This window comes from Hippoglossus stenolepis, chromosome 2, assembly GCF_022539355.2.
Source record: "Hippoglossus stenolepis isolate QCI-W04-F060 chromosome 2, HSTE1.2, whole genome shotgun sequence".
NCBI lineage: Eukaryota > Metazoa > Chordata > Actinopteri > Pleuronectiformes > Pleuronectidae > Hippoglossus > Hippoglossus stenolepis.
The window spans coordinates 24,144,624-24,200,645 of record NC_061484.1 but is presented as its reverse complement, the minus strand read 5'-3'; the positions used below and the strand labels follow the sequence as shown (position 1 = coordinate 24,200,645).

The following is a 56,022-nucleotide window of genomic DNA, read 5'->3' as shown; positions in this document are numbered from 1 at the left end:
ACTTTTGATATCAATGAAATAACACGTACAAATAACATAGGAGATTGAAAAACACTGATAATTTGTTTTAAATTAAAATTTGTATTATCTGTAAAGCTGACAGCAGAGGTGATGACAATGTTGCTTGTACTTTTGATAGCTTTGGTAAAATGTTTGTTTGTCTTCATAATATTTAAGATAAGATGAGATAAGATTAGATAAGATAAAACTATATCTAACTAATCTATCTAAATGGGTCTATAAGGGATGGCTCACGTCTTTAACTAGTCCCAATGTAAAAAATATATATATAAAAAAAATAATAACAAAAGATCAAACGACTTAGTGATTGGTAACAAAAGGAAAATACAAAGTACACAATATAATACACAAACACGCATATACAAAAAATAAATAAATAAACCAAACAGACGCAAACACGAAGAAAAAACTTATAAACACACAAGTGGTAAATATGGATTTAAAGTATAGTTTGTGGAAAGATGGGGCTTTTTTAAGTTTCAGATATTTGTCGTACAACATGATCTCGATCAAATATGCCGGAAATATTTTTTTTTTTAAGTTTAAAGATACAGTTTTTAGGAAACAATGCTTGGGCTGTAAATATTGTGAAAAGATAAACATCAATTGTTTTTATTCCTACATTTTTAAACCAAATATTATTGTTTTCATATTATTATTCTCATTATAGAATTTGGACAGTTTGACAGTTCTGTTCACAGCTGCCACTCCCGCGATAAGTCAAAGTCTCGCGATAACACGTGAATCTGACTCGATTTAAACTGGAGGGAGTTCACACCGGTGCAGTGTGAGATCAAGCTAACAGGCTAACAGGCTAACAGAGGTGAGATAACTTCATCTTCATCTCAACCTGCTCCTCCTCTTCACTAACCCTCAGCCCTGAGGCGGGGGACTCGAACACAACACGCGAGCCCCATGCTAACCACATGTTAGCTTGTTGTGTTGTTGTTAGCTTGATAGCCTTCCCTTCTGAGTTCGCTGCAGACGCTCACACTCTGGATTTAAACTCCCGGAAGTTCGTGTAATAACAACGATGCTAAAACAACAGTTGAACACAGGGACACGAACGAGAAGCTGCCTGAATGATGTGATAACAACTGAACTAAGCGGCTGGATGTTAGCTGCTGTTTTTAGCTGTTAGCTTCAGCTGTCTCTCATTGAACGTTATCTGTTGTTGTTGTGGTGATCTGGTGAATCTGACGTGGGGCAACACATCACATGAGTTAAAGACAAGGCTTTTAAATTCAAGGTGAACTTTATCACATGGGTCGACATCGATAATCATCACGACACATGTCAAATTATTGTTTATATTAAGTTTAAAGACTGAGTTTAGTTCCTTAGTGAAGTTTGTGGTTTTAAACTGTTTATCAGCAGCCACTTGATAAACAGCAAAACATTTTATTATTCTGAGGTGGATCAGTTAAGTGTTACACCTCCTCACTCATAATATTGATATATTGAACCTTTATTCTCTTGCTATTGATGAAAATGATACTGTGATAATTATTGATGTTGTTTTATTGCCCAGCCCTGTGTGTAACCGTGTTAGCCACTTGGAATTAGTTATTGTAGAAATGATCTTAAACTTGTTATGGTCTGGTGTTGTTATTTATTGTTTTTTCATGTTATTTGTTATGATCACAGATAAAAACAAGCTCACCTGTATGTGGGGAGATACATTTTTTTGTTGACCACACTTTGCTGATCACTGTGATTATTTTGCTTATATTCATGCACTTTAAAAATACATTCAGTTATCAAGTTTTTAAATATAAAGGGCCCATTCGAGGGTAAAGTAAACAACAAATTGTACAATTTAGATGAAACACACTAGTGAAAACTTCACTATTTCATATTCAATTTCTGCCAATAGATCCCTTTCACCTGAATCTTACACACTGGACGTTTTAACGAGACAAAGTAACTCAGGCTTGACCTCGGCCTCAGTAACATCATCATTGTATCTTCTGATTGAATATCTAAGCTTTGTTTGCATCACTGTAACTTTACTGTGTCTTGCTCTTACTCTGCACCTTCTCCACGTGCACAGTAACCACCAGCGACTCTCACAATGGATCTCGAAGACGACACCACAGTGTTAACGACCTTGAAGTCCTTCAATTCCTTCATCAGCTGCCCTGAACATCCCCCGAGGCTGTCGGATCGCCCAGCGGGGAGCGGGATCCTGCAGAGTCAGTACAAACGCAGCATGGAGGTATACCAGAACTGACAGCATCATCCGTACGCCGTGTGGAGGCAGTATTAACATGCAACCTCTGCATCGACTGACTTCTCTTCCCCTTGCAGCTTTTGGAAGCGGCAGAGAGGGTTCACTCAAAGAATCGCTACCGTCAGTTGGACCAGGAGAAGAAGCAGATGGAGCTGAGTCACAAGCGAGCTCGATTTGAACTGGAGAAGGTTGCTTCTGACAGTGCACGAGACCATGAGGTACAGGGTCACATCCTTACATGAGTATATAAGACCAATGCATATAGAGTGAATCAGAATACAGGATTCTTTTCACACACTGTTACCCAGGAAAAAAAGGGTTTCCTGCAGGTTCTTAAAAAATCGAAATAACAAACTAAGCCTTAGAATTAGATCTTGAATATGGTTTGGAAGGTCTTAATTATGATAAAGCTCATTTAAAGCTACTTCCATCGTGGTTTAAAATCGGAACTATTTTTTTAAGAGATGTTCTGTTTGCATAGTTTGTACTGTCTCCATGTTTTGTAGTTTTTTCTCGATGATACAGATTAGTTTGCTGTAATAAAGCTACAAACAAGACCAACATGGAACTGATAGCTGTCTATCGCCCTGGGCAGAATGAATCTCAAATCACTTGCTTGGCTGTGGGAGGGCTTATGGACACCTACTGTCTGCTTGTAGCCTTAGAGACAGAATGGCTTTTTGGGCTATTTTAACTTGACTACTTCACATTATCTTCAGTAAAAGGGAAGTGTAAGTGATTCTGGGACTCTTGATATATATCTGTCATATTTGATATAGGTCTTGAATTATGGTCTTAAAATGTCTTATATTTAACTTACTGAAACTGGCAGTAACTCTGCATGAACTGCAAGCGTCAGAGCAGAAATTGTGATCAACACCTTTCTCTAACTCTTACATTAAAGCATGAGGTTGACCGGAACCAGGACCTCTTGGGACGGATTAAGAAGTTGGAGGAAAGAGAGATTGATGCAGCCAAGAACCTATCAGACCAAGTGGAAGCAAATCGCTCTGTCCGTAAGAACCTGGAGGGCCTGAACAAGAAGCTGGAGGAGCGAGATTCTAGACTCAACACTGCTAACCAGGTAAACACACGCACAGACTCACACATACACTTACTTTGCTACTTTGGTCACGTCTGTTATCTTATGTCGGCTCACTTCTGTAATCTGTTCCCAGGCCATCAGCTCTTTGAAGGATGAGATCAGAGAGCTGAAGCAGAAGAATCAAAACAAAGACTCAACAATTTCTACTCAAACCCTGGAAAACCAGGAACTTCAAGAACAGCTGGATTTACAGCGCAGGTAAAGATGCATAGAGAGACGACCACTCACCGAGCTTTGTTTCATGCCAGTGCTCAGTGAGCTGCGCTGCATAAGATTAATATTGACCAAGCACTCTTATCTGATTGCTTCTATAATCAGGAAGTATCAGGAAGTCTCTCAGCTTTGCCAAAGTCTCCAAGCTGCCGAGTCCTCTTGCTCAGAGCACATCATCAAGATTAAGGTACGCAGTGACACACGAGTGCTTCCCCTGTGATGGATTTGTAGCCGCGGAAGCAAATCATGCTTGAAAATGTTTTTCTTTTTATCTGCACACCTGAGAGGTTTCTTTTATGTGTAACAAAAATGCAAAGAATATTTTGCGGTGTCATGAATATTTATGTACTGTTGTCCTTGATTTTGGACAAGTTCCTGACTTCTCTCCTCACTTGTGGCAGGAGCTGGAGAGACGTCTCACCTTCCAGGAGCAAGACATTGCGATTGTGAAGACTGTAAAGCTGGAGGTGGCCAGGCTTCCAGATATGGAGAAGGAGCTGAAGCGCCTCAGAGAAGATAATGCCTTTCTCAGGTGGAATCCATGTTTAAATCTTTAATGCCTTCCACAAAGATACAGTTTTCAAGGACTGCTGGCCAGTGCAATCCTCCAGTGCTCAACATTTCCGTGTGGTTTAGGATTAATGTTTTCACCGTGCGTATACAAGCAATGTGAAAAGATGACTAAGAAGAGTATGTAAGAAACGACATGACAGATCAAATGCAGAATTACCAAAGCTGTGTTTCTCTCCGTTTGTACAAACCTGCTTTCAGAAAAAGGTCATTTTCAGATGAATTAGACAAAACTAACACTGATTTCCTCTGTGACCTTTATCACTGAAGGACATTTGATCTGCCTCTAGAGAGACACTGCGATCTGAGGATGTGGAGTGATCCCATTAATGCAATATATTTTATTCCTTTCTACACTTCCCTGCTTTGATTATGTACATGAATTATCTACATGTGCACAGATACAGTCACCGTGATCTCACTTAATCTGAAATCGTATTTTAAAATTGTCGCCGGCAATCACAAGCACTCAATACCTACATCTGACGCTGAATCCCAAACTTTGAAGTCAGTTTTGTCTTTGGTGTGTTCACTCTGTGAAGGGAGAGCAGGGAGAACTGCAGCCTGCTGAAAGAGGAGGTGGAGGGGCTGAGGAGGAAGCTGGAGAGGATGGAGAAAACTAAAGAAGAGCTTGTCAATGTGGAACTGGACAAAGAGGTAACTTGTGTGTGGCTGTGAGATTGCACTTTTGTACCCATACCCATTTACTTGTACTCCAGACTTTTTGGATAATATTTGCTGACTCTTCATCTATTTTTGTTATTAGCAGATTGTCTTTAATGGGTTAAGCTTATATTTAGTATTTTTCACTGACCTTTTTTAAATTCAAGTTTGAACAGTTTTTGCTGTGTCTACTTTCTTTAAACAAAAGTTCAGATGTCATGTAACCGGATGTTTCATTCCATTCTTAGCGACTGGCTGAGAAGCTTCACGCCTGGGAAAACCTGGGACAATCTACTGGACTCAACATAAGGTGGGACATCATATGTCTGAGTGTGTGACTGTGAGGGAGGTGGACGAGTGTATATTTTCCAAAGTGCCACTCGGTGGCGCTATTGTCACATCAAATGAATGTGTGTCATCTCTGTGGAAGGATTCCACCAGCGTGTGTAGGTGTGTGTCTGTTTTGTACCTGCTAATGTGTGCGCTGAGTGTGTCTCAAAGCATCCAGTCAAAAGTAATGAGAGAATGATTGCATGTTTCCTTGTGAGCAGTGGAGCAGATCTGGCAGATTATACAAACTGCAGCCTTGTCCACTGCATGCATGCATGGATGCATGCATTCACACACACACATCATTTTCTCTATGATTAAGTCTGGCTGTGATGTTTACAGAATTTTAAATGGAACACACAGCGTGCGTGCGTGCGTGCGTTCGTGCGTGCGTGTGTGTTTAAAATGTGTTTGACTTTCCTACAGGGCAGAAAGAGGAAGGTAGACAGTATTCTGTAAATTATGGAATAAAATCAAATCTTTCCTCATGCAAGACTTCATTTTAGTCTTATGTAATGCGTTATGGGACCTGACAGCATTTGTTAAATTTACAGTTATCAAAAGACCTGAGAGGATCACAGGCATCCTAATACTAACCTTTTATATAATATAATATATGAGTGGGGCTGTCCATCATCTCGCTGTCGTTCTGGGTAGATTGAGTTGAAATTTGAAATCATTCTTAAATGTCAGGTAGTCAGACTGCCGTGTCATTGGCTGGTGGGAGCTGGTGATTCAGAAAAACAACCAAACTGGTTCACACAAAACAAGCAGCTATATGTGTGATCTTTCAAAGTAAAGGTTAATGCAAGGTTAATTAACATCTAGAAGCTCGTCAAAGGTGTTTTTACTTAATTAACATCATTTTCTCAAAGATATAATATGGAACAATTCAAACCCAGAGAAATCCCTTGAATTTTATTCAAGGTAATAGAATGTTTAATTTCACCTTTTTAATTGCGTCATATCAGCTTTACCCTTAACTTTGACCACATCTGTTATAACGTTGAGGGCAAATGACACAGTTAACCAGTGGGCTGTCTGTTCCCTCCACTGTTTGTATTGGCCACTGGTGATGGATCGTGATTGTTCATTGCTGTTCGCTATGTAAGCGATATATATTTTTTCTTTTCCGTGAACGTTGTTTGTGCCGAAATCGCAACTGGTAGATTTTTATCTGCAATGGTGGCGAAGCGACATCTCCCATGATTCCACGCTGCTTCACGATGTCATCAAACTAGGAGAGACCCCCAATGGCTGAAGTAACATAATGTACATTCCGTTATAAGGTGGTTTTATTTTTCCTGGCAGGTAACTGTGATGCAGAGGAGAAACTGCAACTTCATCGTACTTTACTTTTGATTGAATTTACATATTTTAGCTTTTTCTATTACCAACCATTTTGTGGTGGTCATTAGTGTTGAGAAAAGAATCTCCACAGTGGAGCAGTTGTTAATGAGGTGGAAACACATGTGGTGCTCCAGTTGAGGAGTCTGTCTCATGCAGACCCAGAATTCGATGCTGTGTTGACAGAGGAAAATAACTTTTGGACAGAAGTTCACCCGGTCCAACAACAATCAATGTGGCTCCCCGGTGGAGCAGACGAGCCTCACAGCCGCAGCTCGGGTCTGCCAGCAGTTGGCTGGTTGCTGGTGTTTGTTTCCTTTCCTTCTGTTTCACAGTCTGATAACATTGTGCTTGTTTGTGTGTGTACCCATGTGGTTGACAATTGAAATTGGTCAGAAAACAGAATGAAAATATTTTCTTAAAATTAAGCTGTTCTGCAGAACAATGTTGCAGGGGACAATATGTGGAGGGATTTTCTCGCAAATGTTTTCACCGGCTAAAGACCGAAATGAGATGGTTTGGTCCGTTTGTGTCCATGAGTTCATCTCTGCTGGAGGAATAGTTTTAATGCAAAGATGGAGCTAATTAGGATCATACCAGCAAGTTCATGCAGTGAAAAACAGTTTGAGGTGTTTGTGTGTTTTGATTCTATTACAAGACTTTCTGGGTTTTTTTCTGTTTTTCCTAATCAGCTCCCACATTTCCCTAATTAATACAACTTGTCTAGCATTTTGAAAAAAACATGATATATATTATATTATATTTTAACAATTTATCTTTTATTAAAATATCTTTATCTTTCTGCCGGGGAAATGCCGGGCACTGAAATGCAGCAATGATTTCTGGGCACAATTGTCTATTATGTGATTTATTTGATATATATAAATATTAACATTATATCTAACAAGAGATTTGCTCACAGGTGTTTTCAGACCTTTAAGTTTCAAATGAACAAACGGTCCCTTGTTTGTCTGAAAACAAGCAGCAGCAGCAGGAGGAGTTGGGGTTTGTTCGGTTTCTCATGTGTCTGATCACCAATTTTTGTCCAGAGTTGAACCAACAACAGTTTAACAAGACTCTGGAGTAAACTGCTGTTAGAACCACTTCCCTCTACTCACTTAAGTCTACGTGCTCAGAACTGGACTCGCAGCAGCCGTGCACTACCCCTGACAGCCCATTTACTCTACACAGCACCGCACCTTGTGGTTGTTTAAGACGTCTCACCAAACAATATACACAACCTGTTATTTCCAACGCCAGCCAACAGAGATGTCTGGTTCGTGGTCTGTGCAAACAAAAACAGCCGAACACAGAAAACCCATCCTCTCGTATAAGCTAAGGAGAAGGCTAATCCCTCTGTGCTCAGGGCAATTACCTACTTTGGCTACTGCAGTTATTCCATCCTATGATTCATGAAGTCATATTTTAATCATGAGATTATTTCCACACCTCAGGCTCCACCTAGCTAAACGGAAGTGGTGATAAATCCACGCCACCCAAATTTTCACACGGCACTCTCTGGGTTTTCCAACCCCGACGTTCACCTTGACTGCTCAGCCGTTTCCTCCCCCTATTCCTAATTTGTCATATGAGTCAGCAAACTGCCGAATGTTGGAGCAGAATACCAGCTCAGCTCTCAGGACACCACCGACTGTCTCTGACTGGAAGCTGAAGATTGGTCAGACGCTTCATTTATTTACTGTCATACATACTTTATTTTTCACTTGTTGCAATAACTTCATCACGTCGAGCTGCATCGTTTTTACGTCCACGGAGGATGTGTTCACCCTTTTCTGTCTGTTGGCTTGTTTTTCAGCATTAAACAAAAATACTGGGCAGATTTTGCATCGAACTTTGTAAAAGGAAAACTTTGCTGCAGTTTCAGGAATTTTTTTTTATCACTTTCTTATCTTTTTTATATCTCACAGATGCCTTTTTTTTTTTTACATTTTCACCAATTTCCCAGGGAATAATTCATGGATCTTGTTGAAAAAATTCAAAGATTAGTAGCGAATAACTGATATGTCTATCTATTTCTTTTTAGTGTAGCTTTATTCTCATGTGTGTTTTTTTAATGTTGTGAATAAATACCGTTCTTGGTCATTATAATTTGACTGTTTTTTATCAACCTATCATTCTTCTGCAATATAGATTATGATTGATCTGCGTTGTTAAGAGGCTGGGTTGAATTTAAGGGGACTGGGGGGCCTTGGTGGAGGAGTGTGCTCTAACGGGTGCCGTTCTAGTTTAGGTGTTAAATTGACTGCATTGCATCTCTGAGTGCTTTTCTGGTCTAAATAACACTCAATGTGCTTTACAACGCAAGTCACATTCAGCTATTCACACACATTCATTCATTGCTTCTATATATGGCTCTCCACTATCGTACGTCCTGCAGCCGTGCGCTTCAGTCTCTCACCTCAGGACACTTGACATGCAGACTGTAGAAGCCGGGGACTAAACAGGAGCTTAACGCATCACTGTTTCTCAATAGATGAGCAGAAAACTGCACTTTATTTTAGGTTCCACACAGGATTGAGCGTTTGGAGGTCATGTGGTGCTTCTCTGTCAGAGTACGTGACCCTCTGCGTTGTCGCCTTCCCTTTGTGTGTTTGTGTGTTTTGTAATCTTTCAATCTCTCCCATGGAGTGAGTTTGTTTTGTGGAACTGTGACCAGTATTTAGCTCATTATCCTCCCTTCATCTCTCCCTCTGCTGCTCATGTTATTTTATTTCCCAGCTCCCCACTGGCCAACTAACAAAAGGATATGGAAACGCTGTCATTTTCTGTTATTCTCTCTCCTTCCTCTGATGTATAGATGTGTGTGTGTGTGTGTGTGTGTGTGTGTGTGTGTGTGTGTGTGTGTGTGTGTGTGTGTGTGTGTGTGTGTGTGTGTGTGTGTGTGTGTGTGTGTGTGTGTGTGTGTGTGTGTGTGTGTGTGTGTGTGTGTGTGTGTGTGTGTGTGTATTTTCGTACATGTGTATACTGACTCTTCTGTGTTGTGTTGTGTCTGTCGTAGGAAACCAGACGATCTTTCCAGGGAGGTGATTCAGATCCAGCAGAGAGAAATTGCTCTGAAAGAGCAGAACTACACACTCAACAGCCGGTAAAACACACACACTCGTCCTCTCTCTGCCTTCAACCCTTTTCCTCTAATCCTGTGTGCCTGCATGCTCCCCCCCCCCCCATATATCTATTGGAGCGTATCTCTGAGAAGTCCTTAATTGTCACAAAGTTAATTAAACTGGTCCTGATTCTGATAGCACTCCCGACAGTAACCACTGGTGTGTGAGTATGTGTGTGTATGTGTGAGAGAGATTGTGAGAGTGAGGGAATTCGCTAATTAAACTTGTCCTGTTTAGGAAGAGGTGATGTCTGTAGGGAGATCTGCCCGCGTGCTCGCGTATATTCCTGCTGCAGCTAAGAAAGCTTTCATTAGCTAACAAGCGTCTCTTTTCTGCCGAGCGTATTGGGCTCATTATGAAATATTAGAAACAGCAGAATGGGAGACGGGCGGGCACGGGAGGGGATGGAGAAGGGAGCCTGTGCTGTAATTATTGTCCCCTGGTATAATTATTGTCCTATTGATCAGACTTGGCAAAATCACTGCTGCAAATAATTTTTGACCACTTAGTGGAGGAATTATTTGGTGTTGGGAAGGTAACTTGTCTGTTGGGGAGTATTACACAAAATTTGAATTGCTTTTCACAGATTGTCTGAACATTAAGCACTAATCAGCCTCTTCGCTCCCTCGTTATGAATCTGCACACACACTCAGTCTCTTGCTTTCCACCACAGACTGTAAATATACATTTCCACTTCCTCCTGTTGTAAATTGTAAGAATTAAGGTAAAATATCTTGCATACATGTGCCGTCGTTTTGGAGCTGTGCCAATTCAGCTGTTATGTTCACCCTGTTTTTATAGCATCAAGTATCAAATTAAAACCACTGACGTGTAATTTGATGAAAAACAGTTTTTCTTTTTGACCCATCCATCCATCTCGGAGCCCATCGGCTGTCATCTCAGAACTAACTAGCTATTACTTTGGGGCTGTTCATTATTAACAGTCTGACTTGTTTCTCCACACAAAACGCAAACAGCAAAACTTTTTTGCTTGTGTTTTAGGTCCAGACAACATTTTGGCTTTTCGCTATAAATCCTATGTACATTTGAATGCAGATAAATTAATAAGCCAATAGCTGAATGCATTTTGATCGATGTGTTCAGCCTCTCTCGCTCTCCACCTGGCCATGTACCTGCGAGCAACCAAAGCCTGCTCAAACGAGATTGGTCAAAGTAGAAACCATAACCTGCAGCCTTCCACCAGGGGGCGAACCAGATAATTTTGCATCGCTCGGGAGCTGTCATGTTGTCCATATTTATATACACTCTGTTTTTTTAATGTATCCCTGTCTGTCAGTGTGAGGAGTGTGGAGCGCTTGCAGGCGGAGCTCCGTGCTGAGATGTCCCAGCAGCGCAGCAAGACTCTGGAGGAGCAGAAGAAGAGGGAGACCCAGGACGCTCTGGTCCGTCGGCTCCAGAAGAGAATACTGTTACTAACAAAGGTGCCTGACCATCAAACACACAAAAACACACACACACACATCAGCTGCTCGCACTGTCCCTTCACGACACAACCCTTTTCAGAGTTTCACTTCAAACACTCGGCCAGACACTCGACTCTCAAGGCCAGTGCAGAATTAATGATCTTCCATTTACCCCTCTGTGATTGGTTGATGAATGTCATGTGACTGCTGTAGCTGTCTCTCTTGCCCCCCCGCCAAGCTCTGCAATTCCTGACTTGACCTCCCTGCAATATTGATTTCTCGGTGTGTGTAATTCCCTAGGTCAACATGCCCAGTCTCTTAGTACACAAATCACACTTGGACACACACACACTCAGCCACCACTATAACTAAGTACAGCTGGAAATATGACTCGGCCTGAGATTGCTTTGGCAGAAGCTGCAGTCAACCATCTGCACTTTACCAGGCAGTCAGAGTGTGGGAATAATTGTTGTTTGTATTTATCCAGTCACAATGTATTTGAAGGATTATCCATTTCAGTTGTTTATGAATTCTTTGCTTTTTAAAACATTGACTTGAATTTGCCCAAGAACGATTGTTGGAGCATCTTGTTTCTCACTGGCCACACATTCCTAAAGTTATATTAAACTAACTGAATATCGTTTGAATACACTGACGCTTCTCACCCAACCATTGCTTCAGCTGCCCGAGTATGTTTTGTCTTTTATTTATCATTTTTATTTTTGCTCCTTTTGTATATCTCTAAGAAACCTACAGCAAACTAATGGATATTGCAAAGCCACAACCAGTCAATTTTACAATTTATTATCATTATGTACCTAATGTAGCCGGCTATCAATAGTGATGCCTTCTGTCTGAAGTAAAATAAAAGCTATGCAATAACAAAAACTGAATTAATTTGGTGCTCAGACCCTAACGGGAAATAAAACCGAGGAAAGCACAATGGCACTCAGTGGAGCTCGTTTCTCCCCCAGCAGGCCCCCTTATAAAACCACATTCAAATTTACCAGAGCCAGATTTTTATTTGGATCTACACTAAATTGTAAACACTCATAAATATCAGTCTCTTAAACCTGCCAGATTTTTTTTTTCTCCATCAAGGTCCCTGAATTATTGTCAATCTGCACCAAACTTTAATGGGTTCTTTCCTGATCGATACCACATCCTTCCACCAGGTTTTCGAGGTTAAGTATCCTTGACCTGCTTAAACACAAAAATGGATCAAAAACCCAATTAACAACTGGAATACTAGTGCACATGTAATCAGTCATAATTTCTGAAATATTCATCAAATATGAAATGTGTTTTTTTCCCCTTATCAATGAATGGTCGGCATGTTCAGTGGCTAACCGGAGTCGGAGAAGTTCTCTGTGTATCTCCTCCTCCTATTTGACCAAATCCTCACATTTGAAAAGCTTGAAACAGTGGAATATAAATGTTTCATTTGAGAAATCACTATGGATTGTTTGTCAAAAACTCTCGTCAACACAGTGAGATTCATATATTTACATATCCCCCCTTCGCCTGTGGGAAGTGACTGTAGCAACTCACTGGTTCACAAACCGGTGATGATTTAGTGCCTTGTTCAGCTGCACGTTGACAAAAGTTCTCACAGAAGTGGAGAGGAGAATCATTTTCATTTCACCCGCACTCCAGGATCTTCCAGCGTTTCCAGTGAAATGAATCCTCCCCACTCTAACACGAGGCTGTCTCCTTCATTCGACGGCTGCCCCACTCGGATGTTCTGTTCCTGACAGACTCGCTGATCCATTAGAGGCACAGTCGCATCTCCATGAACTCGATAAAAACAGCTGACATAAAAGCAATTTGAAAGAAAAAAAAAAATAGATCACGAAAGCTGTAATGATAGTTTTATCATCTCTGTCTTCCTGCTGCATGATTGTTTTCAAAATGAGAGTTTTATCAGAGAGGAGCTGACAGATTTTTGATTTAGATTGAGTGAATTTCATTGCACGTTAATAGACAGTAAATAGCCTGCAGTCCTGCTGTTTAGGAGAGGCAGCGAACGCGCACGCACTGACCTCTAAACGTGTTTTTTTTACCTTTTCGTTTTTACCCCTGTTCCCTGCTCTGTTTTGCCTTTTTATCGTCTTCTCTCCTCTCCAAGGTTCTCACAAGGATACACACTCTCTAACGCAGCGGTGTAATGTTGCATGACAAATGAAGCCGCTGCAGCACCAAAAGACATAACGTTGAATTAAGGTTGATTTGGATTTTAGTGTTTTTTTTAAGGCACCTGACTCAGTCATCCTAAAATGGATTATGTTGGTTTTGATCTGGCTAATCACAGGCGGGATCTGATTAGGGAAATCTCGGTTTGTTTTCTGATGCTACCTCATGAGCTAATCTGACAGAGCAATCGCAGCTCATTATTCATATAATTTTTACTTCCATGAATTACAAGGTGCTTTAGAATCATTCTAAGCCCACCGCACTATTTAGGAAACAATATACAGTTAATCACGGGGCATTTCTGGTCTCGTGTTTATTACCTGACTTGAACCTGAATGTCAAATTTCTCCAAGTTAGTCCTGTTTAACAAGTGACTGCGGAGCTTTTCATAACCCTCACAATCCAAGGCCCCCCCTTCTCTGCAGCCCGGTTGTTTGCGAGGTGTTTATTAAAAGCCTGAGTGCCACAAAATGCGGACTTCTTAGCTCCATAATACAGAGAGTAGCCGTGCGGTGAAGGGAGGGGAGGAGACGCATCGTTTCAACGGTCTTGACTGACGGGGAATTTGAATTAGCAAACGGGCTGTTTGCCAGTTTTTAAACAGATTAGATTGTTCTCATTTATTCTGTTACCTAGCAACCAGTGCAGATTTACTGTGTAACACATGAATTAAATGTTGTAATTAATCCTTGGGTGTAGTCCCACTAGTTCTTCTGAGCAAAAAAATATATTAATATACATATTCTGCTCACTTCTTTTTTGGGGGCAACTAGTTGCAACTTCATTCATTCATGATTGAATGATTTTTCTCAGCAATATGAGACGTTCAAGAGTCTTTTCCTAGTTTTGATCATATGCAGGATATGGTGTTTATGTGGAGCAGTGAGAAATCTGGGTTCTCATATCCTCGATAAATACAAGTATTTCAGTAGATGAAGATACGCAGCTGTGACTGGTGGGATCGGGTTGTCGTGATGAAAAGCAGATTTCTGTCTGAGTAGGGCATCCTTTCACTGGCTGTGTGTCCCGGTTGAACCGTTCATGAAGCCACGCCTGCGTAGGTAGTTGGCAGTGGTCAGAAACGGCAATAAGATCTATGCATGCACCAGACGTTGACATGCTTCAGCACAAAAGTGGTCATATTTCAAAACCCCGATAACAACCGGGATACTAGTACACATATAAACGCAGTCATTGTCTGTTTTTTCCCTGTACCAGTTTTCTGGTCATCCTTCTTCCTCTTCGTAGCCACCGATTTCCCTCGTTCTCTCTTTTTTTGCCAGATAGAAAACATACTTGCCTTCGATAGCGCTGTCTAAGAAGTCTTACACCCTGGTGGTAGTGTGTGGGTCTGTCTCTTCCCCTTCTGCCATCTGCCTGGTACCATTTTACCTCTGAGCTAGAAACCTACATGCTGAAAATGACAAAGATTTGTGTTGTGCAATCACACAGTCGACTTGCACCCTTTTACTGATTTTTGTGGCATCTTCTTTGAAGGGACTTGGCCATTTCTTCTGCCCACATGCAAGTGGTCCACCAAAACAAGCCCCCTCACTATCTTGCTGTGGCACCATTGCTGCATCATGGTCTTAGAAAAAAACACCAACAAGCCAGAATGTTTTTTCCCCCTATAGCAGAAAGATAATGGCTGCAGTCTTCTCCGGAGCTGACACAGCGCTGCGGAGGCTATGAGAGACGACTATCTAAGCAAGCAGACTTTTTTTTCACTCCGTGAGCCTGAATGACAGACGTATCATCCAGCTTCCCCACAGACTGCAGCACAAATTAAGAACTGGATTTTCAGATTAAAACAAAAAAACAACCTTTTATCTTTTTATTTTTTTTTACACTTGACACCACAAACAAATAATTTATAAAACTGCAGTCAGCTGAGTCTTCCGTCTCGCACAGCATTAAAATTTAAGTGATTGGAGTTATGGTCCTTGACTCGTGGTAAGCCTGCGTTCGAGAAGTGTCTCTCAGCTGAATCCATGTCTCCTCAGCAGAAGCTAAGTGCTTTAGATCACCATGGCAACCTCAGAGTGCAATTGGGCACAAACAGTTGATTTAGATCAGTTGATTTGACGACTTCTCTGATGTCTGAGGTTTAAATTTAACAATTTAACAGTTTTTACTGGAAAATGTCATTTTAGTTCAGTTTCAGTCAGGAGACAACCGGCAGTTAACTTCAGTTGGTGACCACACACACACACACACACACACACACACACACACACACACACACACACACACACACACACACACACACCATTCCGAGCCTTGCCTGTTTTTGCGCGTGAGAATGTCAAACATAAAGACGCAGACCAACAAAGACTCGGGAGCTACTTGGAGATGTTGCGTCAGCGTGAGTGACATTTGTGAAGATGTCGACTTGAAGAGGTTTTGATCCTCCCTTCTTTAAGAGTACCAGCTACTTGGGAGTGTCGATGTACTGGGCAGATTACAGTGTCGAGGACGTTCCAGTATCTCACATTATACAAGCTAGATAAAGAAGCATAATTTAGGCTTCATTTGCAAGATTTCTCTGTCACAATTTATTCTTTATCTTTAGTCTACAAGGACATTTGATGTTGATTTATTACATGAGGAGAAATACAAATGAGCGTGACCACAACAAGCTTCTCCTGTCAAAGCTTGGAAAAGAAATTCGCAGCTCCCTCACACTCTCTTATTTACATTTGCCTGTCATATAAACACAGCAAAGCACCAAACATAATACAAAGATAACACATCAAAGAGCTTTGATTCTCCCACTTTATTCACACACACATCACATATTTCTTGACTAAATTCTGTAATCTCATGACTTACTTTCTTTTTGAAAATGTGTTTGCAAGTATGCAGTAGGAATAGGATTTTGTAGTGTTATGTTAATGTGTGTGTGTTTTGTGTTACAGGAGCGTGATGGAATGCGGGCGATACTGGAGTCTTATGACAGCGAGCTGGCGCCTACCGAGTATTCGCCTCAACTCAGCAAGCGACTCAGAGAGGCAGAGGACATACTGCAGAAGACACAGAGCCACAATGCAGAGATGGAGGTGCGTGTGCACACATCCATGACACAACACATGTATTCCCAGTGCTCTCGTTTGTCCTCCACTGAGACAAGTTTGTTATTAGAGAAATAAACTTGTATTTAATGATATATATTTGAGTTTATATCACTCATTTTCACACCTACACCAGCTTTTTGGTTGGACAAAATTTTGTTTCGTTGGTCTGGACCTTTCACACCTGTTAGTTTGGTTCACACTAAATTGAAAAAGAGTGAGAAGATCTGGATTAAACAAGGGTCGGTGTGAACGCGACCTCAGAGTCCCCGAAGTTTAGTCAGTTTGGAAACACGTTGTCGACTTTGCTCATAACTAATGGCTCAAGTGAACGAGTTGACAGTCACTGCACTGAAAACTGATGAAAGCCGCTCTTGTGAAGCACTGGGACATTACGAGCAACGCTGGAATGATGAGAAGAAGGCCGACGTGTCAGTGTTTGAAAATGAATGAGTAGCACACTTTGGTTGAAATATACTGGCACCTCTTTCTGATCTGCTCGCCTGCACCGGTTCTGTCAATACTGTAAATCAGTAGCACAACAAGTCATTTTTCATGCTTGTCTTTTGTATCGGTGCCTCCTTCCCTTCCTTCCTCCCTCCCTTCCTCACCCCTTGTGTTGTTTTGTCTGTTCAGGCCCAGCTGAGCAAAGCACAGGAAGAGACGATGACAATCAAACTGCAGCTACAAACGGTTAGTATATATGATCACACAACCCCCCACTCTTATAACTGGTAGTGCTTTAGTCTGTAATAAAACAGATAAATACATATGGCTTTCTTTACTTGTTTGATGTGTTTGACCCGAACTTCCATTCATACTCCACCAGTAACTAAAAACAAGAAACAACTACCACAAATTTAAATATATAATACTTATTAATGCTATAGAAACCTTAATTACTACCGAATTATTAACCAAATGATCACAGACATTGCAGCCTCTACCATTAGCATTTTTTGTTTCACACAATGTTGATTAGCCATCAGCACCAGGTAAATCTCTCTTTGGCTTCGTCCACACTAAAAAGTCTCCATCCAGACAAACACACCTGCAAACAGATCACATGCCCATTCACGTACACTTGTTGTGTGTGTGTGAATGCGTTGTATCGTTTAATCTGAAACTCTTGCACTGGCACAGCTGCAGCGATGGGTTTTATGACAGCCAGCAATTACTGGTTTGCCAAGAGGGGAGCAACCAAAGCAACTGGGATGGAACAGGCTACAGAACCCTGAGCCTCGGAATGGTCCAAAAATCTTTTCTGATGCTCCAGATAAAATGTATGCGGAACTCGAGCCAGGCGTCACAAGCATGCATCACCAGTGTTGGTGTAATCACTCTCACCGCCAGAAGAGGGAGACAACAGTTCTGCCCTGAGAATTTCAGCTGTCTCACGTGTCTCTTAAATTGTGACTGTTATCCTGTCAGGTGTACTTTGCCTGACTGTGATTTAGAGATGCTTAAACAGCTCTGTGACGCACATGCTGACCAATATATGACTTATACACGGAGACCAACTGTGAAAATGGTCCGTCAGACCTTTTCATATTTAACAGCAACAGAACAGCTTGCTTTCATGCGTTACTGTCCCTATTCCCTCTTGTTACATCCTGACTGAAGTGACACAAATTGCTATTGAAGCACACTGGGTAATTGCCAGGTTACGATGACCACATACTTAAGTCTTTGAGTGACATTTGAATTTTGCCAGATTTAATGGGCCAGTTTGTGTTAAGTTTTCTTTTTCTTATATACGTGTTGTGGAAGTTAGTGTATGCTATGTTCTATGATATAAATCCAGGATAACGTAAAGAGTTGGCAGGTGTGACTCTCTTACACACACTGTGATTCTTTTCATGGCTCCTTGTTGCCAAGGAGACGTCAACATAGCCATAGCAATGAGTATTGACGCGTGAAATCCACCTGTCTGGTGTAGCAGTAATTACTTATTCGTCTTGGGAAGACTGGGAGAGAGAGGATGAGCTGAGAGACAGACAGATGCTGTCAGAAAGAGAGGAAAATGGGTGTGCAAATGGAAATGAGGGATAATTGCAGAGGGGAGAGTGAGATCCGAGAGAAACTAACTAAGACATCCACAGACTAAAAACAAGTGCTTGGGGAAAAGAGCCGGGACATTCTGAAATGAAAAATGAGTTGGAAGACTGATGGCGTATATATGTTTGTCTGGATGTCTTCCTGGAAAAGATAGCAGCGCGCTGGAATAGAGTCCTCAAGATTTATCTTCAGGCAAAAGGTTTGTGCCAGGCACATGGCCAGAGGTGGTCTGACATTAATGCTCCGAGCCCATCTTCTCGTCTGTCTGTCTCAGGTGGAGCTGGAGCTGGAGTGTCTGAAAAAGCAGCCGACCTCTGTGGCTGACAGCAGCTCTCTTGCCACCAAAGAGGAGGTCAACATACTCAGGTAGTTGGCACACACACACAAATACCATCAAGTCAAAGGTTAACTCGCTCACTCTATACATCTAGAGATCAAGGATTAACCTATTGAGTCGATAATCTGCATAGTCACTAATTGTACCTTGTAGATATTCATTAGAAGTAAGGGAGCATGTGTGGATGCATTTTTTTCCAGACAAAAAATTGAAGATTTAGAGTCGGAGCGGCAGCGGTTGGAGGAGCAGAACAACATTCTGGAGATGAGACTGGAGAGACACAACCTGCAGGTAAGGCACCAAAACTTCCCTCCAACTGTTTTTCTGTGATGGATTTACTCATCTGGCACAAAGGAACCAATTTAATAAACCCAAGGGCAGGAGCCCAGCCGGTATGACACCGCAGATTGATTCACCCAAACGCTACCCATATCTGACAGTTTTTCAAAAGCAATTGGACCCAGGTGTGACTCCAGCAGCGTCCAATGGAAAAGTAGTAGAAACTCAGGCTGATTTAAAGCCCTGCTTTATTGGTTGGAGGGATTCGAATGAGCATAACTGTTGTGGGGAGCCGGGTATCGTGACAATATATGTAGACATTCCCCAGTGTCTGCTGTAAATGAAACTGGATGAAATGAATTGTGGCAGGTAGCCGCCTTAACATAACTCGGACACACAAACACACATGCGGACGTGTGCATCTAATCCAGCTACTTTCATCTGGCAGAGCTATTCGACGAACTCCCTCAGTTAGACCTGATCCCTTCTCCTTTTTAAATTGGCTCTGTGTGTGTGTGTGTGTGTGTGTGTGTGTGTGTGTGTGTGTGTGTGTGAGTGTGTGTGAGATCTCAGTCAGGTCCTCTAACTCCCCTGACTCACACTGTGCCAAAGTAAGTCTACCAGGGCACTTTAATGAAACGTGTGTGGGCAAGCGTGTTGGTTCCATTTAGCCGTGAGGTGAATGAAATCCATGTGTTCTCAAGCATGACCACCACTTTTAAAGCAATTGACAACTGAGTGTGTGTGTGTGTGTGGGTGTGGGTTTCAAGGTTGCTTGGTCAATGGATCAGGTCAGTTCTTAGGAGTTAACTTTTATGACTCCTCCACGGTCTGATGCACAGCAAGAGACCCCTACATCAGACGGAGTGGAGAGATGAGTGACTGAATGAGGAGCATTTGAAAGGAGAAATGAATGGCTGAATGCATAAGCATGAGTGACTTACATTGAATGCTTGAATAAAGTGACAGCGGGGATTTTCATTATATCAACTTGCACTTCAGATTCCCGTGGCATAAAGCCATCATTTCCGCCCTGTCTATATATTTAGATCATACTGACTAGTGTGACTGTCAACCACTCAGATTACCAATGTAATGAGGCTGCTCTTCATGGAATCGGGCTCAATAATCCCCACCAGCAGTCTGTCAGGAAGCTCTCCTGGGAAATTTGGGTTTTCCTACATCTTTCTTACACACCTACAGTATATTTAGAGAACATAAATCATACGTAAATTTTTTTTACATTTTTGTTAAAATATCCTTTTAAGAAAATGCCTCGTTTTATCATATTGTTGGGATTTCTGTAGTTTTGATTCTAAAGCAGTTTTCAAACATGAAAAATGGAAAATCCGGTGAATTCGCCAGATTTTGTGCTTCACATATAAAGAACGCAGCAGGAGATTATCTGATCTTTGGAGCATTCAGGTGAAAAATAGAAAATGCAGGTGGCAGGACATGATGTATAAACGAAAATTACATATTTAAATTTTACAGCACATAGATGCTGGAGTCTGTTCTTATCATATCTCATCTTTCCAAGTTGACAACTTCTTTGGTGTGTTCTACGTGTATGACACCTCTTTTTCAGTCTAAATATTTGTATTCTTTTTTTATTTTTTACATTTTCACATCCGCCCAGTGTTAGAAACGTGATCAACGTGATTCTCTGGACATTTTCCTTGTGTATTCTAATATGGGCTCACTAGGACATTCTCTGGACATGTTATGTGCAGGCTGGCAGGAAAAACTCACATACACCCCCCTCTGAATACTTCCAGGAGAATGTCCGCAGTATCTGAAAGCAGCACAGCAGTGATGAGCATCTTGTATAACTGGTTAGTTGGTTGCTTTCTGTGGTGGAAGGTCTCTGCCTCTCACCAGGGGCCTGGATCACAAAGCCAGTTTATAGTACGTTAGCCAGCTTTCTTTGGGTTTAACTGAGGTTTTCCAGCATCGTGATGTTGGCTCACTTTCGATCTCAATGGTAAAGTGACAAGAACAATAGAGGGATCCAGAGTTTTGCATAAGCTCCTGCTGTCTAACAGATGGCCAGACATTCAAATATTTCTTTGCCTGCGACTTTCTTACAGTTTCAAGTCATATGACCTTCACTTTATATAACGTTACAGCCTCATATAGATATAACCTTTAACCCACTGCAGGATATTAAGTCATCAGAGAAACGAGCTGAGCGAACGGACATCTCCTTTAGCTCCTCCTGACATCCTGTGTCTAAGAGCCACTGAGATGAGCCCTGATATTGTTCAGGAAGCTGCTTTATTAAGAATTGTCGAGATCCAGGTCTCGGTCTTCTTTTAAAGTATATTATTCTTTAAGCTGCTGTTTTTTTTCCTTAATCCTCTCTGATGCATGATTGTTGTTTATCATACTACCTAGTGATTCCTCTCCTTGAGAAAGATGCAGGCTGAAAGTGTATTTATTTGAAGGTGTATTTATTTGAAGAAGCAGAAATCTGGGAGGACAACAAGCACTTGTCAACAGATGGCCACTGAGCCACACAAGCCCCCCTCCACCATAAAGACCTGTAAATAGGACAGACTCTCACACATGGACTACAACTATTGACTTTTCTTGACATTATCATTAAACGCTATTGTCTGAATCTGTTGACCAGGGCATTAAACAGATCCTACCATGCCAACCCCCTTAAAGTCTGTGTAATGTCTGAAGTTTTAATTGAGCTGGTCTTTATCTGCAGACTTCACTGTGGGCCAGTGGGTGTGTTGATGCATTTTAACAAAACAAATCAGAGTAATTTCAGAAGGTGTGAATGTGATTCACACAGAAAATCTCCTGTTGTTGATGTGTGAAAGGACAATGTTCAGAGCTAATTCTCCAGACATTGATCACAGGCAAAATCGATCGCATCATTCTCACATCTGGGAGGAAGGACAGAAACACACAGCAGCGGAGAGAGATGATGAGGAGACTAGGACTCCTGGAGGACAAAGATCCTGATGCAAACATCTGGAATGCTGCACTAACAGCCATAGGGAGGGAGAGAGGTCCCAGGACGACCAATGGTTTTAGCACAGAGAGTAGAAAATAGGGGATAGAGAGGGAGAGATGGTCACACAGTCTGGATGCTCATGTGCTTAAGGGACTAAACAAACAGAGGGTTAGAGATATGCCGTAATTATCAGAAAGTTTAGAGTGCTGTTGTAAGCAGGACACCATGGCCTGTACAGTTCTACAAGGCGTAATGTATTACAGGCCTTAAGTAATTAACCGATAAGCCAATAAGTGAAAGTTAAGGCAGAAAGATGAATTTTAAGTTTGGATTTAAACGCCTCAACGGAGGCAGACAGTCTGATGTCAGCAGGGAGGTTGTTCCTAATGGGGCATGACAGGAAAAGGCCCGGCAGCCTGCTGACTTCTTCTTGAAACTGCGAAGCCTTAGTCTTTCTATTTGCAGAGCTCCTGGGATCTACAGTTTATTCCAAACATTCATTATTGATGATGACAGAATAGTAAACCCATTGTATCCTGTGCATCACCTTTCATTGGTCAGAGCAGTAAATATAAAGGCATTATACCTGTTATCATTTGAGTAGCAAAACATAAACAGAGACGATTTGAGATTTGAACAGAATGTGCTGGGTGATTGTTTTATTGAATTTTGATGAGTGGTTCGAGGTGAAATTGTGGAACTGTTCCACATGTGTCTGACAAGGCCGTCTCCGAGAGCCTGCTCAATTCAATTCAATCTTGTTATTAACAAGGAAAATGCTTGTTTGCAGGCCGGCTTCTCAGAGCCTGTCAAGAGCTGTTCTGCCCTCTACCACGTGTGCTCTGCTTCTTATTTTAAGTAGCCCCTCTGTGGTTTGGACCCTGTTTTCTTTCTGGTTAGACATGACAACATCATCAAGCTTTCAGGAAAATACAATTGAATTGAAGCAATTTTGATGTTTACTCGTAACAAGTGAGAATCATCAGTTGTTTCTTAACAATCCAAAACCTACAACCTCCCCTCTCGTTGCTTTCTTTTCATACAGCTACAATGGTGGGAAACACTGCTGTGCTCTGTCTTTGTGCTCTTGCTGTCACGTCACGTGTCTAGACAAAGATAATTGTTGCCGTTGCAAGAGGTTGCATCAATGTCGACTCTCTGTTGCACATGTGCTTGCTTGGGCAAGGCCATAACATGCAGCCATAGCAACATTATGTTTAGACATTATTTTTAAATTGAAAGAGACATAGTGCTAGATGAGATGTTATTGCAATTCCATCCTGAATATGACATTCTTGAAGCCAAGTAAAGTTTTTCTTCCATTCCTCATGTAAGCTGTGGTAGTATTGTATTCTAAGATTTAACGCTACTACTCTTTAGAATACTGCTTATTCAGGCAGTACTTCAATGGTAAACATATTGGTTATTTTTCAGAATTTTTTAAGATGTTTAAAGATCAGCTAGTTAATGTTCATTTTGAATAATCAACCCATGTTCTTATACCTTAGTTAACTCCTCCCTGTGTTGCCTCTGGCTGGAAACATACTGTACATTATATACGTGGAGAGAGAGAGAGAGAAATGGAGTTGGATGGGGAACAGGAAGAATGCATCATAGATTAATGCCTTAATCAGAAGCAGAGTTGGTGAAATAAAACGTGCACTGTAATAAATAGAAAATCTATTTTCCTAATTTCTTAATTTCCGAGAGCAGAACCCGTAACGTCGGAGCTTATTGATACTACGGTATTTAATAATTTAGCCCCCGGGGCTAGTTTATTATTTTTATTATTATTCACTACCCACCCCTAGTAGTGAAACATGGAGGCTTGAATAGTTGTGGCAGTTTTAACGATATAAAAGTTCTATCTTGTGTCGTAGTGTTGGATACTGAAAACAATTTAAGCAATGAATAAACCTGAAAACACAACTATATATTTAAGTCCTGTAAGCGAACCCTTGAGGCCAACAGGCAGGTTTTGTTCTCCTTTTTGGCTTTAGCAGTGAGGCTAAAACTATAAAGTTAATGGGGAGTGTGGGATTTTATGGCAATGTGGAAAGTAAAGCCAAGATAATTTTGCTCCTCATACTGTCGGGCAGATGGACAGATCAGGCTGACTGCCAGCAGTTGACACCCCAGCCAACACAACCACAAAACAACACCTAGTGGCAGGAACACTTTGATAAACCAACTTTATTGAGGCAACCCTGTCTGTGCTTGGATTTTATTGTGACGACTCAACATGTGTTCAAGACGTGCACTTGACATTTAATGAAATCATTAGAAAATCATAATTTATTTATGATTTATCCAACACTTATAAGGTAATATATCTGCTACAGCTGGAGACGTGTATCGCATTAACCAGCAGAAGCAAGAGTCAGCACCAGTTAAACACCAGAAGCTGTTTGCTGAAATATCTTTTACACTGCTTTGCTAATGGCTATTGGGGTTAGAGCTCAGTGAATCTCTTTGTTTTTCCAATCTTAATGTCTGAACTCGTAGTCCCTCACTGCTGTACCCAAATTTCCCATTCACATATGGTAATTTCCACTGGTCTATTCAGCCTGCTGCACAGTAGAGTCTGGCTTTTTTCTTGTAAAGGAGAGTAGCTGCAACACCAATAGTCTGAGGAGGACAAAACACAGCAGAGTACAGGGATGAAAAGAGCACATTTTGATCAGTGTTATTTTAGCTGATAAAAATCCATTAAAATCTGCCTGGGCTGGCACTGATATTGATGTTTTTTTATTCAATTACATCTTATGACTTTTTCAACAAAAGTAAACTAGGTATCTTTTTTTTTTTTATTCAAATTATTTGGTCATATAAAAGCCCAGTCTTGAGGGTGTTGTGTACTGTGAATGGAGGATTTCCAAAAAGGCACCAGTCCAGCAAGTGGGAGCCAAAGTCTCCTCCACAAGTTGTGTGGTTAAAAGTGTCCAATGTAGAATCATTGGACAAATCAAGTTGGACTAAACCTGTGAGAACCAATCCTTTACCACCATCGGGTTACTATACTATGACTTTTCATTATATCCCGTTAACTGAGCGTCTTTCCCACCATCCTCTGTCTTCCCCCTCCCCCTCTCTGTTACAGGTACGGCACGTCAAGGTTGTTTTTGATAGGGACTTTCTCAATAACACGAAAAACCGCTCTATGCATTTTGAGCAGAAGAGATGATGGCAGTGCCGCTCGGTTTTTATTTGAATAAATCAGCGAAATGATTCAAGACATCAGAGTAGAGTGCCTCATCCTCATCCAGCCTGCTCAGTGTAAGAAGCAATTTGAGAGATAAATGTTAGTTATGACAGTTATAGTGGAACAGGTTTTAATGATCATGGAAGTAAGTTTTGCTTCTACTTCAAGACTTTGTATGGATTCTTTCATCCTGGAAAATGTTTTTCGCTAAAATGTGAACATTGTAAAAATCTCCTCTTCTACATCTTTTCAAAGTCGTAATACGTCCGTACATGTAAACTACAGCTATTTCCTGTTAATTTCACCAAATGTAGGAAACATTTCTGTGGCTGGTAAAACCACAAAACATAAATTGGAGTACAATTGCCAGCCCAAACACACAAGGAAGGTCACTCCAGTGGTTTATACAGGTGAGGTGCTTCAATGTGACTGACCTGTCTGATGGAGAGGAGGGTGGCAGTTTTCACACTCCACTTGTTCCTGAGCGAGTCTTCGTCACTGCTCTCATCTCCATGGTGTAAAGATGCGATGCTAAGACCTTGGAGCTCAGTGTCCCATGGAGAATGTGTGCTGCCTTCATGCTCTGTGGGCACCACCTCCTCCTCCTCTTGTGTATCCATTAACAACCCCAGAGGCTCAAGTCTCTGTGTGGCGGAACCTACTAGAGATTCTCATGCTAATGCTACATGGTCTAAAAAATCTCCCCGTCTCTACCAGCTGGCCCTAAACCACGGAGGGGGAGTGTTAGGAGAGCATCCCCTTGTCTGCTGTTTTACACAAGGCACAGAGACACTGAAATGTCTCCAGACCCTTTAGTAGCTTTTAGGATTCAGCAATCGCTTTGTGATCGCTCATACAACGGACCGAAGACAAGGACACGAGAGGGCTCAGCAAAGATGTAGTGTAAGACGTCCTTGGTGCCGGCTGCAGTGACATGATAAGCCCAGTTCAGACATGTCCTGCCTGTAAAATCTGTAGAAATGGACTCACACATGCACCTTTGGAGACGATACGGAGGAACTGCGGAGTTCAGTGCATGAAAGCAGCTTTAGTGATATTTCCACGCAACTTGCCATTCGGCAGTTTATTTTACACAAGGGAATCTGAAGGGGACCTTGCAGCATTTTTCTGCTTTTGTCCGAGACATGATCAGCCCATGCTGAGCTGTGGTGATTTCTTTCTGCTCTTTAAAACAACATCATCACAGTTTGTGCTTTGCATGTGTATCTAAGCTTAACTAAGGATTTCAGCAAAGGACACCAGATACTTGTGTCCCTTTCAGCGATAAGACCATTAGCAAACATACATTTCTCAGTGTGTAGCGGATGCTGCTCCACTCCAGCTACTCCTCCTAACTCCATCTAGAGAGTTCAGGTTCCATTTGGCTTATGTCTACCTTCCACCAGGGACCTGCCCGGGCTGTTTATGTGACTCTGTCAGGACATCTGCACTGCAGCTAGCTGGAAACAAACTCTTGAGTCTTAACTACCCATATAAATCCATGGGTTTCTCAATGCCTTAGAGACGAGGGGTAAGGTTTCTGCTAAACTGCTGTGTGTCTTTCATAGCCAGCCCATATCCAAAAAGGCCTGTGCAGCGTTTCTACTTGTGATTGTTAAAAACTTGACATCACACAAGTAAGTGACTACTATGTTCTTTCTTGCAGTGCATTGCTTGATGCACTTTTCCGATCGGTGAGGCCACAGTTGATTCGTTAACATGTTAATGGAGTTGGTGCAGAGCACGCAGTTTGCTCTCATGCACAACTGAGCATGAGTGACGGGTACAAACCTACATCTGCCTGCCCGCCGAGAGCTGCACGCCCCTCTTGGGAACGCACACAGCTACATATGAAACTGACTGGGTCTTGATGCCTGCAAGGATGGTCAAACTTTTTAAATGTTATGTTTTGACAACCTACAGACGTGGTGGAATTCCTCCCAGTGCTGCTGATGGAGAGAGTGTGAGAGAAAGAGAGAGAGAAAGACAATATGTTTGGCAGAACTCTACACACTTCTACAATGAAGCGATGGCACTAAAAGAGTTGGAGACATATGTGAGAGTTTCATGATGAAACCCTGGCAGGACAAATAAGTAATTAATGGGACGCAGTTAGATAAGATGGTCAAAGGTCAAGGTCAGGTCAATGTCAGCTATTATTCAAGGTGCATGTGCTAATTATGGCATTTTCAGACAAATGTCTAATTGGATAAAAATGGGATAAATAGTGATGACATTGTTCCAAGATGTCAAAGGTCAACTTGACATTATCTTATCTGCACATGCACCTTTCTGGTCATTATTTAAGACCATGACTCAGTAATAGAAGAGAATGTCGTTTGACCTCCAGAAATGAACAAGTGCCATGTAATTGTAATTTGAACTGATCCTGTAAATGCAACCGCGACAGACAATTTATAAAAAAAAAAAAAAGAGAGGCTTTAAAAGCCAGTCAAGAAATTAGCTCGATTCTGTTTTTGATAATATGACTCAGTGAAAGAGGTTTGCCGCTCCAGTGTCTCCTGTGTCTCCAGTCAACCTTGCTTTATCAGTTCAGTAGTTTAAGGGTGTCTGTGTGTCTGTGTGTGTTTGGTTTTCCTTTACTTTTTGATGGTGCCCCTCTGCTCTCACGCTCATGCACACTCACACTCACTCACCATTACTTTGTCACCTGCTCCATCAGTGACTCATGTGTCCCCTGTGGTCTGTGCTGTGTGGAGTACAGAGGTGGATGTTTGAGAGCGATTTGCTCAGCGACGTTAAAGGCAGATATTGTTGCCTGGATTTCGATCGGCCCTCCTTATATACTCTCCCTCTCTCTCCTTCTCTCTCTCTATCTCATCCTCTTGATCTCTTGCTCTGTGGTTCCCTTTCCTGGCCTCTTGCTCTTTTCTTTCAAAACAGACTGCTCCTTGGTATGAGACACGTCTTTATTGTTGTTCTATGAATAAGAGATATTTGGCCTCAGGCACATGGAATGGCACTCCACCTCGCTTCACTGTAAATACTGTGGAAGAACGGGCCATAGATGAATGTAAATGTACACACACACTAAAATAGGCCAGCTGAAACACTCTAATAAGCAGTTTGCTTACATCCACTTTGAAAGTTGGCATTTGTTAGCTGTTGATGCAGCAGTGAACTAAATTATGATTTATCACTATATAATGCAGCACTTTCTCAAATGACTTACGGTAAAGGTGCAGTGAGAGGTAATTAGACTTTCTCCATCTTATAATTGATCATCCCCTGTGTGAGTCTTTCAATTTCGTGTTTTTCAATGTCAGCGGATCAATTTATCAATTCACTTATTTGTCGTCCGTCATCTTCTACACACAAAGTAAAATTGGATGTAGAGGAAGGCCTTCTTCCAACTTCTCATTCAGCTCGGTTCATGACGAGGGTTCATCAATTAATAAATGATTATGCCATTTCTTGGCTCGCTCTGAAAGCGATGTGCTCGGATTCCAAATAGATATAAATCTTCTTTTTGTTTTTGTGGCTGAGCAGTCAATTAAAGCATCGCCCCTTGGCTCAGTCCAGGCTTCCCACAAGTGGAATATGAATCCCTCCTCCAAATAATGATAATTTTTCATTAGCCGGACCAAATTTCACAGACGCTTGTTTGAAAGAGTTTTCACTTCTTGACAGAACTTAGCTATTGGCTGCGTTTTTAGGACTCTACTCTGTGTCTGTGCCAGGGTTTACAGCTCTAATCTACATATCTGTCTCACAATATCTGGCTCTCCCTTCCATTTTCTCTCGCCGCTGATCACAACACACATCCTGACGCGTCCTCGAGTAAACTCCGATGCTGAACTTCAAAAAGATTTACACTGTGAGAAAATAAATCTGGATTTTATTTGGCTGTGCGGTCCAGTTGAAATGGTTTGATATAAATATACACACGTTCTCTGCTCCTCATTTTGGAAAGCTCAATCCCTCTGTTCCGTTTAAATTATACAAAGCATTATTTATAAGCGTGTGAGGCGCTTTTTTGCCTCCCGTCTCCGTTGCTCTTTCCCTACCCTGAAGGCAACGATAGCCATCCACCCTCTGTTTTTCACTGTGTTCTCTTCTGTGTCGTTCACATTTCCCATCTCCCATCTCCCGTATCCCCCTTTCTCCTTGACTGCTGCTTGCTCTCCCCACGTCTGTAGTTTATTTTGCAACCACCGCTCGGGGGCATATGGAATCTAATTTAGCCAGTAATCAAGAGCTCGGATAGGTGTGTGTGTATTCGTGTTCCAGTTTGTGTTTAGCTTCTTATATTGGTATTAAGCCAAGATGGGCTCAGATTTACCCGGGCCGTATAGACTCGGAAGAAAACAAAATCATAAAAGAAGTAAATCATGTTTTCTGGAAACCTCCGTCTCATTTTTCCTTTGGTATTAGCTTCCAATTCAGAGAGTTTTCTTGTTGCTAACATCCATCTGTATTTCCCACTCCTTATATGTTATGTAATGTTGTGTTAGTCCGTTTGATTGATACACTCCCACAGTTAAATCTCATTGGTCTCAATTTATGGCATCAATATACCATGAAACATTTATTAAACACTTCTGTGTGTCACTGGGACAGTTTTTATAAAATATGTTGAACTTCAGAGCTTATGAAACATTTAGTAAAACTATTTCATCGCTTGCATGATAAAGCATCGTACATCATGTTTCCAAGTTTCAGAGACAACAGGAAATGAATCCATGCTTCAAATAAAATGGAAATGTTGACGCTAGCTAACGTCTTATTCTGACAGTTCTATTTACATTAAAGAACAAGATCAGATGTGCTTCATGTGCCGCGTACAGTTTGTCACCGCAAAGAGCATTCTGGGAAATAAAGCAAGTTGGCAGCCTGACGCTTATAGCTTCACTGTATTATCCTGTCGCCTCTGTAGAGTCGATTTTGGCAGGCGATGTAAAGCAGAGCAGTCGGACGTGACACTAAATAAATATCTGTAGAAGTTGAAAATGAAGTTACTTTTCTGAAGCAGGAGAGGGAAGCTTACAACTTTAACTTGCAAACTTTGTCTGATGACGGTGGCACCATCTGGATTTAATAGCGAGGCTGTGCTTTACCGACCTACGCTATTAAACCAAAACTTTTCTTGTGAAATGTCTGGTGTAATCGGTAACACTCACACACTAAACCATTCCGAGTTCTGACAGACATTTGTCAACCTGCCTTACGTCAGCTAATGCTGGTTTGAACATATAATTTGACTCAGTTTTGGAGCATGATTACTTAAGAGCTTTTGGTTGAGAATCGATTTTTAGACACTGCTGGCTAAAAGCACACACTATTATTATATTCTTTCAGAAGTTTGCTTTTATTTTAATTAGAGTTTGGACAAGAAGATTGGATTTTGAGTTCAGGAACTCAAAACTGTACAACTAAATGGATGTCCGATATTTGTCTTTCTGTCTCTTTTTGTCTCAGGGAGACTATGATCCTGTCAAAACCAGAGTTCTTCACCTCACAATGAACCCCACTGCTGTTGCCAAGCAACAACGCCAGCAGGAAGTGGAGGCTCTTCAGGAGGAAGTGACACACCTCAGGGAACTTGTGCGCTCGCTGCAGGAGGGAGGCGCCTTGGCCCATTCTCAAGACGACTCCAGGTTGCACGGCAGCAGCATCGGCCTCAGTTTACCGCCATCGAAGGAGGTGCTGGGTAAGAGTTACAACCCACACCGGCATGTTCCCTCATACTCAACTGGTACATTTAACCTGTAATGGCTTCATGATAAATGAAGCAGGGTTGGATAGTGGCATTGACTTTTCCACTGTCCGTAACATTTATATTACTGGTAAATTTATTTTTAATGGAGCTGAACAAAGGGGCTGCGGGTGAGTTTAACTGCAGAGCAGATATTACAGGAGAAAGTAGAACGGCAGTCAGAGCACATATACCTCCGACCAGGCCCAACGGTCCCTTAAATTCAATCAAGCTGCAGCAAATGGCACCAAATCATAGATATCAGGTGCAGAGATATGTCTGTCACATGCATTATTTCATGGGAAATTGGGGAAAATGTCAACAAATGCACCCTCGTGTCATTCTCGCAAAGTTAATAAAGAGTTCAGTCGTTTTTCCTTGGTGGAGGCCATAAATCTCAACCAACACAAAGTGTAATAATGAGGGAAACATGCACATGAACAAGCTCAATTTGAGCTGTAATGAGCCACAGCTACAGTTTCCGCAGCGTTTCTTGCTGTTTTTAAATCTGATTTGATAAGATATCTCACATTATGCCTGTGATCTACCAAAGCTGTTCATGTCAGGTTAGAAGACGGTCAAAGTTTTCTTTAAAGAAGTAATTTGATGATATTTCTACTTTTTGAAAATTTATTTAACTGCATGTTTTTAAATTTATATCAGGAGTGAAACCTGCTCCCTCTGGTGGCTGGGTTCCTAAACATAGAACATGGCTTCATTGGTATTTAAGGCCACAAGGTGTTTCACCTCTTGGATGTGATTATATGACAGACAGTTAGAGGGAGGACGTGTCGTTATGGCAGGGTTAAATATTTAATTGGAGTTCAGGGCAGTTCAGTGCTGGGAATCTGTCGGCTAATTTTTCTTCCCCAGGACCACAGTGCACGCTCTCTTCCTCTGTCTCAGTCTGACTCATTCACTCTCTCTCTCTAACTAGTCTCTCTCATGTCTTCCACCTCCCATGCTTCATTTTCACGTTTTCACCTCCTTTCACTCTTGTCTTCTCTCTTCTCATCTTACCAAGCGTTTAAATTTTGCCAGTGAGCTTCTGACCCATTTCTCTTTCAGTTTTTCTGTCTTTTTCAGGTGAAATGATTAAGTTTCTTTCCGCTGTGCTCAATCTAAGCTGCAGCAAGTAATGCAGACCTAATGTGTGATATCTGTTCTTATCCTCAGACCAGGGTCAGAGAAGTGCAATGACTGAAAAAGTATCACAGATGAATAACACAGGGATGATTCTAATGTCTCAGAGATAGTTTATGTAGAAAGGTTTTTACTTCATGTACTATATTTGACTAAATGAATTATCTACCCCACTGTTCGTAATGGGCGAACCTCACCATCAAATTTGTTTGAAAAGTTACATTTCTGAAATACATCTTTTGAATATTATCCCTTCTGGAAAAGAAGTACTTAATATATGGAATGAAAATGTTACCACTTTGCCTAACAAGGGATTGTGGGTAATTGAGTCTTTGTGATTATGACACTAGATTTTCATCCAGAGAAATGTCAAATGGAACATTATGAGTAAAAAGAAAATTCAGTTTTCCACATTTAATTTCACAAGTCAAACACTCTCCTCTTAATCAGCAAAACATATGAAATAGATATTCCTGTGTTGTCCGAGTTCAAGTTTTCATGAAAACGTTAAGCCAATACAACTGCAATTTAATTATCGTGAAATGACAGGAATTAGTCTTAGATATAGTTAAATTTTACACCAGAATAAAAATCCTTCCATTATACTTTAAAATTAAATTAATCCAGTGGATTTAGCTGTTGTTATGAAGTCTTATTCCAAGCTTTACACATGACTGCATTTTGTGAATTAAGTCGTTTTTCCTTTTTCTTTTTTCTTCCTTCTTGGAAGCATCCTGAGGGTTCTTCTGCAGTGAGAAGTGAAAACATTACTGAACATATTGAGGCTGAACATTCAATTCACCTGTCTCCCTGCTCCAGGGCTCCATTTCATTTCAGTAAAACATTTTGTCAGTATTCATGATGGAGCCAGGAAGTAAACCATATCACTCACGGAATAATCGTCCCAGATTATTCTCCACCCCTACTTTCACTTCTATAACCCATCTCTTTTTTCATCTTCATGCTAAGAGATTTCTTTTTTCCAGATGTGAAAACACTTTACTTATTCATTCAAGTTCTTATTACCAGTTGGACGGTGTGGCTGGTATTGTTTTCACCGTGTGTGTCTCATCGTGGCAGAATGTGCTCCTGGAGCTGCTCTACAGGGAACTATCATAGAGGCAGTGTACATTGTACCTTGGCAGCTTTATACGTCTGGACAGATCTGGCCACAGCGATGGCCTCATAACTATTCAAGATGCAGAGTGTGATGATGGTTGTGTTCTCAACCTTTTTAATGTTAACTGAGAACTCATGTTGAGTTTGATAATCTTTAATTCAATTTAAATGAGTGTGTTTGTGATTTTTTTCTTCTTCTGTAGAATAATTGTCCTTTTGTCCTTTCTCCCTTTTAAGATTGGATATAGAAATCATCATTACACATGTGTTGAGTTTCCTGGGTAGACAGGACAAAGAACATCGAAATGCTGATGACATTTTTTATTTCTATAGTTTAACTTTATATTTAATGACTTCTAAAAATATTTTTAACAAATATGGCCTGCGGTACAGTGGTAAGCACTTTTTAGCACTTTTTCCTCACAGTTCTGGGGTTGAACCAGATTTTTTTTTCGCGCTACTCCAACTTCCTCCCATGGTTCAAACACATTTGACGCCTGTAAATTGCCTTCATGTGTGAATGAGTGTAAAAGGTTGTTGTTTTCCTATGTTGTCCCTACATGGCGACCGGTTCAGGGTGTGTTCCATCTTTCTCTCAGCGTCAAATGGGATTTGCTCAAAGGACAAGCTGCACAGATAATGTATTAGAATGGTGCAATTATTGCTATAATTTGGCATTTCTAATCGGATACAAATACAAACTTGAGGAGCAGCTCAAGTTGCACAGAGAAAAGGCAAAAATCTAAAAATAAGAAGCTCCCTCAGCAGTGGAATGTTCTTGACAGCTTTCAAGAGACAGTGCTCGGACCCGTAGAGACCAATTAAGGGCAAAAGTCGGAAGTCGCTGACTTTCTCAAAACTTGACAGTGGTTTAAAAGACTTCTAACCCTGTACTTTGATTTAGCAGAGCAACACACACATTAGCATGGACGGACAGGTTCTTGTTGGTGATTGTAAAGGCAATAACGCTCCTTGGCCCTTTTGTTCCTGCCGTCACTCGAGAATTAACAGCCTCTATCAGGGCAGCTTGATAGCTGTCATCAAGTGACAGTTTTGTCACAATTCCGAAGTCTTGAAACAGTATTTATCATCGTTGACTGACACTCCAGAGGAGCCCGGTTACCCAGGAGACTCGCAGACAGACGCCCTGACAGACTTTCGAGCCAATCTATTTGTTTCATATTGACAGACAAAATATAATGGGTGAAATATGAAAAGAAGAGGGATGATTTGAAATAATAATCAATCATTGCAGGGCTAGAAGCCTGTCCTATGAAAATGCACCACCAAAATGTCACAATTAACTGCTCTGACAGGTAAATGAAAGGTTTGTGTAATGGAACAATGTAATGGAGAAGTCACTGGTTTAAGTATAGTTTTTATCCAACTAGAGGCATTTGAGCCACTGAAATGACTTTTAATCAATGTAAAAAGCTTTTCAGGAGTCAGCCTGATATCAGCCCTGGTCAAAGAGTTTTTCAAATGGTGGGGGAAAGGCCACATTTACTGTGATTTACATGCAGAAAACAACACTGAGGACAATTGTTGATTGAGACTAAATCTGTCCTCCTTTCTTTGTCCTGGTGTTAAAAGCCTCCGAACTAAGCACCAGTATTTGTGACTGAAATCCTTGAAATGACAAACAAATCTTCTTGACTTTTGATGACGGCCATGTCTGGAACATTGGGTTCGGATGTTTTCTGGAGTTTGCCTTTAGAATATGAAGAACGCAGGAGATTGTTCTGGTCAGAGACCTTTTGAAAAACAACAGGAAACGGTCTGGAACATGAAACAGCAGCTTGCCCTTCACTGTGGAGATAAAAATTTGCCTCAGCTCTCAGAAACTTTGGTCAAATGTTCCAGTTGCACACAAACAAACCTTCAACCTTTCAAAACACACAGAGAAAGACAAAACTGAAAATCTGAGCACAAAAAACAATTTAGAGATCATAAAATGAAAGAACCAGGATAATTACTTTAATCATAGGTTGTGGGAACAGTCACAGTGTGAACAGTAACATTATGGAATCATTTGCCGTTTTGCGGTTGTTCTGTTCTCCTTCATTTCACCATTACCGAGGATACATTATGTTCATGCACAGTTGCTCAGGCATGTGTTTCCCTTTTTAACACTTGCCGCAGCGATAACATTGTAAATAATTCCCTCCATAATGACTCTTTTTTTTTTTTTCACGGACAAACTCATTTCCCTGCCTCCTCAAAATCAGGGCCTTCAAATTAAAGTAATTATCGCAAATTGATTTTCAACAAATGAAAGTCAAGCCCCATCCTGGCTCTCTCTGCTCCCAGCTAGAATCCGTGGCTGACAGCTTTAGTCACCACTACACTCTGAGCATTACGGTGTTTTGTAGACCCTGAGTGAGCAGATGGAGTGCTGCAGGGAGTGGATATTTGATATGGAGTCGTCCATCCCTGCTGAATGCGCTTTGAGGGATGAATGTGTACATGTGGAGCTCCATGGGGAAATCTTACACATGTAGCAGAATCTTGCACATAATGCGTATTTACACATATGTACATTAACATTAAGAGTGCTGTCACATTTCACATTCGGTGTGTGAAAATCTGACGCTTTTTCGTCCAACCTCTGTTTGTGTGGCAGATTTACGTAAGCAGATGGAGAGCTCGGAGCTCCGGAACCAGAGGCTGAAGGAGGTGTTTCAGAGAAAGATCCAGGAGTTCCGCACGGTCTGCTACGTCCTGACCGGCTACCAGATCGATATCACCACTGAGAACCAATACAGACTCACCTCAGTGTATTCAGAGCACATGGACGACTCCCTGCTCTTCAAAAAGGTGCGTATACTTTAATTTAGGGACGCGCATTGTGGACACAAATACACTATATCTGACCAGATGATAATATAACTTGTGTGTGTTTAAAGACATGCAAGGAAGACATACAAGTTCCCCTCAAATTAAGAATGTGTTAAACTGCATTTTTCAGTCAAATTTATGATCCAATCTCAGGAAACTTTTAAAAATACATACAAACCTAAATAAAAGAACAATTGGATCCATCCCCTCTCATTGCTTTCTTTGGTGTCGTACACCTAAACAATCATTAGTGCACCACGCTGGCCTTCTGGTCTTTGTTGGCCAGGCGACCCTTTCTAGTCAGATGGAAATATCCTCTCCCCTCCAAGTATTCTCATTGAATCAAAGGGGTTATGCAATACATCAATCTAGAGAAGATAACGTTCTCTCCTCAAGGGTCTGCTCTGAAATTCTGTGCAACTTGGCAGCCCTTCTTGACAATTGTACGAAAAGATGGAAGCAGATAATTATATTTATGATTCTCCTCTCTGGCAGTCGTGCAATATTACTTTCTTAAATTTGATGGCACAGGTCTGGTGTGTGGGTGGTTTGGGGGGGGGGACATAATGCTATGTTTTTATTTTCTTTGTAATTTGAAATTAAACAAATCTTGAGCAAACCATCATAAATACTTTAAAAACAAATACCCAACAGTAGACAGGGACAAAACACAGTTAAATACTGATGGTAATGGATCTTGCATAAGGAGACAAAGTTCAGTGTGCAAGCAAAATATGTGCTCATGGCGTAATTTGTGCAAATTCAGCTTATTATTTGCCATATAGACGAGGAGAGTTCGATTTTTTTGGTTGTCTTATGGGTGGAAACTCATGTTCTGAAGGTAGAAGCACACATTCGCTCTCCAGGGGCTGGTCAGTAAAGCCCCGACCTTCTTCAAGTCAAGTCATATATACATAGTTTCAACGAAAATGCAGGATGTCCAGGCTCCTGGAAGGAATTCACTGTAGTTCTAGCTTTACATGCACCTCTACCTACATTCTCAGTGGGATCAGCTGTCAGGTTGCAGATAGCTGTGAGCCACTGGCAGTGTGTATTTCTGTAAGCACATACACACTGATCATAAACACAGAAGTTCAAAGAGAGAACACTGTAAACTTCAGAGCTGCTACAGGCTGCAGCATCCGTGTGAGTGCTGCCTCCCTGAGCTCTCACACAAATGCTTCAGGAAGTGCAAATTTGACCTTGCAGGGTGTTTTTCTCCCCCATCCCCTTTTTACTGTCCCCCCTCCCACGATCATGTTTATGTACCGTTACGCAACGTTACAGCTCTGTGCCCAACCCGGCCATGCAGTGAGAGGAACACTGGGCCGACAGAGACTCTTCCCTGCTGTGTGTATTGAATGTGTGAAGAGATGGTTGTGGTCCGTGTGTGTGTGTGTGTGTGTGTGTGTGCAAGAGAGTGATGACTGGGCAATGTCACGGGGTTGGGCTGCATTAATCGATCACCACTCCCTATACACTCATTTAATGGGCTAAATAAAAACTGTATTTCTGTCCCTTAGCTGTTGAGCAAATCCTTTTCTTAAGTAGCTTTACAGTGAAAGCATCCTGCTCCCTTTGCACTTACCTCTTTGTCTCTCCATCCCGTTCTGCCACACTTTCTCTCCCTTAATCTGCTTCTTGTTATTTATCTCGCCCCCACTGCGACGCACTCGCATCGCAGAGAGTGAGTGCGTTGCAGTAGCTGATCACCATGTTTTTGCTGTGTTGTGTTAGGATAGTGGGCCTCGGGCAAGGAAAGAAGCCAGGGAGAATCTATACTGGCAAGATAATAGACACCTTTAGGGCAAGCTGGCTGTTGTAGTCAGGTAGTAGACAATTGCAACTGGTCACCGCTTTGCTCAAGGGCTCACTTGAATGCAGGTGGAATAGGGAATAACATGAGAGAAAGCAATGTGCATGTGTGTCCCACATGTATTTTTCTCTTGCTGGTGTGTCCAATCTGCTCCATCGAACCCACTGCTACCCTGCCAGAAGAGATAATTCACTGTCAATATTTATTAACCTCAGACTGCGTCCATGCAACACATGCACACACACACGGTCGTAATACCCACACAGTGCGCATAACTGCACACATACTCCAATCTTAACACTCTCCGTCACACCACACAGCACCTCCCACCCCTCACCCCCCACTCCGCTGGGTGCACATGCATACAGATGTACAAAGACACACACATACACACACATTCACGCACAACAAAGATGCTAACACCTCCGGTATTAGTATTCAGGGTGTTCTCCACTGTCTGAGTGTGTATGACACACACGCCTGGTGGCCTATGGGAGCAGGGAGGCCTGTACTACTAATGGAATATGACACTTACCCCGCGCACATGCACGCACGCACACACAGACACACGCACACATACAGAACCACCACACTTAAGAGGAACACGTGAACATGCATACAATATACATGTATCTTTGGGCATGTGTGTGAGTGTAATCTGGGCTATGAGAATATAAAGTGGACTAATTGTAGGATGAGGCAGGAGTAAGTGGAGAGGAAATGAGGGATTGTGGACAGGAAGCATAGACGTCTTTACAAATAGGATTCCAATGTTATTCACCTCAGCAACAGGGTTGCCAGATAATCCCGCTAATATCCCCCTCTAGCAGAGGCTCCCAAATCCCCCTCCCACAGTGTAAGCTGTTTAACCTGCTCTCTTTTTTCCTCATGCATTCATTATGTCGCGCTGTCCCTCTACATGATTTCTTCATCTGTATTCACACTCGCTTTTTAACATGCTTTTAATCAGGTGATTTCAGTTGTAGATAATGTATGTAAAACATCTGTAATGGAAGTTAACACACAAAATCAAAAATTTAAAAAAAGTGTTTGAATGTTTCTATGCATCTAAATGATCATATGGCGAATATATATAGACTGTTTATTTTATTGCTGCATAAAGTTTGTCTCCTGGTTAATGGAGACATGCACCTCCACATCATTTATTATAAGAAAACATACACTTTTTAGATACGTTTTTTCACTTTAAAGTCAAAAGGAATCTCGTTAAATTGGCAATGCCATGCTGTCTGTTTTTGATCAGTCTTCTAGGAGCGAGTCAGAGGCTCAACTGTGTGTTTCTGTGAACAGCCCATCTTTGAGTAGTGGGAGATCAAAAGTTGTGAGTGTCAGAGTCGACTCTAACTGTGTGGTTCTTTTTATAGTATCGCAAACAAGAACCAGTGCAGTGCAGAAGCTGCTCAGTCATAGCGAGTCTATGTGGAGAAATGGTGTTTCTCAATTAATAATGGATTAATGCAATGTTATGTTAAAAAGGCTGTGCTGCCAGAATTATTTTGATAGGGGGAAACACAGACACTGTGTGTTTAGGTGAAGCCAGGCATGTGTGTAATTTATATTTTTAGCTCACCCCTAGGTGAGAAGGCTGATTAGCATCAGTGATTAGGTATTTATGAGTCTCTGCTAATCAGCGAGATAAACACCTTCGCTGTTATTTGACATTTTTTCTTCCAGAAGTTTCGAGGAGAGGGAGGAGCGGCTTGCATTTGGAAATATTAACATTTGCTCATTTAAAGATTCAGATAAACACAAAGTCCAAAAAGTCAGACTGACAGTATAGAGATGTTGTTTGCCATATTTTTTAATGAACACTGATTTGTTTGCCACAAATCAAGAAATAACGGTTTGTTTATTTGTATCTTTTAATTTCATCTAAGGTTTTAGAAAAGTGATATTTTTGAAACATGCAGTAGTTTAAATTAAACTGTGTGTGTGTGTGTGTGTGTGTGTGTGTGTGTGTGTGTGTGTGTGTGTGTGTGTGTGTGTGTGTGTGTGTGTGTGTGTGTGTGTGTGTGTGTGTGTGTGTGTGTGTGTGTGTGTGTGTGTGTGTGTGTGAGAACTTTAAACTTCAGTTGAGCAAGTTTAGTTGAGTCAGACCCATTGAAACACAAGAGAGGAATATTGTAGACAAACAAGTGTTACGAGTTGTGTGTCTCTGTAAGCAGAAGCAGATCCACCGCTGGGTTTACACTCTAGTATTGATTAGCTCATTAACAAATAAACAAACACAGGCACAGAGCTCTGCTCTCCCCAGCAGTCACTAAAAGCTTCCTCATGGTCCTGATTGAGTCACTTTTCTTCTCCTTCCCTTTTCCTTCCTTCCATCCCATCCCTCCTTTTGCTTCCTTCACGTTCTTGACACTGGTACCCTGTCTTCCTTTCCTAATGATAGGAGAAGATAGTCTCAGGGCCAGCTCATTAAAATATACTCACAATTAACTGTCAATGCTCTCACCAGGGAGAGATGGAGGGAAAGGATAGAATGTATATAGAAATGGTTGGAGGGTAGGTGACGCGTGCACAGAGCAGACAGAGCGTTTTAAAAAATGGCAGCAATGAAGACGTGCCCTCAGAAAAAGCAAAATCATTTGTTTCTATGTGTGAGATTGGGAGGAGACAAGGGCAGTTAATTTAGTACAGTATATGAACACTGCCAACTATAAATGACCTGTCTCAGTTTCATCAGCCACTTGGGAATGATTAACGCCACACAAATGTGTGTTAGCCTGTGAGCATGTGTGTATGTGTAAGACAGATTGTAAGCCATTACTGCTTGAATTGTTAAGTTGTATGTCTGTTACAGCCTGATTTTAAAATAACTGTGAAGCACAACTCATCAGCTGGTGGCTGCAGAGCCAATAAAGCCCGAGCCATGGTAGCAGTCGGGAGCCGAGCTGGGCCAGTGGCCAGAAAGCTGTCTGGTGTCACTTTTTCTCACCCTGATAAGCCTGTTATCTTTTCCTCTCTCTTTTTTTCCAACCATTCAGATCTGAAGTCATTAGAGTGTTGACAGTGGTATTTGTAGCAGGCAGTGAGGCGGCCACTTAAAATGATGAGGACTGATAAAGGTGTTGCGTTTTCTTCTTTAACCTTTTTTTTTATTAAGTAAAGTGGAATGGGAGCTCATTTTATTGAGAATGGCAGTTACAGCACATCCATTGTCCAGAACAGCACTACTGACAGCACTACTGACAGCACTCAGCAAGGTGGGAAAAATATCAATACAGCTGATTTTAAAGATGAGGACCATCCTGTTTATCCTCTGGGCTGTGGTAGCATTGGGCTTCTTATATTGACAAAACAATTGTGCTTCCTGTATTACACATATTCCAAATAGTAGCAGCAGGTGCAGTGACATCAACAAAGCAAAAACCTGCAAATAAAAACGTATAATAAATACAAGGGCTATAAATCATAAGACACAAGTTTAAAGTTAGAAAAGAAACAATTATCAACCTTTGATTTGATTTTTTTAGAGCTTCTGCTGACTAATGACCGAATGGCAAAGAGTTCCATAATTAGTTGGGCTACTACTGCAAAGGCACTGTCCCCATATTGGGATGAGAAGGTCACAGATATACTCAGAAAGGCTCATGAAAGGCTCTGTATTGGAGAACAAGTACCACAACCTTTTGGGAAACTAATGTGAAGAATTTTCAAATTGGTGTGATGTGTGATAAACCAATGAATATGACCTGCAGCAGCGCTCTGGATCATTTGTACACAGTTCAGACATGATTTGCCAAGACAAGTGAAAAAGGAATTACCATAGTCCAGCTAGGAATGCACAGAACTACCAATAATAATCTCCAGCTCAAGTAGTGACAAAACAGATTTTGTAGGTGTTATCAGGCTTTAGAGACCTACAGTTGAATGTCATCAACATAAAAGCAAAAGGATAAACCTCTGATTTTGTTATAATGTTACCAATGGTAGGCAAATATCAAGCAAATAGGAGAGGACCCAAGACAGAACCCTGAGGTACACCACAGGAGAGAGCTGCAGTAACAAAGATAAAACTCCTCTCCGAGAGATGGGAGGAAAACCTGTCCAGGACACTTCTACAGACACCCACCCACTGTGCAAGCCTTTCAGTCCTGATTCTGTGATCCACAGTGTAAAAACAAAATAAAGCAGCGCTAAGATCCAGCAGCACCAAAGTGGAACGCTCACCCACATCAGAACACATCATTATGTCATTGGAGACTCTGAGAAGAGCAGTTTTGGTGGAGTGCCTCAGAAGGAACCCTGCCTGGAATGTATCTAAATTGTTGTGTGCAGTCAACACAGCAGTGAGCAGCTGTTTGGCAAGGACCTTTTTTTTTTTTTGGGAAATAAAATGCAGCTTGGATCTGGGCCTGTAGACATTTGGATCAGGGTTTGCTTTTTTACAGAAGAGGCCGAACAACTGCATAACACAAATAAGGTGAGACCCATCAAATTGCAGGGAGTTGTTTGTAGAAGAGAAAGGCATGGCCCTATAGACTGGAGCATTTTTCCGCTCAGATGTAGATAAACAGGAAGATTTGATTCTGCCCACCAGCTCAGTTAGGTCCTGCCTTGTTTGGAAATGGCCTGAAAGTTGATGGCCAATTTGGATGAGTAGAAAGGGGAGTAGACGCAGGGGCAATGCTGGCATTAGCACTTCTGATCTTATTAACAAAGAATGACAGGAAATACTTCGGTGCTAATTCGACAAATCAGGCAGATCACTACGGGCAAGTCTGTGTTATTAAAGTCACACAGGACTTTGGGTTTGTGATTACTAGTGGAAATAAAATTGGCAAAAATAAGAAGCCCTTTAAACTTTTCCCATGTTTCGCTCAGTTAAAAGGTCTCTTTAATAAAGCCGGCGAACATAAAGCTCAGTGGATTCCAACAGTCTGCCCTCTGACATTTACAGCGGAAACAACAAATAGATTCATTTAACCAGTGGCATGAGTTAACAGAGGTTTTATATCGCCTTTTTAATAGGAGCCTCTTCATTCAAAACTGAGGAGCAGTTTGAGTGAAACGACTGAACTAAACGGTCTACGTGTGGATGAGAGTTCAACTCTACCCTTGGTTCAAAAGCTGCAGAAAATGTTTCAGCAGTGATGTGATTTAATACGCGAGAGCTTTTTAAATGTTGACTGAGCAGAGAATCTATGTTGAAAGACAGGTTGAATAAAAAGGTTATGATCAGTAAGCAGCAGCTCTTTCTAGAGTTGATATTTGAACTATGTGTCTTGGACCAGACACACGCTGGATAACATTAAACACATATTGAAATCACATGCCATAATAAACCTGCTAAACCTTATGATGTAGGATAAAACAAGGCACTGAATTCAGACATAAAGGCTGATAAGAGGGTGAGGCAAGATTAAAAGTGGAATAAAACGAATTAGAACAACTAATTTAGTTGTCTGCAATTTAGAAGTGGTAAAAACTTAAGTGCACAGTTCAATTGGAGGGCTGTAAGCCATAGATTTGTTTAGAAATGGGAAATCCTTTTTAACATAAGGGCTTACTCTCAATAGAGCGAATATTCATCCTTAGGGGCACTGACCCATCGATAACAAGCCACATAACCAGTGTTTTAACTTTCCCGTAAAAGATGTCAGGAAGTGAATTATCTGAAATTTGCGTAATTCATAAAGAATCTCAAATGAAATCGAATCATAACTTTATAATAACACTCACTATTCAGTGAAAAGCCCTTAATCAGGATTCAAAAATGTTGGCATGTTGGATAAATGAAAAAGATTCATAGTACCACTTAAATAAGTGCCCCCTTCAGTATTCATTCAACGTGTACGGCCTATTTGTTGGTTTTTATTTACCACATATTATGTGTCGGGCTTCATTCAGGAATAATGTGCTCACGCTTGTCATTCGGGGAAGATCATTCTCCCGCTGTAGCACGGTGGTACACCTATTTTTAGCCAGGTCTGATCAGACAAGGTCATTATTCAGACACGAGGACAATGCAATCATAGAAAAATCAAGATATTGCTGAACTATTGCTTGTGAGATTGTGGATGGATATTTGTGTACTCTCTATTTGTCTCGTACAATTCCCCGGGCAAAACAGGTCTTTTATTAATACTGAGATACTATTAAGATCCCGTCCTTAAACCCCACCTGCATGAGCTCTTGATCGTGAGCAGAAGTCAGAGTTGAGAGCGATAAAATGAATGTGAAACAAAAAAAGGATCCTCGAGTGGGTGTTTGAAATATTTTTGGAAAGGAAACAAGTCTGTATGGGACTGAGTTTCACTTTGCTCACTGAGTGAAACAAAACACTCACTGATCTATCGCTGATAGCTACGAAGATAAACATGAGCGAAGCACTAATAAACAGCAAGCACAAGGGCTGTTGGGAATACAAGAGTGAATAAATTAACTGGATATGACTTTGTGTACTTAAAGCTTCGGAGAGAAATCTTGCAGCTGAAGTCCCAGAGAAAGGAGAGGATGTTGACTCTGATCTCTCCTGACAGTTTCCTGTCCCGCTCGCCCTCGGGGCGTGTGTGTGTGTGTGTGTCCGTCTGTGAATGCACTTGTCGGCCTCACTAGCTCCTCTGGTCGATGCTGAGAACATATGCCTGTTGTCTCCATGGTAACATGATACATCAGAACCGCTCGCACGTCCACCTGAGGTCATGAATATTCCTGAGAAGAAGACCAGTAGTGTTGTCTTCAAGTTCATTTAATACTCAGCACCGTCAGTCCAATGTTTTGCTATTGACAAGTTGAGTTTGGTGTTTAACAATAATACTGGCATATTATATACAGATGAGGGGTCTGTTGGGGCTGTGTACTGACAAATAGAGTTCGCTATCAGCCCTGATCTCTGGAATCGATTCGGAAAGTCCCCAGATAAGTCTCAATGTTCTTTAGAGGGCTTCTTAGTATTTATCCTGGCAACACGATAAGTGAGCTACACTCTGTTGTTTCCTTTTAAGGTGAAATAGTTTAAAGTGCACATTATCGTTTAAGTTCTTGGTTTTAAAAATGTGGATCAAAGATTTGTTTTCCTTGGTGAATGCAAAAGTACGATAAAATGATCAAATTACTTGAACAAATGATAATAGAAGTAATGAAAATAACAATATAAAACCTGCACCACTTACAAGGCTGTCTTCATTATGCATGGTGGTAAAGGCTCTAAGGTGGAGACAGGACAAATAGACAGCTGGCAGGTGACGTCCCTAGTTATGAGTCAGGGTTATGATTGAAATTTATTTTCTATGTGTACATTGATGCAGTCGGCTTTGCGGTTGTTGATTTGTTTTTCAGTTTGAGAAATGTCTAAATAAATATCAACTTGTCTGAGAGGAAAAAGTTAATATCTCTATTTAACAAGTTTAAACAATATTTTATCTGCGATCTTCAACTTTGTCAACTCTAATGACAACTGTCCTCATAACAACTGTCGCACAAGTTAATTCTGTGGACTGACCATACTACAAAACCATACAACTCTTGGCTGCCCTCAAATTAGTATGCCCCCCCTAATGCAACCTTATTAAGCCATTGTTAATAAAGTAAACTTGTAATTAAAAATTGTGTCTCCCGCTATTTGTACATTTCACTCTTTCAAATTGAGCTTTCAATATAAACATGATTAATTATAGACCTAACCTACATCATCGTTTGCACTGTGAAGTTAACAGTTAATTGCTATTCCCATAAACTGTGTTTAAATGAACCGGGGGAGCTTTTAATAACCTTGGACCATAAATACCAGATTAGCCTCAACATGTTCAACCTAACTGTGGTAAGTTCCCTTTAGGTAAATGTCCATACAAGGTTAGTTCACCTGAGAACTATAGGACACGTTTGTGTTACATTTAGAAAATGAATGAATAAATGACTAAGCGAGGTCTGAGCGTGTGTGTGTGTGTGCGCGTGCGTGTGCGTGTGTGGCAAAGAGGGGGATGTATTAGTTTTGTGAAGCCAATTTGCAGCATTACACGTCTCGCCAAATCTGTAACAATGAATTAACAAACACATTGTCACTGCCAATTCAGTTTATTTGGAAAAAGACTCGCCTGTTGCTTAGCTTCTTAAAATTCCACCGACTAGATCTCGTTCACCAGCCCAATTTGTTTTGTTTTCAGTCCTGTCTGACATGCATACTGCATATAATGTTCTGGGTTCTGGCTGAAATTCACATTGCATATAAATACCTCTTCTCTTGGAATACATTGCTTGGAGTTCTAATGGGGAAATATTCAGCCCGATAGACCTTTCTTCTTCTGTAAGTTCCAGGCTTTGTTCAATACTACACAGAGGTCATTACATCTTGTTCATCTCAAGTCTAGCTAGCTGTTTAATGGCCTGTCAGTCACCCGTCAAAGGAGACCCCCCCCCAGGGCAGAGTTTTCCTCTCAGTGAAAAAAGAAAATATGATAAAATACCAGTTATAAAGGAACACGAGGAACAATGGATTTAACTGTTGTTTCCTCCAACAAGAAGGTAGTCCCCCCCGTCCGTTGGTTGGTTGGTTGGATTTTCAGCCGGATTACGCAAAACTTTTGAGCTGTTTTCCAAGAAACTTGTTGGAAGGATGAAACGTTGGCCGAGACAGAACCCATTAAATTATGGCACTGATCCAGACAAACTGGAATCCATCCAGTTGCTTGAACATTGCAAGATTCTTCACATTTGAGGTATTTTCCCCAATTGCCCAGGGAATAATGCAGGGATCTTGGAAAATAAATCATTTATATTCCCCTGAATGTGCATAGGGACTTTTGTGTTGGTCTGTGGTGGAGATCTTGTCCCATCCTATGTTCAGTATTTTTTGCCTAATCCTACCGACGGTCATTTAAAGAAAGAAACCAACCAATCAACAAACTAATGGACGGGGGAATCATAACCTCCTGCGTTCTCCCATTCTAGTTTAATTTCATCATTGAATTATTTCAGGTCATTTATGCCGATTGTATAATTGTTCAAACTCTTCAGAAAAGTTCACAACAGTGTAGAAAGTTTTTGTGTGTGTGTGTGTGTATGAAGGAGTCTTATTCTCACAACTGTAGCTAATTCAATTTTGTATGTATTTATGCAAGTGAGAATCAGGTTGATCACAGTTGTTCCGTAAGGTGCTGATTGTCCCACTCTGGCAGATGTACAGTATGTAGTCATTAGTTACTTATCCCTCAGACACATGAACAACATTTTAAACAAAAAGCTCATTAGAATATAAATATGGATGGAATAGCTGTGGATTTATTCTTTGGAGAAGCACTCCTCCGGTTTTCTGTCTCTCTCTCTCTCTCTCTCTCTCTCTCTCTCTCTCTCTCTCTCTCTCTCTCTCTCTCTCTCGTTCTCACATCCTCCTCCCAAGCGCAGAAAAATGCCAAAATCTGCATTTAAATTGAAAGCTATTCATCTGCATATTTCTGATTATTCAATTAATGTGCCTTCTGCTTTTTTTCACCCCCCACCAATCAGCAGCTCCGCTGTCTCATGGACTTGTTTATTGTTTATGATGCTGCTATGGTGGGAAGGTGATTTGGGTGTGAATAATGAATGTATGAATGGATTGGCGGGAGCAGAGGGGGGTAAAGGTGGAATCTGGTTTGAGGCAAAGGTGCAAATGAGAATTGAATTATTTTATATTTTTCCAATTCCACTCTGTCACTGCACGGAGATGAATTGGATAGAAATCTATGCAGCAGTGATAGGAAGAGAACAAGACAGAGAAGAAAGGGCTCTTCATTAGTGGTGGAGAGCAGAGACCGAGGTCAACTGATCTGTGAACTGCATGTCACCACCTCAATATAGAGCCATCTGTCATATCAACGCATGCACACACAGTGCAGCTGCAAAAGACCTGCGTGGAGCAGCATGTCGTGTCTCTCAGGACAGTAAAGCTTTCATTAAGCACTGCTGTCAGGAGAGACTCTGCAAGGAGAAAATAAACTTAGAGAGAATTTTCTATTGAATAATTATAAGCCTGTCTTGTGAGTGCAGAAGTTTTATCTTTATCAGTCTGATCGAGGCTTTAAAGGAACCACGGTCGGACGTTATGGAGCCGATCACGATCGCTCATAAAGGTACCAATCACTGATTTGATTTTAAGGAATATTTTATTGACTCAAGGAAATTTGGGTGACATTTATACGTTTGCCATTCTTCAGTAGAAGAAATATATTCTGGCATTGAAAAAACTAGTTGGAGCTCAGATGTCGTCCTTCATAAGGCCAACAACATGTGTCATTGTTTGCTTTTAATGCGTGTGAGGCGAGATATTTACACCCTGGTAGAATAGTGTGGGTTCATGTCCTTGCTGGAGTGTTGCTGCCTTTTCAATGTCTCCGTTACCGTCAACTGACTGAGTGGTGATTGAGTTGCTAAATGGTCCAGTTCTCTCTCTGCCTTAGTGCGAGCTACCTTTTTTAAAACTCATCACTTTCTCTTATGTTACTAACCTTCAAATGGTTCATGGTTTTGAAGTGTGTGGTTTCTGTCCCCTACAAATAGAACCGCCAGCGTGGGCAAGCCATTAAAGCCATTTTACCAGCGCATAGAGAAATTGTCTCCAAATTTTTGCATCATGTAGAACCAATATCCGCAGATAACTAAAGGTGGCTGATCATTGAACCCTTTGACAGATAATGACATTGTGTTCTGATGTGCTACTCCATTCAGAGACTCTAGACGTAACACAAACTGCCTTGCTTTACTTATTCTTACACTCTTAGATGCAAAAAGTTAGTTTGGTTCATGTCCCATCCGATAACATGGAGGAGGCAGCACTTATCACCTATACTTCAGCCAGTGACCAGATGGCAATTGAGATGCTTTGGCTTCCGTTTTTGGGGAGCAGTGATGTCGTCCATCTTTATTAACAGTCTGTGATCAAACCAAAAACACATTAGCCAACTCCTCAGAATTTCCCAACTTCCTCAACCTGTCAATTTCAACCAGTAGCCCATCAACTCCTTAAAAATAGGGTTTTCACCCCAATACCAGCCCTTCTCCCTTTCCATTCACTTTGGAAATCGCCTCAGATTTGGACTCGCTTGTTGACGGTCTACCCACGTAGACTACAAAACACCTCACACCAAATGTAGAGGGAAAGCTTGTTTCAAGGTCAGAAAGAAAGGCAACACGCTAGAGAGTTGTCCCTTATCTTTATGTTTACAGGGAAACAAAGGCCTCTTTCATTTGTTTCTTTTTTGTCTTACATGTGTTACTGTCTTAACTGTCTAAGGCCGTGGGTGTGCACCTTTTCTTTGACCCTGTCTGCATCGGGAGAGGTGTGTGATTGTCATTCAGGCAGCATGCAACTCCTCGGTTGGATGAGGTCACTGTCAAACCCCTCCCTGCATCCCAAGCCAGAAAGTATTGATTTCCTTTAATTGGATGGACATATGAAAAGAGGGGAGGAATCGGATAGCACTTCTCTCAATTGTTGAGGCCGCTCCTTCTTACATTGTGTGTAAGTTGGGTTCTTACCCCTGGTTAGTGAAGTTTTCTTGTGTCTGGAGGAGGAAATTATGAAATCTGCATCCAGCTGCTGGATGAGGGAAATCCTCAATCCACTTCTATGTAAATAGAATCTAGTTGTTTTTAATAAAGGTCAAACATTGTTTGAAATACTTCTGAGGGATTTGAGAATATGCAAGTAACCATTGATAAGGTCAGTATTTGAATAAAGATGATAAAAAAAATAAAATACTCCCCTGACCTTCTTTTAACATCTTTTGAAAAAGCGAGAGAAAAAAATTATAACAAAAATTTAACAAGCAATGTTGAACATGTGACCCTGTGGGGCACATAAAAAAGGAAAATTAAGAATTCCCTTATAACAATAAGAAAAGGCCTTTCATCCTCCTATAAAACTTTTTAGAGGAACCATCCAATAAAACAAGATGATTAATTTTAATCACAAACTACTGATGGGTGAGTAAGTCAGACCTTAACAGTGCTAACGAGTTGAAATGGCGGAACCACTCCATCTGTACGCTGGGGGAAGATGTGTGCCCTCCCTGCACAGATGTGTGCCCTCCCTGAACACAAAGCAATCACAGCTCAGACTGTTTGTGGATCCTCGATGGTGGAACAAGCGACCAAATGCTAGGGGTGTCCCCCTCTATTATCAAGAACCTCTTGAAGACTCATCTCTCCCGAGAGCACCTGCTCTCCTAACACCTCTAACCACTTAACAAGCCTAACTAGCACTTGCTATGCACATTTACATTTGCTTCACTTTGTCTTATTGAATTGTACTTCAAAGGCTCTGTGGTGTCCCTTTTTGTTCTTTGTCAATTTGGATAAAAACATCTGCCCAACCTGCAAATACACAAACAGAATCGCAAAATGTTCCAATAGGCAGATTAGCCAATTTGGTTACAAATAGATTTTGAGTGGCAGCCAGGTAGGGCCACAGCAAGCATGCTAATTTCCATTTCTTATTTTTCATTAATTATATCCAATTAAATGCTGATATTTGTACATTCAATTAACTTAAATTTAAGAGTAACCTGGTTATTTAATAAGTCAACTGGGTTTGAGTGTAAAAGAATGATCATCTCTACAGACAATCACTCACAGTTCATATTCACACCTACAGTCACTTTAGAGTCTCCAATGAACCTGACCATAATCTGCATGTATTTTTTGGTAGAATCCAGAGAAAACCCACATAGACATGGGGGGGGAATGTAAACTCCACACTTAAAGGCCTTAGCTGAACTGGGTTTGGAACTTAGAGGCCACTGTGCTAACCACTGCATCTAAATGCCACCGTTCTAATCATTTTAGTAGAAGAATTCAAGCTTTGTCACAATGGGGCATATTTCTACTTTCAACAAAAACATGTTATTTAAGCAGTAAGTGTGTGACAGCTTCAATTACTGTAAAAAAAAACATATTGAAAGCTCACCTTGGCACTGTGATATTGATCTACCTCAAAAATGAAAGAGAAAAAAAAAGCACATTCAGAAAAATCCATAGCTCAGAAGAATCTCCACAAACATTCATATCTACATTGATATTTGGTCTAAATTTGGTGCCATGCGACTGCAAATGGCAGTAAACTCTCGCCTGGAGATAATGATATGTTTGAGAGAAAAGATAATTATACGGAGAAACCAGAAAGGCGCTCGGTGCTCGGTTTGGACGAAGAGGAGCGCTGGTGGAAAAAGATGACGAGCTGAGTCACAACCTTCACCGTGTGGGATGTTTGTGTGAAGGCTTTGCACATCAAGTGTCACCAGATGATTAAGTTCTTATGCTGTCATTGGTTATTTTGCTCTCAGTCCCTTCCACACAGGGAAGAACAGCCTCGGTTTGAAATGTCTTTTCAGGAATATATCTCATCCGAGTGTGTGCTCTTTGTTTCATCGGGCCTTTGACATTTAAATCCAATATATCCCACAGTTTTATTGACTATGCTGGTTGGGTGCATGGTCCACTTCTTACACCCTAACTGATAACAACCAACATGTATTGAATAGACCGCCCTGTAATTTGGTAGAGAGCATTTTTATTTGACCAGTGCTTTGGTTCAAGACCAGATTCTAGCTAAAGGGATTGCACCCTCATCAGCCTCTGTGTTCAGAGCTAATTACCAGATGTTAGAGTCTTGGCTTCACTAATGGTGTCATGGCATTGTCAACATAGGTTAGCTTGTATGTTAGCATTCAGCTCCAGGCACTGCTGTGCATAGTTCGAGCCTCCACCAGCACGGCTGCAGACTCTTAGTCTGTCAATTAACTACTTTGAACCCTGCAGTTTAATAGATGTAAGGCCTCAGTCAGGAAGACGCCAACAACTAAAAACATACAGATAATAAAAGAATATACTCCTGATTTGCATGTCACTTCTTAAGGTTGTTATCTCAGTTTTTCCTTTTGACTCACTGTGGGCGTCCTCAGCTTCCACAGGCCTTCATGAGCTCGTCCGCTGTGTCTCTTTCTCACAGACACACACACAAACACGCGCCCACTCACACATCCAGTCTGTTCTGACGACAAACTTTGGCAGAAGGTGTTTCAGACAACTCCATGTCTCCATGGTAACTGGTGTCATTGCTCTTCCTTTGATGTATGTGTTCCATGTTCCCAGAGCTCCCGCGGTTTCTAGATCCATGTGCACACGTGTTGGTGTGTGAGCATGTGAAGAGAACAGCACCCTGAGGATATGGCAGAGCTTTCAGACAGACATGCAGGGAAGGAAAACACCAGGGAGCGTCAGGGAAGAGAAGCCACAGAGAGAGGCGGTTAGTTGAGAAGCAGTCAGGAGAAAGATGGTGTGATTACAACCTTTCGGAGCGCCTCCCTTCAGTGTCCAGGCCTTAGCAGTAAGAATGAAATCAAGACCACGTGACCAGATCCATGAGATTGTGTGATGTCCTAACAGACCTGTCTGCTAATTGGACACTTGTTTCTGTGTTGTAAATGGACTTAATGTGCGTGCATGAGCTTGTTCTCTGTGCTGAATGTGTCTGGTTTGATTCTGTTAGTTTGTGCACTGAAGTCATGTTGGTACACATATCCATATTGCCCTGAGGCTGAATCCTCAGTCCTTTGACTCAGTCAAAGTTGGTCCATTAAGTGCTATTAAAATATACAAAGAGATGCACCGAGAAAGTCCCTGAAGTCGCTCATGCTCAAACTGAGGAATTAGATTAATGGAGACGCTTTTAATTATGGAGGGAAAATAATAATACCAGCCTCATGCGAGAATAATTTTTAAAACCACCTCACTATGAATGCATCTAGTACAGAGGAGGTGACTTCTGTTTTAATAAAACTAGTTTGTGGTTGATAATGACCCAATGAAAGACAATATAGACATTTAATCTTTAATCCCAGTGTCCTGGTGGCCTGGTAGTCTAAGACTCTAACCACATAACCATAACAAATCCAGCTGTTGCATGTTTTCATCCCTCAGTGTTTTCCATTAATGACCTGGACTGTGGCGGCCTGTCATCTTCTTATTTGTCCCACCAGAGTTTCTTAATGAAATATGAACCTAAAGTTTTTACCATCCTCGCAGGAAGCCCTCGTCATTGTGTCCAGGTTGTGTACATGTTCACACAAGTGTCTTCACCTGTCACTCAGGCTCAATTTTCACATGCATGCAGTTCTCTGATGACAAGAGTTGTCCTTAGCCCCCTTTTCTGCTAAATATCATTTAAAGCCTACGTTAAATTGCAACTTGCTAGATTAAAACTAGTGCCGTTCTGTACATGTCCCTGAAGAACAGTGAAGTAGCAAGCCAATCTTTTCTTTCCGTCCCCCAGGCGCCCTCCATGCTGCATTTAGCCCCGGTTTAGCATTGTGCAGTCAGCTGGCAAATGTCATTAGTTCAGTTATCGTCTCCTCTCACCCATCAGAGATTTGTGGCTGATCACACACAAGTGAACAGCTGAGTTCACCTCCGCCTGTTGTGTGTGAGGAAGCACACTAATTAGTTTATCTAGTGGGATTTACTTTCTCTTTTTTTTTTTTACTTGCATCAAACTGAAACATACCAGCAACTCCGCTGCTTCTGCTGAGTTTAGGTAGAATCAACAATCAGGCTTTATGATATAACATTTTCGAGGTTGGACCTTCAGTAAGTGTTCATGTGTTAAATGATGTATTACAGTATTAAATCTTTCTTTTCCAAACCCGTTCCCTTTTCGTCTCCCGCTCTTTCATTTATCTTGATACTTTTTCCTCAGTGTTGTCCCTTCACATTTTATGAGCCTTCTCATGATAAAATTGTCAAACAATGATCTGTGTTTCCTCCACACATGGACACAGGACATTTCTCGGATGTCTCAATATCTTCCCAGCATGCCGTGGGACTCTGTTCCTCGCTACCTACCTTCCTGTGATGCTTTAATTACTTTATCCCTCGTTTCCCTCATCCCTCTCTCCTTCACTCCATCGCCCCGAGCTGCTCCTCATTCCTTTTAATTAATCCACACAGATTTAGACACCTTCACCCTGCTGTGAATGCACTCACACACACACAATGCACACACACTCTTGACGTATCCCCAGTAGACAATAACAACTTTTAAATGATCTTACTTCACTTTGAAAGTTTCTCCCCGGAGATGGATGTGGTGGAAGAACCCAGATCTCATTATTCAATATTGTGTGTTGTTTTTTTTATTGCATGTGTGTTAATGTTATTGTGTTTCTGTGTGCAGGGCCCCAATGGAAGCATGCAGCTCATGGAGACCGAGTTCTCCAAGACTCTGGGAGAGATGGTGGCGCTTCACCTGCATCACCAGAAGAGCATCCCGGCTTTCCTCTCTGCCGTGACGCTCGACCTCTTCAGCAGACAAACCACCATCTGAAGTAACCTGGCACCATCTCAGACACGGGGCCGGAACGTAATAAGATGGAGATTCACTTTGGTTTTAATCTAATCTATATTTTTCATTGTCTTTTTTTACCTTTTTTTTTTTTAGTCTATCAAGAAATTTAGAAAATCTCTCAATAAATATCTCTATATTTCTCAATAGCTCTGGAATTTGGATGGTTTGGTTTAGGTCTTTTTGTGGAAGAACTTAAATGTTGCATTCAAAAGTCTAAGAAATCAACTTCGTATCCCTATTGGTGCCGTATTCAACAATTGATCTTTTAAAAATACTTTTTTATCTGTCAACAGGACAGAGTCGTGAAAATGACACAAAAGCCAATGATGTTTGGATTTGGAGGATGTTTTTTATAGAGATGTGTGGTCGAGTGTTTCTGCAGGAATGTATTTAGTGTGTTTTTTTTTTACCCGAGGCCGAATCTGTGTTGACTCTTTATTCAGCCTTTTGTGTCCTCTCTCTCATGACCTCATTGAAAAGGCTCTACACAGATTTTTGTGTCTACAACTAGTGTAAGCCAATTTAAAGGCAGTGCTAAGTAGAAGACATGAATGCAATGAATTATTATTGTTCCTTTATTCATATTTGTTCTTGGATTTATAAACATTTCAAGTTTTCATCAATATCAGTTGTTTTTTTTGTGCGTAGATATTGTGTCATACTTGTCTCTCTCTGGTCCGTGTGTCAGAAGAAGCTGTAAGTAGAGGGGGAAACAATTTAGAGATTAGAGAAAAGCTTGCCGACTTCTGACCGCACTCAGATTTCACACCGCTGTTTGAACATTGGTGGGAAAACAGTCAATATTTGATCTCTAATAATCTCACCAAATTTCACACAGTTTAAAGTGTGAAAGTGTAGCAGACTGTGCTGTGTGATCAAAGGCAGAGTGTTAACATTTGTTCTCTTTAACACAAAATGGAGAAAACTGGACACAAAATCCTGACTTAGGAGTTTGAGCAGTAATCATAGACTCTAACTGAAGATGGCCGACGTGTCTCCACTTCCCATTGTACATAAACGAAGCTAAAGAATTCCAAATACGGACGCCGCCATCTTGAACTTTTTATGTTATTTGGAGTCAAAGTATGGGCAGTGGGGGATCGTGGAGTGGAGCTGCCTTTTTGAAGTAGTGCTGAATCACATGGTCGACTATTTAATACCAAACTAACACTCTAAGACTAAAAACTCTCTAAAATGACAGAGACAATCTTTGAGAAAAAATTATGTAACTTTCTAATTTGGTCCTTGTCCTGCCTACTAACATGGAGGAGGCGGGGTTTATGACCTATGCTGCTGCTCGCCACCAGGGGGCGATTAAGATCATTTGATTTGGCAGCTGTCATCGTCCATCTTTATCTACAGTTTATGGAAGTAATCCGTTGAAATATTTTGAATACTTTGGATAGAAGACTTAAAACACATAAATCATAGTTCTGTGTGTTAGTCATTCAAGTGAGATGTTAATGTTACGACACGTTAATTTAGGGCTAAGTTTTGTGGGTTGGGTCTGATTTGATTCCAACAAATTTCATGTTATTTCAAACAAGGTATTTTTTTGGAAAAGACTATCTTTATCATAAAATATATTTAAATGTTTTATCGCAGGCTGTTGTACAGTAGACTCATGTTGTTCCCCCGCTCAACGCCGTCATAAAAGATGTCACTAGACACTGGTGTGTCCTGAAGTGGGGACAGGACAAAGAAAGCACCCACACGGGAAGCTTTAATGTTTTATAGTCGTCGAAACTCTTTTAAAATTCACTGGGAAAAGGATTTAAAACACAGAAATAGGTCTTCGGATGTTAATCTTATTGTAATGAACGATGAATAATTCCTGTTTAGAATTTGGTTAACGATCGTGCCCGTGTGTGTTCGTGTGAGTGCAAGCACGAGACAAGTCAACTAA

At 41.2% G+C, this 56,022-nt stretch overlaps 1 protein-coding gene across 1 annotated transcript; it reads left to right on the top strand.

The window, feature by feature from the left end:
• Positions 1 to 759: 759 nt before the first annotated feature.
• mad1l1 (mitotic arrest deficient 1 like 1) lies at positions 760 to 54,739 on the top strand. Its single transcript, XM_035181044.2, has 18 exons — positions 760 to 844; positions 2,075 to 2,239; positions 2,332 to 2,472; positions 3,159 to 3,338; positions 3,433 to 3,557; positions 3,678 to 3,759; positions 3,974 to 4,104; positions 4,685 to 4,799; positions 5,054 to 5,115; positions 9,502 to 9,588; positions 10,905 to 11,049; positions 16,143 to 16,283; positions 16,932 to 16,988; positions 18,628 to 18,719; positions 18,891 to 18,981; positions 30,582 to 30,813; positions 35,744 to 35,937; positions 53,946 to 54,739. Exons 2-18 carry the CDS (start codon positions 2,096 to 2,098, stop codon positions 54,093 to 54,095), a joined length of 2,169 nt encoding a protein of 722 aa, XP_035036935.1. The 5' UTR covers positions 760 to 844; positions 2,075 to 2,095; the 3' UTR covers positions 54,096 to 54,739.
• Positions 54,740 to 56,022: the final 1,283 nt, after the last annotated feature.

Bases quoted from the DNA above. Each gene is read 5' to 3' on its own strand.
- mad1l1 (XM_035181044.2), top strand. From the start codon at position 2,096: ATGGATCTCGAAGACGACACCACAGTGTTAACGACCTTGAAGTCCTTC. The intron at 3,339-3,432 runs GTAAACACACGC...ATCTGTTCCCAG, and splicing joins GACTCAACACTGCTAACCAG to GCCATCAGCTCTTTGAAGGA. The intron at 16,989-18,627 runs GTTAGTATATAT...TGTCTGTCTCAG, and splicing joins TCAAACTGCAGCTACAAACG to GTGGAGCTGGAGCTGGAGTG.